Source organism: Salmo salar, unplaced genomic scaffold, assembly GCF_965601325.2.
Source record: "Salmo salar unplaced genomic scaffold, fSalSal1 ptg000568l, whole genome shotgun sequence".
Lineage (NCBI taxonomy): Eukaryota > Metazoa > Chordata > Actinopteri > Salmoniformes > Salmonidae > Salmo > Salmo salar.
In genome coordinates, this window is record NW_027675421.1 from 137395 (window position 1) to 209483 (window position 72089).

Genomic DNA, 72089 nt, shown 5'->3' on the forward strand with positions numbered 1-72089 from the left:
CCACACCGTACGGTAACACACTGAACTACAGCCCACACCGTACGGAAACACACACTGAACTACAGCCCACACCGTACTGAAACACACTGAACTACAGCCCACACCGTACGGCAACACACTGAACTACAGCCCACACCGTACGGTAACACACACTGAACTACAGCCCACACCATACAGCAACACACTGAACTACAGCCCACATCGAGGCCAACACACTGAACTACGGCCCACACCGTACGGTAACACACACTGAACTACAGCCCACACCGTACGGAAACACACACTGAACTACAGCCCACATCGAGGCCAACACACTGAACTACGGCCCACACCGTACGGTAACACACACTGAACTACAGCCCACACCGTACAGCAACACACTGAACTACAGCCCACACCGTACGGTAACACACTGAACTACAGCCCACACCGTACGGAAACACACTGAACTACAGCCCACACCGTACGGTAACACACTGAACTACAGCACACAGTACGGAAACACACACTGAACTACAGCCCACACCGTTCGGTAACACACTGAACTACAGCCCACACCGTACGGAAACACACACTGAACTACAGCACACAGTACGGTAACACACACTGAACTACAGCCCACACCGTACGGAAACACACACTGAACTACAGCCCACACCGTACGGTAACACACTGAACTACAGCCCACACCGTACGGAAACACACACTGAACTACAGCCCACACCGTACGGTAACACACTGAACTACAGCCCACACCGTACGGTAACACACTGAACTACAGCCCACACCGTTCGGTAACACACTGAACTACAGCCCACACCGTACGGTAACACACACTGAACTACAGCACACAGTACGGTAACACACACTGAACTACAGCCCACACCGTACGGTAACACACTGAACTACAGCCCACACCGTACGGTAACACACACTGAACTACAGCACACAGTACGGAAACACACACTGAACTACAGCCCACACCGTACGGTAACACACTGAACTACAGCCCACACCGTTCGGTAACACACTGAACTACAGCCCACACCGTACGGTAACACACTGAACTACAGCCCACACCGTACGGCAACACACTGAACTACAGCCCACACCGTACGGCAACACACTGAACTACAGCCCACACCGTACGGCAACACACTGAACTACAGCCCACACCGTACAGCAACACACACTGAACTACAGCCCACACCGTACAGCAACACACACTGAACTACAGCCCACACCGTACAGCAACACACTGAACTACAGCCCACACCGGACGGCAACACACTGAACTACGGCCCACACCGTACGGTAACACACTGAACTACGGCCCACACCTTACGGCAACACACCGCTCTATAACCCACTCCATACTGTAACCCACATCGTACTGTAACCCACACCGTACTGTAACCCACACCGTACTGTAACCCACACCGCTCTATAACCCACACCATACTGTAACCCACACCGTACTGTAACCCACACCGTACTGTAACCCACACCGTACTGTCACCCACACTGTACTGTAACCCACACCGCTCTATAACCCACACCGTACTGTAACCCACACCGTACTGTAACTCACACCGTACTGTAACCCACACCGCTCTATAACCCACACCGCTCTATAACCCACACCGCTCTATAACCCACACCGTACTGTAACCCACACCGTACTGTAACCCACACCTTACTGTAACCCACACCACTCGATAACCCACACCGCTCTATAACCCACACCGTACTGTAACCCACACCTTACTGTAACCCACTCCGTACTGTAACCCACTCCATACTGTAACCCACACTGTACTGTAACCCACACCGTACTGTAACCCACACCGCTCTATAACCCACACCGCTCTATAACCCACACCGTACTGTAACCCACACCATACTGTAACCCAAACCGCTCTATAACCCAGACCGTACTGTAACCCACACCGCTCTATATCCCACACCGTACTGTAACCCACACCTTACTGTAACCCACAGTGTACTGTAACCCACACTGTACTGTAACCCACTTCGTACTCTAACCCACTCCTTACTGTAACCCACACCGTTATGTAACCCACACCTCTCTATAACCCACACCGTGCTGTACCCCACACTGTACTGTAACCCACACCGTACTGTAACCCACACCGTACTGTAACACACACTGTACTGTAACCCACACCGTACTGTAACCCAGTCTGTACTATAACCCACACCGTACTGTAACCCACACCGCTCTATAACCCACACCGTACTGTAACCCACACTGCTCTATAACCCACACTGTACTGTAACCCACTCCGTACTGTAACCCACACCTTACTGTAACCCACTCCGTACTGTAACCCACTCCATACTGTAACCCACACCGCTCTATAACCCACACCGTACTGTAACCCACACCTTACTGTAACCCACTCCGTACTGTAACCCACTCCATACTGTAACCCACACCGCTCTATAACCCACACCTTACTGTAACCCACACCGCTCTATAACCCACACCGTACTGTAACCCACACCGCTCTATAACCCACACCGCTCTATAACCCACTCCGTACTGTAACCCACGCCTTACTGTAACACACACTGCTCTATAACCCACTCCGTACTGTAACCCACTCCATACTGTAACCCACACCGCTCTATAACCCACTCCGTACTGTAACCCACACCTTACTGTAACACACACTGCTCTATAACCCACTCTGTACTGTAACCCACTCCATACTGTAACCCACACCGCTCTATAACCCACACCGCTCTATAACCCACACTGTACTGTAACCCACACCTTACTGTAACCCACACCGTACTGTAACCCACACCGCTCTATAACCCACACCGCTCTATAACCCACACCGTACTGTAACCCACACCGCTCTATAACCCACACCGTACTGTAACCCACACCGCTCTATAACCCACACCGTACTGTAACCCACACCGTACTGTAACTCACACCGCTCTATAACCCACACTGCTCTATAACCCACTCCGCTCTATAACCCACACCTTACTGTCACCCACTCCGTACTGTAACCCACACCTTACTGTAACCCACACCGCTCTATAACCCACACCGTACTGTAACCCACTCCGTACTGTGACCCACACCTTACTGTCACCCACTCCGTACTGTAACCCACTCCATACTGTAACCCACACCGCTCTATAACCCACACCGTACTGTAACCCACACAGCTCTATAACCCACACCGTGCTGTAACCCACACCGTACTGTAACCCACACCGTACTGTAACCCACACAGCTCTATAACCCACACCGTACTGTAACCCACTCCGTACTGTAACCCACACCTTACTGTAACCCACTCCGTACTGTAACCCACTCCATACTGTAATCCACACTGTACTGTAACCCACACTGTACTGTAACCCACACCGTACTGTAACCCACTCCATACTGTAACCCACACCTTACTGTAACCCACTCCATACTGTAACCCACACCGCTCTATAACCCACACCGTACTGTAACCCACACAGCTCTATAACCCACACCGTGCTGTAACCCACACCGTACTGTAACCCACACCGTACTGTAACCCACACAGCTCTATAACCCACACCATACTGTAACCCACAACGTACTGTAACCCACACCTTACTGTAACCCACTCCGTACTGTAACCCACTCCATACTGTAATCCACACTGTACTGTAACCCACACTGTACTGTAACCCACACCGTACTGTAACCCACTCCATACTGTAACCCACACCTTACTGTAACCCACACTGTACTTTAACCCACTCTGTACTGTAACCCACACCGTACTCTAACCCACACCGCTCTATAACCCACACCGCTCTATAACCCACACCGTACTGTATCCCACACCGTACTGTAACCCACACTGTACTGTAAACCACACCGCTCTATAACTCACACTGTACTGTAACCCACACCATACTGTAACCCACACCGTACTTTAACCCACACCATACTGTAACCCACACCGCTCTATAACCCACTCCGTACTGTAACCCACTCCGTACTGTAACCCACTCCATACTGTAACCCACACCGCTCTATAACCCACACCTTACTGTAACCCACACCGCTCTATAACCCACACCGTACTGTAACCCACACCGCTCTATAACCCACACCGCTCTATAACCCACTCCGTACTGTAACCCACACCTTACTGTAACACACACTGCTCTATAACCCACTCCGTACTGTAACCCACTCCATACTGTAACCCACACCGCTCTATAACCCACTCCGTACTGTAACCCACACCTTACTGTAACACACACTGCTCTATAACCCACTCTGTACTGTAACCCACTCCATACTGTAACCCACACCGCTCTATAACCCACACTGCTCTATAACCCACTCCGCTCTATAACCCACACCTTACTGTCACCCACTCCGTACTGTAACCCACACCTTACTGTAACCCACACCGCTCTATAACCCACACCGTACTGTAACCCACTCCGTACTGTGACCCACACCTTACTGTCACCCACTCCGTACTGTAACCCACTCCATACTGTAACCCACACCGCTCTATAACCCACACCGTACTGTAACCCACACAGCTCTATAACCCACACCGTGCTGTAACCCACACTGTACTGTAACCCACACCGTACTGTAACCCACACAGCTCTATAACCCACACCGTACTGTAACCCACTCCGTACTGTAACCCACACCGTACTGTAACCCACACCTTACTGTAACCCACTCCGTACTGTAACCCACTCCATACTGTAATCCACACTGTACTGTAACCCACACTGTACTGTAACCCACACCGTACTGTAACCCACTCCATACTGTAACCCACACCTTACTGTAACCCACTCCGTACTGTAACCCATTCCATTCTGTAACCCACACTGTACTTTAACCCACTCTGTACTGTAACCCACACCGTACTCTAACCCACACCGCTCTATAACCCACACCGCTCTATAACCCACACCGTACTGTATCCCACACCGTACTGTAACCCACACTGTACTGTAACCCACACCGCTCTATAACTCACACTGTACTGTAACCCACACCGTACTGTAACCCACACCGTACTTTAACCCACACCATACTGTAACCCACACCGCTCTATAACCCACTCCGTACTGTAACCCACACCGTACTGTAGCCCACACTGTACTGTAACCCACACTGTAATGTAACCCACACCGCTCTATAACCCACACCGTACTGTAACCCACACCGTACTGTAACCCACACCGTACTGTAACCCACACTGTACTGTAACCCACTCCGTACTGTAACCCACACTGCTCTATAACCCACACCGCTCTATAACCCACACTGTACTGTAACCCACACCGTACTGTAACCCACACCATACTATAACCCACACCGTACTGTAACCCACACCGTACTGTAACCCACACCGCTCTATAACCCACACCGCTCTATAACCCACTCCGTACTGTAACCCACACCGTACTGTAACCCACACTGTACTGTAACCCACACCGCTCTATAACCCACTCCGTACTGTAACCCACACCGCACTGTAACCCACACTGTACTGTAACCCACACCGCTCTATTACCCACACCGTACTGTAACCCACACCGTACTGTAACCCACACCGTACTGTAACCCACACTGTACTGTAACCCACTCCGTACTGTAACCCACACCGTACTGTAACCCACTCCATACTGTAACCCACACCGCTCTATAACCCACACCTTACTGTAACCCACACCGCTCTATAACCCACACCGTACTGTAACCCACACCGCTCTATAACCCACACCGCTCTATAACCCACTCCGTACTGTAACCCACACCTTACTGTAACACACACTGCTCTATAACCCACTCCGTACTGTAACCCACTCCATACTGTAACCCACACCGCTCTATAACCCACTCCGTACTGTAACCCACACCTTACTGTAACACACACTGCTCTATAACCCACTCTGTACTGTAACCCACTCCATACTGTAACCCACACCGCTCTATAACCCACACTGCTCTATAACCCACTCCGCTCTATAACCCACACATTACTGTCACCCACTCCGTACTGTAACCCACACCTTACTGTAACCCACACCGCTCTATAACCCACACCGTACTGTAACCCACTCCGTACTGTGACCCACACCTTACTGTCACCCACTCCGTACTGTAACTTACTCCATACTGTAACCCACACCGCTCTATAACCCACACCGTACTGTAACCCACACAGCTCTATAACCCACACCGTGCTGTAACCCACACTGTACTGTAAGCCACACCGTACTGTAACCCACACAGCTCTATAACCCACACCGTACTGTAACCCACTCCGTACTGTAACCCACACCGTACTGTAACCCACACCTTACTGTAACCCACTCCGTACTGTAACCCACTCCATACTGTAATCCACACTGTACTGTAACCCACACTGTACTGTAACCCACACCGTACTGTAACCCACTCCATACTGTAACCCACACCTTACTGTAACCCACTCCGTACTGTAACCCATTCCATTCTGTAACCCACACTGTACTTTAACCCACTCTGTACTGTAACCCACACCGTACTCTAACCCACACCGCTCTATAACCCACACCGCTCTATAACCCACACCGTACTGTATCCCACACCGTACTGTAACCCACACTGTACTGTAACCCACACCGCTCTATAACTCACACTGTACTGTAACCCACACCGTACTGTAACCCACACCGTACTTTAACCCACACCATACTGTAACCCACACCGCTCTATAACCCACTCCGTACTGTAACCCACACCGTACTGTAGCCCACACTGTACTGTAACCCACACTGTAATGTAACCCACACCGCTCTATAACACACACCGTACTGTAACCCACACCGTACTGTAACCCACACCGTACTGTAACCCACACTGTACTGTAACCCACTCCGTACTGTAACCCACACTGCTCTATAACCCACACCGCTCTATAACCCACACTGTACTGTAACCCACACCGTACTGTAACCCACACCATACTATAACCCACACCGTACTGTAACCCACACCGTACTGTAACCCACACCGCTCTATAACCCACACCGCTCTATAACCCACTCCGTACTGTAACCCACACCGTACTGTAACCCACACTGTACTGTAACCCACACCGCTCTATAACCCACTCCGTACTGTAACCCACACCGCACTGTAACCCACACTGTACTGTAACCCACACCGCTCTATTACCCACACCGTACTGTAACCCACACCGTACTGTAACCCACACCGTACTGTAACCCACACTGTACTGTAACCCACTCCGTACTGTAACCCACACCGCTCTATAACCCACACCGCTCTATAACCCACACCGCTCTATAACCCACACTGTACTCTAACCCACACCGTACTGTAACCCACACCATACTGTAACCCACACCGCTCTATAACCCACACCGTACTGTAACCCACACCTTACTGTAACCCACACCGCTCTATAACCCACACCGCTCTATAACCCACACTGTACTGTAACCCACACCTTACTGTAACCCACACCGTACTGTAACCCACACCGTACTGTAACCCACACCGCTCTATAACCCACACCGTACTGTAACCCACACCGTACTGTAACCCACACCTTACTGTAACCCACACCGCTCTATAACCCACACCGCTCTATAACCCACACTGTACTGTAACCCACACCTTACTGTAACCCACACCGTACTGTAACCCACACCGCTCTATAACCCACACTGCTCTATAACCCACACCGTACTGTAACCCACACCGCTCTATAACCCACACCGTACTGTAACCCACACCGCTCTATAACCCACACCGTACTGTAACCCACACCGCTCTATAACCCACACCGTACTGTAACCCACACCGTACTGTAACTCACACCACTCTATAACCCACACCGCTCTGTAACCCACACCGCTCTATAACCCACACCGCTCTGTAACCCACACCGCTCTATAACCCACACCGCTCTATAACCCACACTGCACTGTAACCCACACCTTACTGTAACCCACACCGTACTGTAACCCACACCGCTCTATAACCCACACCGCTCTATAACCCACACTGTACTGTAACCCACACCGCTCTATAACCCACACCGTACTGTAACCCACACCGCTCTATAACCCACACCGTACTGTAACCCACACCGCTCTATAACCCACACCGTACTGTAACCCACACCGCTCTATAACCCACACCGCTCTATAACCCACACCGTACTGTAACCCACACCGCTCTATAACCCACACCGTACTGTAACCCACACCGCTCTATAACCCACACCGTACTGTAACCCACACCGCTCTATAACCCACACCGCTCTATAACCCACACCGCTCTATAACCCACACCGCTCTATAACCCACACCGCTCTATAACCCACACCGCTCTATAACCCACACCGTACTGTAACCCACACCGCTCTATAACCCACACCGCTCTATAACCCAGACCGTACTGTAACCCACACCGCTCTATATCCCACACCGTACTGTAACCCATACCGTACTGTAACCCACAGTGTACTGTAACCCACACTGTACTGTAACCCACTTCGTACTCTAACCCACTCCTTACTGTAACCCACACCGTTATGTAACCCACACCGCTCTATAACCCACACCGTGCTGTACCCCACACTGTACTGTAACCCACACCGTACTGTAACCCACACCGTACTGTAACACACACTGTACTGTAACCCACACCGTACTGTAACCCAGTCTGTACTATAACCCACACCGTACTGTAACCCACACCGCTCTATAACCCACACCGTACTGTAACCCACACTGCTCTATAACCCACACTGTACTGTAACCCACTCCGTACTGTAACCCACACCTTACTGTAACCCACTCCGTACTGTAACCCACTCCATACTGTAACCCACACCGCTCTATAACCCACACCGTACTGTAACCCACACCTTACTATAACCCACTCCATACTGTAACCCACACCGCTCTATAACCCACACCTTACTGTAACCCATACCGCTCTATAACCCACACCGTACTGTAACCCACACCGCTCTATAACCCACACCGCTCTATAACCCACTCCGTACTGTAACCCACACCTTACTGTAACACACACTGCTCTATAACCCACTCCGTACTGTAACCCACTCCATACTGTAACCCACACCGCTCTATAACCCACTCCGTACTGTAACCCACACCTTACTGTAACACACACTGCTCTATAACCCACTCTGTACTGTAACCCACTCCATACTGTAACCCACACCGCTCTATAACCCACACTGCTCTATAACCCACTCCGCTCTATAACCCACACCTTACTGTCACCCACTCCGTACTGTAACCCACACCTTACTGTAACCCACACCGCTCTATAACCCACACTGTACTATAACCCACTCCGCTCTATAACCCACACCGCTCTATAACCCACACCGCTCTATAACCCACACCGCTCTATAACCCACACCGCTCTATAACCCACTCCGCTCTATAACCCACACCACTCTATAACCCACACCGCTCTATAACCCACACCGCTCTATAACCCACACCGCTCTATAACCCACTCCATACTGTAACCCACACCGCTCAATAACCCACACCGCTCTATAACCCACACCGCTCTATAACCCACACCGCTCTATAACCCACACCGCTCTATAACCCACACCGCTCTATAACCCACACCGCTCTATAACCCACACCGTACTGTAACCCACACCGCTCTATAACCCACACCGCTCTATAACCCAGACCGTACTGTAACCCACACCGCTCTATATCCCACACCGTACTGTAACCCATACCGTACTGTAACCCACAGTGTACTGTAACCCACACTGTACTGTAACCCACTTCGTACTCTAACCCACTCCTTACTGTAACCCACACCGTTATGTAACCCACACCGCTCTATAACCCACACCGTGCTGTACCCCACACTGTACTGTAACCCACACCGTACTGTAACCCACACCGTACTGTAACACACACTGTACTGTAACCCACACCGTACTGTAACCCAGTCTGTACTATAACCCACACCGTACTGTAACCCACACCGCTCTATAACCCACACCGTACTGTAACCCACACTGCTCTATAACCCACACTGTACTGTAACCCACTCCGTACTGTAACCCACACCTTACTGTAACCCACTCCGTACTGTAACCCACTCCATACTGTAACCCACACCGCTCTATAACCCACACCGTACTGTAACCCACACCTTACTATAACCCACTCCATACTGTAACCCACACCGCTCTATAACCCACACCTTACTGTAACCCATACCGCTCTATAACCCACACCGTACTGTAACCCACACCGCTCTATAACCCACACCGCTCTATAACCCACTCCGTACTGTAACCCACACCTTACTGTAACACACACTGCTCTATAACCCACTCCGTACTGTAACCCACTCCATACTGTAACCCACACCGCTCTATAACCCACTCCGTACTGTAACCCACACCTTACTGTAACACACACTGCTCTATAACCCACTCTGTACTGTAACCCACTCCATACTGTAACCCACACCGCTCTATAACCCACACTGCTCTATAACCCACTCCGCTCTATAACCCACACCTTACTGTCACCCACTCCGTACTGTAACCCACACCTTACTGTAACCCACACCGCTCTATAACCCACACTGTACTATAACCCACTCCGCTCTATAACCCACACCGCTCTATAACCCACACCGCTCTATAACCCACACCGCTCTATAACCCACACCGCTCTATAACCCACTCCGCTCTATAACCCACACCACTCTATAACCCACACCGCTCTATAACCCACACCGCTCTATAACCCACACCGCTCTATAACCCACTCCATACTGTAACCCACACCGCTCAATAACCCACACCGCTCTATAACCCACACCGCTCTATAACCCACACCGCTCTATAACCCACACCGCTCTATAACCCACACCGCTCTGTAACCCACACCGCTCTATAACCCACACCGCTCTATAACCCACACCGCTCTATAACCCACACCGTACTGTAACCCACACCGCTCTATAACCCACACCGCTCTATAACCCACACCGCTCTATAACCCACTCCGTACTGTAACCCACACCGCTCTATAACCCACACCGCTCTATAACCCACACCGCTCTATAACCCACACCGCTCTATAACCCACACCGCTCTATAAGCCACTCCGCTCTATAACCCACTCCGCTCTATAACCCACACCGCTCTATAACCCACACCGCTCTATAACCCACACCGCTCTATAACCCACTCCGCTCTATAACCCACACCGCTCTATAACCCACACCGCTCTATAACCCACACCGCTCTATAACCCACACCGCTCTATAACCCACTCCGCTCTATAACCCACACCGCTCTATAACCCACACCGCTCTATAACCCACACCGCTCTATAACCCACACCGCTCTATAACCCACTCCGCTCTATAACCCACACCGCTCTATAACCCACACCGCTCTATAACCCACACCGCTCTATAACCCACTCCGCTCTATAACCCACACCGCTCTATAACCCACACCGCTCTATAACCCACACCGCTCTATAACCCACTCCGCTCTATAACCCACACCGCTCTATAACCCACACCGCTCTATAACCCACTCCGCTCTATAACCCACACCGCTCTATAACCCACACCGCTCTATAACCCACTCCGCTCTATAACCCACACCGCTCTATAACACACTCCGCTCTATAACCCACACCGCTCTATAACCCACACCGCTCTATAACCCACACCGCTCTATAACCCACACCGCTCTATAACCCACTGCGCTCTATAACCCACACCGCTCTATAACCCACACCGCTCTATAACCCACACCGCTCTTTAACCCACTCCGCTCTATAACCCACACCGCTCTATAACCCACACCGCTCTATAACCCACTCCGCTCTATAACCCACACCGCTCTATAACCCACACCGCTCTATAACCCACACCACTCTATAACCCACACCGCTCTATAACCCACACCGCTCTATAACCCACACCGCACTGTAACCCACACCGCTCTATAACCCACACCGTACTGTAACCGGAACCAGGGTCAGTAATTGAACCATACTCTAATTATCCTGAGGAGATAATATGAATTTATAGTCTGCATGTGAGAGAGACAGTCCATCATTCATCTCTGGACAGGGACACTCTCTCTCTCTATATATATATCATCTCTCTCCCTCTCTCCCTCTTTCAACCTCTCTCAATATATATATCATCTCTCTCTCTCCCTCTCTCTCTCTCTCTCTCTCTCTCTCCCTCTATCATCTTTGTCTCTCTCTCTCTCTCTCTCTCCCTCTCTCTATCATCTCTCTCTCTCACTCTCTCTCTCTCTCTCTCTCTCTCTCTCCCTCCCTCTCTCTCTCTGTCCCTCTCTCTCTCTCTCTCTCTCTCTCTCCCTCTATCATCTTTGTCTCTCTCTCTCTATTTATCATCTTTGTCTCTCTCCCTCTCTCTCTCTCTCTTTCTCTCTCTGCATTGTGTTGCTGAAATATGATGTCTCCATTTTTCTCCTGTCATAATGACAACTGATGGCCTTATTCTCCTCCAGGCCTCCGGGGGATGATGAACTAGTAAGCAAACATTATTTTCTACTGAGAAGAAGGGTGCTCCATCATGGGGACTGGGCCGTTGTGTTGGTGGCAGAGAGAGGGGACTGGTGCATTGTGTTGTGTGGTAGAGGACTACAGAGGAGAGGACTGGGTTGTGTTGTAGAGGACTACAGAGGACTACAGAGGAGAGGACTGGGTTGTGTGGTAGAGGACTAGAGAGGAGAGGACTGGGTTTGTTGTGTGGTAGAGGACTACAGAGGAGAGGACTGGGTTGTGTGGTAGAGGACTACAGAGGAGAGGACTGGGTTTGTTGTGTGGTAGAGGACTACAGAGGAGAGGACTGGGTTGTGTTGTAGAGGACTACAGAGGAGAGGACTGGGTTGTGTGGTCGAGGACTACAGAGGAGAGGACTGGGTTGTGTGGTAGAGGACTACTGAGGAGAGGACTGTGTTTGTTGTGTGGTAGAGGACTACAGAGGAGAGGACTGGGTTGTGTTGTAGAGGACTACAGAGGAGAGGACTGGGTTGTGTGGTCGAGGACTACAGAGGAGAGGACTGGGTTGTGTGGTCGAGGACTACAGAGGAGAGGACTGGGTTGTGTGGTAGAGGACTACTGAGGAGAGGACTGTGTTTGTTGTGTGGTAGAGGACTACAGAGGAGAGGACTGGGTTGTGTGGTAGAGGACTACTGAGGAGAGGACTGTGTTTGTTGTGTGGTAGAGGACTACAGAGGAGAGGACTGGGTTGTGTGGTAGAGGACTCCAGAGGAGAGGACTGGGTTGTGTTGTAGAGGACTACAGAGGAGAGGACTGGGTTGTGTGGTCGAGGACTACAGAGGAGAGGACTGGGTTGTGTGGTAGAGGACTACAGAGGAGAGGACTGGGTTGTGTGGTCGAGAACTACAGAGGAGAGGACTGGGTTGTGTGGTAGAGGACTACAGAGGAGAGGACTGGGTTGTGTGGTAGAGGACTACAGAGGAGAGGACTGGGTTGTGTGGTCGAGGACTACAGAGGAGAGGACTGGGTTGTGTGGTAGAGGACTACAGAGGAGAGGACTGGGTTGTGTGGTAGAGGACTACAGAGGAGAGGACTGTGTTGTGTGGTAGAGGACTACAGAGGAGAGGACTGGGTTGTGTGGTAGAGGACTACAGAGGAGAGGACTGTGTTGTGTGGTAGAGGACTACAGAGGAGAGGACTGGGTTGTGTGGTCGAGGACTACAGAGGAGAGGACTGGGTTGTGTGGTAGAGGACTACAGAGGACAGGACTGTGTTGTGTGGTAGAGGACTACATAGGAGAGGACTGTGTTGTGTGGTAGAGGACTACAGAGGAGAGGACTGGTATATGTTAATATCTGGTCTAATAACAGGGGAACCATTGATCCTCTACCAGTAAAGGTGAATGTTAATATCTGGTCTAATAACAGGGGAACCATTGATCCTCTACCAGTAAAGGTGAATGTTTAACCTGTTGGGTCTAGGGGGCAGCATTTGCACGTCTGGATAAAAAAAATGTACCCGATTTAATCTGGTTACTAATCCTACCCAGTAACTAGAATATGCATATACTTATTATATATGGATAGAAAACACTCTAAAGTTTCCAAAACTGTTTGAATGGTGTCTGTGAGTATAACAGAACTCATTTGGCAGGCAAAACCCTGAGACATTTTCTGACAGGAAGTGGATACCTGATGTGTTGTATTGACTTTAAACCTATCCCATTGAAAAACACAGGGGTTTAGGAATATTTTGGCACTTCCTATTGCTTCCACTAGATGTCACCAGCCTTTACAAAGTGTTTTGAGTCTTCTGGAGGGAGATCTGACCGAACAAGAGCCATGGAACGGTGATGTCCCATTAGACACCTGGCGCGCTACTTCATGTTGGGTACCCTCGTTCCAATACGTTATAAAAGGCTATGCATTCGTCCACCTTGAATATTATTCATGTTCTGGTTAAAAAAGGCCCTAATGATTTATGCTATACAACGTTTGACATGTTTGAACGAACGGAAATATATTTTTTCCCCTCGTTCATGACGAGAAGTCCGGCTGGCTTACATCATGTGCTAACGAGACGGAGATTTTTGGACATAAATGATGAGCTTTTTTGAACAAAACTACATTCGTTATGGACCTGTGATACCTGGAAGTGACATCTGATGAAGAGAATCAAAGGTAATGGATTATTTACATAGTATTTTCGATTTTAGATCTCCCCAACATGACGTCTAGTCTGTATCGCAACGCGTATTTTTCCGGGCGCAGTGCTCAGATTATTGCAAAGTGTGATTTCCCAGTAAGGTTATTTTTAAATCTGGCAAGTTGATTGCGTTCAAAAGATGTAAATCTATAATTCTTTAAATGACAATATAATATTTTACCAATGTTTTCTAATTTTAATTATTTAATTTGTGACGCTGACTTGACTGCCGGTTATTGGAGGGAAACGATTTCCTCAACATCAATGCCATAGTAAAACGCTGTTTTTGGATATAAATATCAACTTGATAGAACTAAAAATGCATGCATTGTCTAACATAATGTCCTAGGAGTGTCATCTGATGGAGATTGTAAAAGGTTAGTGCATCATTTTAGCTGGTTTTATGGTTTTGGTGACCCTGTCTTTGACTTGACAAAACATTACACACAACTCTTGTAAATGTACTGTCCTAACATACTCTAAATTTATGCTTTCGCCGTAAAACCTTTTTGAAATCGTAAAACGTGGTTAGATTAAGGAGATGTTTATCTTTCAAATGGTGTAACATAGTTGTATTTTTGAAAAATTTGAATTTTGACATTTATTTGGATTCAAATTTGCCGCTCTTGAAATGCACCTGCTGTTGATGGAGTGCACCACGGGTGGCACGCTAGCGTCCCACCTAGCCCCAAGAGGTTAAATGATCAGGTTTTTCTGTAGCCGTCCAAATGAGTGACGTGTCACTGCACCAGTACTAAACGGTGTCAGATTGGTCAATAGTCTGATTTATAGACGGCCGTGTAGTCAGGTGACAGCCCGGACCGTTACTTACAGTACGGCTTTCGGGAAGACTAGCGCAAGGTTGCTACATTTACAATAGGTCAGAATAAAATGTCCCTCTTCACTCCGATCTGCTGTCTGACAACCAGCGATTCATCTCATCTGACTAATGGGTTGTAGAGGTCCAGCAGGCTGAGGAAACAGGGCCTCAGGGGGGGAGGGGGGACACTGGAAGAGCTGGTTGTAGTGGTCCAGCAGGCTGAGGAAACAGGGCCTCAGGGGGGGGGGGACACTGGAAGAGCTGGTTGTAGTGGTCCAGCAGGCTGAGGAAACAGGGCCTCGGGGGGGGGGGGGGGACACTGGAAGAGCTGGTTGTTCTGGTCCAGCAGGCTGAGGAAACAGGGCCTCGGGGGGGGGGGGGGGGACACTGGAAGAGCTGGTTGTAGTGGTCCAGCAGGCTGAGGAAACAGGGCCTCGGGGGGGGGGGGGGGACACTGGAATAGCTGGTTGTAGTGGTCCAGCAGGCTGAGGAAACAGGGCCTCAGGGGGGGGGGACACTGGAAGAGCTGGTTGTAGTGGTCCAGCAGGCTGAGGAAACAGGGCCTCGGGGGGGGGGGGACACTGGAAGAGCTGGTTGTAGTGGTCCAGCAGGCTGAGGAAACAGGGCCTCAGGGGGGGGGGGGGACACTGGAAGAGCTGGTTGTAGTGGTCCAGCAGGCTGAGGAAACAGGGCCTCAGGGGGGGGGGGGGGACACTGGAAGAGCTGGTTGTAGTGATCCAGCAGGCTGAGGAAACAGGGCCTCATGGGGGGGGGGGGGACACTGGAAGAGCTGGTTGTAGTGGTCCAGCAGGCTGAGGAAACAGGGCCTCAGGGGGGGGGGGGACACTGGAAGAGCTGGTTGTAGTGGTCCAGCAGGCTGAGGAAACAGGGCCTCGGGGGGGGGGGGGGGGGACACTGGAAGAGCTGGTTGTAGTGGTCCAGCAGGCTGAGGAAACAGGGCCTCAGGGGGGGGGGGCACTGGAAGAGCTGGTTGTAGAGGTCCAGCAGGCTGAGGAAACAGGGCCTCAGGGGGGGGGGGACGGACACTGGAAGAGCTGGTTGTAGTGGTCCAGCAGGCTGAGGAAACAGGGCCTCAGGGGGGGGGGGGGGGGACACTGGAAGAGCTGGTTGTAGTGGTCCAGCAGGCTGAGGAAACAGGGCCTCAGGGGGGGGGGGGGGGGACACTGGAAGAGCTGGTTGTAGTGGTCCAGCAGGCTGAGGAAACAGATGTACCAACTGGATTTAGTCTGAGGAGGTGCCAGTCTCCTAGCCTCCTGATCTAGAGGAGGTGCCAGTCTCCTAGCCTCCTGTTCTAGAGGAGGTGCCAGTCTCCTAGCCTCCTGTTCTAGAGGAGGTGCCAGTCTCCTAGCCTCCTGTTCTAGAGGAGGTGCCAGTCTCCTAGCCTCCTGTTCTAGAGGAGGTGCCAGTCTCCTAGCCTCCAGATCTAGAGGAGGTGCCAGTCTCCTAGCCTCCTGATCTAGAGGAGGTGCCAGTCTCCTAGCCTCCTGTTCTAGAGGAGGTGCCAGTCTCCTAGCCTCCTGATCTAGAGGAGGTGCCAGTCTCCTAGCCTCCTGTTCGAGAGGAGGTGCCAGTCTCCTAGCCTCCAGATCTAGAGGAGGTGCCAGTCTCCTAGCCTCCTGTTCTAGAGGAGGTGCCAGTCTCCTAGCCTCCTGATCTAGAGGAGGTGCCAGTCTCCTAGCCTCCTGTTCTAGAGGAGGTGCCAGTCTCCTAGCCTCCTGTTCTAGAGGAGGTGCCAGTCTCCTAGCCTCCTGATCTAGAGGAGGTGCCAGTCTCCTAGCCTCCAGATCTAGAGGAGGTGCCAGTCTCCTAGCCTCCTGTTCGAGAGGAGGTGCCAGTCTCCTAGCCTCCAGATCTAGAGGAGGTGCCAGTCTCCTAGCCTCCTGTTCGAGAGGAGGTGCCAGTCTCCTAGCCTCCTGTTCGAGAGGAGGTGCCAGTCTCCAAGCCTCCTGTTCGAGAGGAGGTGCCAGTCTCCTAGCCTCCTGTTCGAGAGGAGGTGCCAGTCTCCTAGCCTCCCGATCGAGAGGAGGTGCCAGCCAGCTTTATCCCGCTCCCTAAAGAGGAATTACAGTCTAACGAGATTTACAGCCAATCACTTCAGCTCAATTTAATTAGGACCAATAATGGGGTGATGAATGCTCACCTACCCGTCGTTAGTATTCTAAACAATCATCTCCCAGTGCAGCGACCAGCCTGCTTTATGAAGACTCTGATTCATTTATGTCACAGTGAGTAAAGTTTCCTCATCCATCTGCTGATAACCGGAGTAACATGGTCCATTCAGAGGAAACCGTCTGGAAGAGAAACATCTGCGCTAATAAAACTATAGTCTTTTATGATTTAAAAAAATAAAATATCAAAAAATGTTTCCCTATTTTTCTTGGCACGTATATATGATTGTTTTTTTTTTTTTTAAAGCAAATTATTAGAAAACCGTGTCGCAGATTTTTTTTTATTAAAGCAAAACGCATCTAAGACATGTATTTTCCAAAACGATTAAATTATCCCAGCAGTTAATTTCACCTAGGGCAGAAGGCAAAGGCGGGTTTAGGATGCCCCCGGAACAAATCGTTTTGATTGACAGAGTCATATTTGTGAGAAGGTTATGAACCACAAAACAAGGGTTAAAAGGAAATTGACCTGGCAGTTGACGTGTGACTGATCCATCGAGCTGGAGGTAGTTAATCTTGCTGCTGAGGCTACATGAAGCATATATAACTAATGACAATGGCTGCGTGGTAATATATCACCGCATGGATTCGTTCCTGCAGTTCTGTCTACTTTTTCTCCTTCCCCGTGAGTCCCCTCTCTACCACTATACGTGTTACCTCTTCTGTGGGCAGACAATATCATCTAGATGGATGGAGTGTCAACAGTGAAAATATTGACAATGTCAAAAAGTATAGAGAAGTTTACTGAGGTCTAATATTACACTCGGGAAGGCACCTAGATTCCACTTTCCTAAACTTTGTTGTAAACTGCTATCGATTTACAATTAAAACAAACATTTATTTTGGGGGTCTTTAATTTAATCTCCTTGAAATTGTGGATTGTGAATCGTTACCTCACATTGAACTGAACAGTTTCAGTCACCGAATTTGCGTTTCACAAACAGAAGTACTCCTTCCTTGATGGACGTGACCTTTCTCTGTAACGCCGTAAAGAGTTCTCCCATCAGCCTCCTAACTCCTCGTCACACTATCCTGGTCCGTCGGCTCCTCTACCGACTGTCAATCTACCGAATTATTAGTCTGACCTGGTCTGGTCGGGCTTCTGAGTCTATTGACCTAGTGTAGACTGGTTCTTCAGGTGTGGTTCTCCTCTGACGTTCTCACACCCTCTCTCATCCATTTGACTTCATTCAAATACTTCTTGTCCCTTCTACGTCAACACGCTACCTCTATCAATCAATACTTTGATAAAGGACATTTCCTTTAGTTGGCACTTTATATCCGCCAATAACATCATAAACCTGCCATTGTCAAATTAGTATGTTATTAAATCACTTTCAGTCTGTTTACACACATCGGTGCCTCAATCTAAGAAACATGATATAAAAATCCCCATCAAAATCTGTCAGGTTAAGTTAGAGATATCAGCGTAAAGATATATTTTGAGTTAGAGATATCAGCGTAAAGATATATTTTGAGTTAGAGATATCAGTGTAAAGATATATTTTCAGTTAGAGATATCAGCGTAAAGATATATTTTGAGTTAGAGATATCAGCGTAAAGATATATTTTGAGTTAGAGATATCAGCGTAAAGATATATTTTCAGTTAGAGATATCAGTGTAAAGATATAGGTTGAGTTAGAGATATCAGCGTAAAGATATATTTTGAGTTAGATATATCAGCGTAAAGATATATTTTGAGTTAGAGATATCAGCGTAAAGATATATTTTCAGTTAGAGATATCAGTGTAAAGATATATTTTGAGTTAGAGATATCAGCGTAAAGATATATTTTCAGTTAGAGATATCAGCGTAAAGATATATTTTCAGTTAGAGATATCAGCGTAAAGATATATTTTCAGTTAGAGATATCAGTGTAAAGATATATTCTGAGTTAGAGATATCAGTGTAAAGATATATTCTGAGTTAGAGATATCAGTGTAAAGATATATTTTCAGTTAGAGATATCAGCGTAAAGATATATTTTCAGTTAGAGATATCAGTGTAAAGATATATTCTGAGTTAGAGATATCAGCGTAAAGATATATTTTACTTGGGCTGTGTCTTCTGCATCTGCGGTGGAAGGTGGCTGACCTACAGTGGTGTTCGTCAGACCGTGAGACAAACCAAAAATCGGTCTTCTCATGAAAACGGCTGTAACGTCCGAATTCGACGGTGATCTCTGTTTTGCTCTTGCGACCCCCACAAGCCCCACAGGACTTGTCTGAAGTCGGTTCAGTCGATGTACCAACTTTCTGATTGAAGCAGCTGAACCGTTTTGGCTGCGAATTCATGTGACCCCACAGTGAAAAGGTGAGATTCGCACGAACACGATGGTTTGGACTTTTGACTCGTCTGAAGGTATCCGGTAACGGTAGAAAACATGTATTTATTGATATATTTTTTAATTTTACCTTTATTTATGCAGGTTTTTCTCATTGAGATAACATCTCTTGTCCAAGAGAGAACTGGTCCAACAGCATGGAAGTACGGAAGCTTTTTGTTCGTCCGGAACATTTCTGGGATCTTTTATTTCAGTTGATAATACATAAAACACTTTACATGTTGCATTTATGTTTTGTTCAGTATATATATATATATATATATATATATATTTCCTGAGCTTTCTTATATCTCCTAGATATAGGACAGACACTTCCAAACCATATTCCTTATGATTTATTTTTTTGCCAGTCTGTTTTGTCATTTATTAATATGTTATTCAATTAATTCCTATGGGCTATAGCAGTAAAGGACAAAATCTATATTCAATCAAATCATTTTGTTCTATATATATTTTTTCTCTAAAGGGGGTCTTAAAATTGTAAATCAAATAGCTAAATGATCCTTGGAATGACGATGTGAAAACAATTCCACATCTTCGACTCCAGAGAATGAACGGACTGCCTTTTCCACTGTGCATCCTGTGGATCTGTGGTGAGAGGTGAGATACGAGGCCCAGTTGGTCTGGACCCTGCTGCACCTGGAGGACGATCAACTGGAGGACTGGTAGATACACGGAGCAGTAGGACAACAGGACCCTAACCCTGTTAACTAACCCTGATAACTAACCCTAACCCTGTTAACTAACCCTGATAACTAGCCCTGTTAACTAACCCAAACCCTGTTAACTAACCCTGTTAACTAACCCTGTTAACTAACCCTGATAACTAACCCTAACCCTGTTAACTAACCCTGATAACTAGCCCTGTTAACTAACCCAAACCCTGTTAACTAACCCTGTTAACTAACCCTGTTAACTAACCCTGTTAACTAACCCTAACCCTGTTAACTAACCCTGATAACTAACCCTAACCCTGTTAACTAACCCAAACCCTGTTAACTAACCCTAACCCTGTTAACTAACCCTGTTAACTAACCCTAACCCTGTTAACTAACCCTGTTAACTAACCCTGATAACTAACCCTAACCCTGTTAACTAACCCTGTTAACTAACCCAAACCCCGTTAACTAACCCAAACCCTGTTAACTAACCCTAACCCTGTTAACTAACCCTGTTAACTAACCCTAACAACTAACCCTAACCCTGTCAACTAACCCTAACAACTAACCCTAACCCTGTTAACTAACCCTGTTAACTAACCCTAACCCTGTCAACTAACCCTGTTAACTAACCCTAACCCTGTCAACTAACCCTGTTAACTAACCCTAACCCTGTCAACTAACCCAAACCATGTCAACTAACCCTGTCAATTAACCCTAACCCTGTTAACTAACCCTAACCCTGTTAACTAACAACTAACCCTGTCAGAAATAAGCTTTTTGTACATCTGGAATATTCCTGGGATGTTTTATTTCAGCTCATGAAACATGGGACTAACACTTTACATGTTGCGTTTATATTTTGTTCAATGTATTGATCAGTCTTCTGGCTTGGGGGTAGAAGCTGTTCAGGGTCCTGTTGGTCCCAGACTTGGCGTTCCGGTACCGCTGGCTGTGCAGTAGCAGAAAGAACAGTCTATGACTTGGGTGGCTGAAGTCTTTCACAATCTGTAGGGCCTTCCTCTGACACCGCCTGGTATCGAGGACTTGGATGGCAGGGAACTCGGCCCCGGTGAAGTACTGGGCCATGCGCACTACCCTCTGTAGCGCCTTGTATGTGGATGCCAAGCAGTTGCCATACCAGGCGGTGATGCAGCCAGTCAAGATGCTCTCGATGGTGCAGCTGTAGAACTTTTTGTGGATCTGAGGGCCCATGTCAATTCTTTTCAGCCTCCTGAGGGCTGAAGAGGAGTTGTTGTGCCCCCGCTTCACAATTTGTTTTGGGTGTGTCAGATGATGTGGACACAGAGTAACCGGCCCACTAGAGCCTCATCAATGTGAATGTAGCCCAGGTGGTGCCAGGTTGTTGTCCTGTAGCCCACGGTCTGCTCCTTTGTGTTGCCCACGTTGAGGGAGAGGTTGTTGTCCTGGCACCACCCTGCCAGGTCTCTGACCTCCTCCCTGCCAGGTCTCTGACCTCCACACTGCCAGGTCTCTGATCTCCTCCCTGCCAGGTCTCTGACCTCCTCCCTGCCAGGTCTCTGACCTCCACACTGCCAGGTCTCTGACCTCCTCACTGCCAGGTCTCTGACCTCCTCCCTGCCAGGTCTCTGACCTCCTCCCTGCCAGGTCTCTGACCTCCTCACTGCCAGGTCTCTGACCTCCACACTGCCAGGTGTCTGACCTCCTCCGACCTCCTCCCTGCCAGGTCTCTGACCTCCTCCCTGCCAGGTCTCTGACCTCCACACTGCCAGGTCTCTGACCTCCTCACTGCCAGGTCTCTGACCTCCTCCCTGCCAGGTCTCTGACCTCCTCACTACCAGGTCTCTGACCTCCTCCCTGCCTGTACAGGGAGTCACACTGTGAATCATTTAGCAGCACCTTCCCATGTCAAACAAAGGGTTTGATATGAGACTGGCTAATGACCAATTGAACTAGGAAGGGTCATCCAAAACAAAGCTGTTTACCTGTGTTTCTCTGACGTGTGTCTGTAAAGCTTTCAGAAAGAAAAAGTGTTGTTTGTGCATACTGAAGGAGGAATGGCTATTGGCTGTTGACAGAAGTGAAGTTTGGTGCCACTCAGTAACTCAGGAAGTGGTTCGCTATGAGAGTGAAGAGGTGGTGGTTCACCATGAGACTGAAGAGGTGGTGGTTCGCTATGAGACTGAAGAGGTGGTGGTTCACCATGAGACTGAAGAGGTGGTGGTTCACCATGAGACTGAAGAGGTGGTGGTTCACTATGAGACTGAAGAGGTGGTGGTTCACTATGAGACTGAAGAGGTGGTGGTTCACTATGAGACTGAAGAGGTGCTGGTTCACTATGAGACTGAAGAGGTGGTGGTTCACCATGAGACTGAAGAGGTGGTGGTTCACTATGAGACTGAAGAGGTGGTGGTTCACTATGAGACTGAAGAGGTGGTGGTTCACCATGAGACTGAAGAGGTGGTGGTTCACCATGAGACTGAAGAGGTGGTGGTTCACTATGAGACTGAAGAGGTGGTGGTTCACTATGAGACTGAAGAGGTGGTGGTTCACCATGAGACTGAAGAGGTGGTGGTTCACTATGAGACTGAAGAGGTGGTGGTTCACCATGAGACTGAAGAGGTGGTGGTTCACTATGAGCCTGAAGAGGTGGTGGTTCACCATGAGACTGAAGAGGTGGTGGTTCACCATGAGACTGAAGAGGTGGTGGTTCACTATGAGACTGAAGAGGTGGTGGTTCACTATGAGACTGAAGAGGTGGTGATTCGCCATGTGACTGAAGAGGTGGTGGTTCACTATGAGCCTGAAGAGGTGGTGGTTCGCTATGAGAGTGAAGAGGTGGTGGTTCACCATGAGACTGAAGAGGTGCTGGTTCACTATGAGACTGAAGAGGTGGTGGTTCGCTATGAGACTGAAGAGGTGGTGGTTCACTATGAGACTGAAGAGGTGGTGGTTCGCCATGTGACTGAAGTCTACAGAGGTTTTTAATGTAATCAGATAATCAGGAATCATCACAGCTTAATTTCACGTGTCACTTAAATTAGACGGAAGAGCCTCATTGAGTTTCCCCTAACCTGAAGACTTCTGTAATCAATGTAAGCCAGAGAGGTAAGCCACTGAATCCATAAGAGATTGTTTTCAGGAGTGGATCATTATAGAGTATTGAAAAAAGAAGTGGTTGTTGTTGTCCTGGATACTGCTGGTAGGAGATGTGCTGTACCTGTGCTGTATACATGAAGACATCAACGTTCATCTAACCGGTAGCTGAATAAATGTTTTACTACAGGGCTGTCTGGCAGTCTTCCTGTCCTCAGGTCGTCCAGAGGTAACCGTTTCTCATGCTGATAACACACCTCGTTCTCAGAGCCCAAAACAATACTCCTTCCACGTCCTTCCAATCGGAGTTATGTACCCATTTAGAAGCTCACGTTACCGATCAATTATACATTGAATTAACAACTAGAATGATATACAATCGAAACACATTCTCTATTTATTTATATAATTTATTTAACCATATTTAAGACGTACATTTTAACAAGGTTAAGTATGTAACATCGGTCCAAATATATTCCGTTTTCATCTGTCTACAATTGTTGATGTTGGAGGGTATACAGCCTGTATCTCTTGAAACTGAATCTCCCCACCGCCCATGCTCAGGGACTACCATCATCTCTCTCTCTCTCTCTCTCTCTCTCTCTCTCTCTCTCTCTCTCTCTCTATCCCCCCCCCCCCCTCGTCTCTCAACAGCTTCAGAAAACACACTAAGTAGAAAAAGGCAGCGTTCTCTAACAGTATCTGTCTGTAGCAGTACATACAGAGGCAGTGTGGGTAGAGCCCAGGTCAGAGCCTGCGTCTATCTGTCACTCACCCTCCTCTCGCTGATAACAACATTCCAACGGCCAGATAACTCTGGACAACCATCTTAAATTCTAAAAGGGGAAGAACTTTTCATCAGTTGGCTGCATATTAGCTTTCAGTAGTGGAGGAGGGTGGAAATACACATCGTCACTGTGAAACAGCAGTCCTGAACCCAAGTACAGCGGATATATACACATTTAAAAAAAAAAAAAAAAAAACACATAGTACTTTTTTGGGAAAAATTGTTCTGCTCCACATTGCTTTAATTTATTATGTTTTGGATTGTTATGCGTTTGAGTGTTGTACCAGTACGCAATGTCAAAAAGCCGAGGGTCAAATTGAAGGTAGAACACCTCAGAAGGGAATTTGGGAGTTTCCTGAAGTCTGTGTAAAACATTGTTATCAGCTGAATGTGACGTAATACAGTATAATTGTTGTTTATCGACAGACAGACAGACAGACAGACAGACAGACAGACAGACAGACAGACAGACAGACAGACAGACAGACAGACAGACAGACAGACAGACAGACAGACAGACAGACAGACAGACAGACAGACAGACAGACAGACAGACAGACAGACAGACAGACAGACAGACAGACAGACGTGTGAGAAGAGTAGAGACCTGTCCTTCTATTAACTAGGCAGCAGTGGGAGTTACCTACTGTAGGTGTGGTGCAACTCACCTCTAAAGCCCAGTTCCTGTAGAAACTAGCCCAGTGTGGCTCAACAACCCATTATGGGAAGTAGATCCAAAGTTACATCTGGGATGGGTTTGCATGGCTTTGGTTGGGTTCAAACTACAATAGAAGGTTCTGGCAGCTAACCAGGTGCTAATTAGAAGGTCCAACTGGCTGCTAACCAGGTGCTAATCAGACGGTCCAACTGGCTGCTAATCAAAAGGTTCAACTGGCTGCTAACCAGGTGCTAATCAAAAGGTTCAACTGGCTGCTAACCAGAAGGTCCAACTGGCTGCTAACCAGGTGCTAATCAAAAGGTTCAACTGGCTGCTAACCAGGTGCTAATCAGAAGGTTCAACTGGCTGCTAATCAGAAGGTTAAACTGGCTGCTAACCAGGTGCTAATCAAAAGGTTCAACTGGCTGCTAACCAGAAGGTCCAACTGGCTGCTAACCAGGTGCTAATCAGAAGGTTCAACTGGCTGCTAACCAGGTGCTAATTAGACGGTCCAACTGGCTGCAAATCAGAAGGTTAAACTGGCTGCTAAGCAGGTGCTAATCAAAAGGTTCAACTGGCTGCTAACCAGAAGGTCCAACTGGCTGCTAACCAGGTGCTAATCAGAAGGTTCAACTGGCTGCTAACCAGGTGCTAATCAGAAGGTTCAACTGGCTGCTAATCAGAAGCTTCAACTGGCTGCTAATCAGAAGGTTCAACTGGCTGCTAACCAGGTGCTAATCAGAAGGTTCAACTGGCTGCTAACCAGGTGCTAATCAGAAGGTTCAACTGGCTGCTAACCAGGTGCTAATCAGAAGGTTCAACTGGCTGCTAACCAGGTGCTAATCAGAAGGTTCAACTGGCTGCTAACCAGGTGCTAATCAGAAGGTTCAACTGGCTGCTAACCAGGTGCTAATCAGAAGGTTCAACTGGCTGCTAACCAGGTGCTAATCAGAAGGTTCAACTGGCTGCTAACCAGGTGCTAATCAGAAGGTTCAACTGGCTGCTAACCAGGTGCTAATCAGACGGTTCAACTGGCTGCTAATCAGAAGCTTCAACTGGCTTCTAATCAGAAGGTTCAACTGGCTGCTAATCAGAAGCTTCAACTGGCTTCTAATCAGAAGGTTCAACTGGCTGCTAACCAGGTGCTAATCAGAAGGTTCTGGCTGCTAACCAGGTGCTAATCAGAAGGTTCAACTGGCTGCTAATCAGAAGGTTCTGGCTGCTAACCAGGTGCTAATCAGACGGTTCAACTGGCTGCTAACCAGAAGGTCCAACTGGCTGCTAACCAGGTGCTAATCAGACGGTTCAACTGGCTGCTAACCAGAAGGGCCAACTGGCTGCTAACCAGGTGCTAATCAGAAGGTTCAACTGGCTGCTAACCAGGTGCTAATCAGAAGGTTCAACTGGCTGCTAACCAGGTGCTAATCAGAAGGTTCAACTGGCTGCTAACCAGGTGCTAATCAGAAGGTTCAACTGGCTGCTAACCAGGTGCTAATCAGAAGGTTCAACTGGCTGCTAACCAGGTGCTAATCAGAAGGTTCAACTGGCTGCTAACCAGGTGCTAATCAGAAGGTTCAACTGGCTGCTAACCAGGTGCTAATCAGACGGTTCAACTGGCTGCTAATCAGAAGCTTCAACTGGCTTCTAATCAGAAGGTTCAACTGGCTGCTAATCAGAAGCTTCAACTGGCTTCTAATCAGAAGGTTCAACTGGCTGCTAACCAGGTGCTAATCAGAAGGTTCTGGCTGCTAACCAGGTGCTAATCAGAAGGTTCAACTGGCTGCTAATCAGAAGGTTCTGGCTGCTAACCAGGTGCTAATCAGACGGTTCAACTGGCTGCTAACCAGAAGGTCCAACTGGCTGCTAACCAGGTGCTAATCAGAAGGTTCAACTGGCTGCTAACCAGGTGCTAATCAGAAGGTTCAACTGGCTGCTAATCAGAAGGTTCAACTGGCTGCTAACCAGGTGCTAATCAAAAGGTATAACTGGCTGCTAACCAGGTGCTAATCAGACGGTCCAACTGGCTGCTAATCAGGTGCTAATCAGAAGGTTCAACTGGCTGCTAACCAGGTGCTAATCAGAAGGTTCAACTGGCTGCTAACCAGGTGCTAATCAGAAGGTTCAACTGGCTGCTAACCAGGTGCTAATCAGAAGGTTCAACTGGCTGTTAACCAGGTGCTAATCAGAAGGTTCAACTGGCTGCTAACCAGGTGCTAATCAGAAGGTTCAACTGGCTGCTAACCAGGTGCTAATCAGACGGTCCAACTGGCTGCTAACCAGGTGCTAATCAGAAGGTTCAACTGGCTGCTAACCAGGTGCTAATCAGACGGTTCAACTGGCTGCTAACCAGGTGCTAATCAGAAGGTTCAACTGGCTGCTAATCAGAAGGTTCAACTGGCTGCTAATCAGAAGGTTCAACTGGCTGCTAACCAGGTGCTAATCAGAAGGTTCAACTGGCTGCTAATCAGAAGGTTCAACTGGCTGCTAACCAGGTGCTAATCAGAAGGTTCAACTGGCTGCTAATCAGAACGTCCAACTGGCTGCTAACCAGGTGCTAATCAGAAGGTTCAACTGGCTGCTAAGCAGGTGCTAATCAGAAGGTCCAACTGGCTGCTAACCAGGTGCTAATCAGAAGGTTCAACTGGCTGCTAACCAGGTGCTAATCAGACGGTTCAACTGGCTGCTAACCAGGTGCTAATCAGATGGTTCAACTGGCTGCTAACCAGTTGCTAATCAGAATGTTCAACTGGCTGCTAACCAGGTGCTAATCAGAAGGTTCAACTGGCTGCTAACCAGGTGCTAATCAGAAGGTTCAACTGGCTGCTAACCAGGTGCTAATCAGACGGTTCAACTGGCTGCTAACCAGGTGCTAATCAGAATGTTCAACTGGCTGCTAACCAGGTGCTAATCAGAAGGTCCAACTGGCTGCTAACCAGGTGCTAATCAGAAGGTTAAAATGGCTGCTAATCAGAAGGTCCAACTGGCTGCTAACCAGGTGCTAATCAGAAGGTTAAAATGGCTGCTAATCAGAATGTTCAACTGGCTGCTAACCAGGTGCTAATCAGAAGGTTCAACTGGCTGCAAATCAGAAGGTTCAACTGGCTGCTAACCAGGTGCTAATCAGAATGTTCAACTCACTGCTAACCAGGTGCTAATCAGAAGGTTCAACTGGCTGCTAACCAGGTGCTAATCAGAAGGTTCAACTGGCTGCTAATCAGAAGTTTCAACTGGCTGCTAACCAGGTGCTAATCAGAAGGTTCAACTGGCTGCTAATCAGAAGGTTCAACTGGCTGCTAACCAGGTGCTAATCAGAATGTTCAACTGGCTGCTAACCAGGTGCTAATCAGAAGGTTCAACTGGCTGCTAACCAGGTGCTAATCAGAAGGTTCAACTGGCTGCTAATCAGAAGGTTCAACTGGCTGCTAACCAGGTGCTAATCAGAAGGTTCTGGCTGCTAACCAGGTGCTAATCAGAAGGTTCAACTGGCTGCTAACCAGAAGGTTCAACTGGCTGCTAACCAGGTGCTAATCAGAAGGTCCAACTGGCTGCTAACCAGGTGCTAATCAGACAGTCCAGCTGCCTGCTAACCAGGTGCTAATCAGAAGGTTCAACTGGCTGCTAACCAGGTGCTAATCAGAAGGTTCAACTGGCTGCTAATCAGAAGGTTCAACTGGCTGCTAACCAGGTGCTAATCAGAAGGTTCAACTGGCTGCTAACCAGGTGCTAATCAGAAGGTTCAACTGGCTGCTAACCAGGTGCTAATCAGACGGTCCAACTGGCTGCTAATCAGGTGCTAATCAGAAGGTTCAACTGGCTGCTAACCAGGTGCTAATCAGACGGTTCAACTGGCTGCTAACCAGGTGCTAATCAGAAGTTTCAACTGGCTGCTAACCAGGTGCTAATCAGAAGGTTCAACTGGCTGCTAACCAGGTGCTAATCAGACGGTTCAACTGGCTGCTAACCAGGTGCTAATCAGAAGGTTCAACTGGCTTCTAACCAGGTGCTAATCAGAAGGTTCAACTGGCTGCTAACCAGGTGCTAATCAGAAGGTTCAACTGGCTGCTAACCAGGTGCTAATCAGAAGGTTCAACTGGCTGCTAATCAGAAGGTCCAACTGGCTGCTAACCAGGTGCTAATCGGCAGCAAATCTCTTTCTCAGCCAGACAGAACCTCAAGAAACCTCAAGCCATGAATCAAAAATGAAATATTCACAGCTGAATGACATTCTACAACTTACATTTGTTTAAATGAAAACATGTAGCGCACTTCTTTGATCACATTCCACAAGATATTGTCACGGCTGGCGAAAGGAAGCGGACCAAAGTGCAGCGTGCGTGTAGTTCCACATTTTATTTACTCCGTGAAACTTTGCAATACATAAATAACTGAATTAACAAAACAACAAACAGTGACGCAGAGAGAAACAAACACTACTCAAAATATAATAACCCACAAAACCCAGGAAGAAAAACCCCTACTTAAATATGATCTCCAATTAGAGACAACGAGGACCAGCTGCCTCCAATTGGAGATCAACCCCCCAAAAAAAACCATAGAAATAGAAAAACTAGAACTTAAACATAGAAATACAAAACATAGAAAAACACAAAACACCCCCTGTCACGCCCTGACCTACTCTACCATAGAAAATAACCTCTTACTCTGGTCAGGACGTGACAGATATGTTTTGATATGACAGTAGAACCACACCAACAAACAGAGACACAAGGCTAACTGACACATTATATAAGATCAGGTCCTAATTCATCCTCAGGGTGACAAATACGGACACATCCCTCCTCATCCTCACCTTCTGTGATGGTAAACTCTTATTGACCTTCTAGCAAAATGTGATCAAATGTATAGGGCCCTGTAGTTAATTAGTGTTAGTCCTTACTCTGGGTTAACTGGGTTAACTGGGTTAGCTGGGTTAGTACTAGTCCTTATTCTGGGTTAACTGGGTTAGTGTTAGTCCTTATTCTGGGTTAACTGGGTTAGTGTTAATCCTTACTCTGGGTTAACTGGGTTAGTGTTAATCCTTACTCTGGGTAAACTGGGTTAGCTGGGTTAGTGTTAGTCCTTACTCTGGGTTAGCTGGGTTAGTGTTAGTCCTTACTCTGGGTTAACTGGGTTAGTGTTAGTCCTTACTCTGGGTTAACTGGGTTAGCTGGGTTAGTGTTATTCCTTACTCTGGGTTAACTGGGTTAGTGTTATTCCTTACTCTGGGTTAACTGGGTTAACTGGGTTAGTGTTAGTCCTTACTCTGGGTTAGCTGGGTTAGCTGGGTTAGTGTTAGTCCTTACTCTGGGTTAACTGGGTTAGCTGGGTTAGTGTTATTCCTTACTCTGGGTTAACTGGGTTAGTGTTATTCCTTACTCTGGGTTAACTGGGTTAACTGGGTTAGTGTTAGTCCTTACTCTGGGTTAGCTGGGTTAGCTGGGTTAGTGTTAGTCCTTACTCTGGGTTAGCTGTGTTTATAGTGCTGGGCTGGCTGTTTTTAATAAGTGGTTGGATGGATCAATAAGAGATGGCACCATTAAGATCCTCTCCCCCTCCTCCTGGGAACAGACCAGACCCCCTTCTGACTGATTACAGGGGATCTATAACAAGAGCTGGTTCAAGTACACAGCCAGCCGACCGGCTCACAGACCTTTAATACCGTCCTGTCCCTGCACCTGGCTGGAACACAGATGGTTTTTACAGTAATTCTCCAGTAGAACACAGATGGTTTTTACAGTAATTCTCCAGTAGAACACAGATAGTTTTTACAGTAATTCTACAGTAGAACACAGATGGTTTTTACAGTAATTCTCCAGTAGAACACAGATGGTTTTTACAGTAATTCTCCAGTAGAACACAGATCGTTTTTACAGTAATTCTCCAGTAGAACATAGATAGTTTTTACAGTAATTCTCCAGTAGAACACAGATAGTTTTTACAGTAATTCTACAGTAGAACACAGATAGTTTTTACAGTAATTCTCCAGTAGAACACAGATGGTTTTCACAGTAATTCTCCAGTAGAACACAGATAGTTTTTACAGTAATTCTACAGTAGAACACAGATAGTTTTTACAGTAATTCTCCAGTAGAACACAGATAGTTTTTACAGTAATTCTCCAGTAGAACACAGATAGTTTTTACAGTAATTCTCCAGTAGAACATAGATAGTTTTTACAGTAATTCTCCAGTAGAACTGCCTGACACTAGCTGGACTTTAACAACAACAGAGTCTGCCTGCAACAAAAGTAGCCTTACGGCCGCGGCAACAATTTGAAAAGAGGAAGTGATTTCTAACAACATTATTAAAATACATTTTATATTCCTACCTCAAGATTGAGCATTTGCAAGATTAATTAAAAACTCAATTTTAAACTATATATTTTTACATTACGCTCACAAAAATGTATAAAAGAAATATTTGAAAGGCTTGTTTGTCTGCGTAGCTATTTTCAGGACATTGAACCTATAATGTCCCTGGATGTGATTATAAAGCCAATCATTTGGCGTGACCCCACATATGGATGGTTAAACACAAAGGTAACAGAACGAACAACCTCTGCGGCTGATAGATGCCTGCATAGCTTCAATTGGTGTGGCCATAAGGGCAATACATTTTCATCGGGGTCAACACCGGGTACGGAGGGATCCTAATATATTTTATTTATCTTTTCAGTGACGTTGAGAAACAGCTGTTTGGCAGCTGTCGCAGATATTCAAGTGGGGGTTTTGTCTGTCGAGGCTCCAGACGGACAATGGTGACCATCGATTGGAGGGCCTCAACATCACTGCTGCTTGTCAGGTGAATATAAAGTCCATTATCTATGCAGCCCAGTCTGCTGAACCAGAACAACAACAGCTAGAATTAGCACCGTTTCTTCCTGTCCAATCCAGCCTCTCTCAGCTTCTACTGTAGTTCTCTCCCCATCTCTACATTACCATCCAGAAACAATGGAGCAGGCTCATAGTGATGCTGGGAGGAGATGGAGCAGGCTGATAGTGGTGCTGGGGAGATGGAGCAGGCTCATAGTGGTGCTGGGGAGATGGAGCAGGCTCATAGTGATGCTGGAAGGATGGAGCAGGCTGATAGTGATGCTGTGGGAGATGGAGCAGGCTCATAGTGATGCTGGGGAGATGGAGCAGGCTCATAGTGGTGCTGGGAGGAGATGGAGCAGGCTGATAGTGGTGCTGGGGAGAGATGGAGCCGGCTCATAGTGGTGCTGGGAGGAGATGGAGCAGGCTCATAGTGATGCTGGGGAGATGGAGCAGGCTCATAGTGGTGCTGGGAGGAGATGGAGCAGGCTCATAGTGATGCTGGAGAGATGGAGCAGGCTCATAGTGATGCTGGGGAGATGGAGCAGGCTCATAGTGGTGCTGGGGTGATGGAGCAGGCTCATGGTGATGCTGGGGAGATGGAGCAGGCTGATAGTGGTGCTGGGGAGATGGAGCAGGCTCATAGGGGTGCTGGGAGGTGATGGAGCAGGCTCATAGGGGTGCTGGGAGGTGATGGAGCAGGTTCATAGGGGTGCTGGGGGGATGGAGCAGGCTGATAGTGGTGCTGGGGAGATGGAGCAGGCTGATAGTGATGCTGGGGAGATGGAGCAGGCTCATAGTGGTGCTGGGAGGAGATGGAGCAGGCTCATAGTGATGCTGGGGAGATGGAGCAGGCTCATAGTGGTGCTGGGAGGAGATGGAGCAGGCTGATAGTGGTGCTGGGGTTATGGAGCAGGCTCATAGTGGTGCTGGGGAGATGGAGCAGGCTCTTAGTGGTGCTGTGGGAGATGGAGCAGGCTCATAGTGGTGCTGGGGAGATGGAGCAGGCTCATAGTGAGGCTGGGAGGAGATGGAGCAGGCTCATAGTGGTGCTGGGGAGATGGAGCAGGCTCATAGTGGTGCTGGGGAGATGGAGCAGGCTCACAGTGGTGCTGGGGAGATGGAGCAGGCTGATAGTGGTGCTGGGGAGATGGAGCAGGCTCATAGGGGTGCTGGGAGGTGATGGAGCAGGCTCATAGGGGTGCTGGGAGGTGATGGAGCAGGCTCATAGGGGTGCTGGGGGGATGGAGCAGGCTCATAGTGGTGCTGGGGAGATGGAGCAGGCTCATAGTGATGCTGGAGTGATGGAGCAGGCTGATAGTGATGCTGTGGGAGATGGAGCAGGCTCATAGTGGTGCTGGGAGGAGATGGAGCAGGCTGATAGTGGTGCTGGGGAGATGGAGCAGGCTCATAGTGGTGCTGGGGAGATGGAGCAGGCTCATAGTGATGCTGGGAGGGGATGGAGAAGGCTCATAGTGGTGCTGGGGAGATGGAGCAGGCTCATAGTGGTACTGGGGAGATGGAGCAGGCTCATAGTGGTGCTGGGAGGAGATGGAGCAGGCTCATAGTGATGCTGGGGAGAGATGGAGCCGGCTCATAGTGGTGCTGGGAGGAGATGGAGCAGGCTCATAGTGGTGCTGGGGGGATGGAGCAGGCTCATAGTGGTGCTGGGGGGATGGAGCAGGCTCATAGTGGTGCTGGGGAGATGGAGCAGGCTCATAGTGGTGCTGGGGAGATGGAGCAGGCTCATAGTGGTGCTGGGAGGAGATGGAGCAGGCTCAACTTGGTGCTGGGGAGATGGAGCAGGCTGATAGTGGTGCTGGGGAGATGGAGCAGGCTCATAGTGGTGCTGTGGGAGATGGAGCAGGCTCATTGTGGTGCTGGGCAGAGATGGAGCAGGCTCATAGTGGTGCTGGGGAGATGGAGCAGGCTCATAGTGATGCTGGGGAGAAATGGAGCCGGCTCATAGTGATGCTGGGGAGATGGAGCAGGCTCATAGTGGTGCTGGGAGGATATGGAGCAGGCTGATAGTGGTGCTGGGGAGATGGAGCAGGCTCATAGTGGTGCTGGGGAGATGGAGCAGGCTCTTAGTGGTGCTGTGGGATATGGAGCAGGCTCATAGTGGTGCTGGGGAGATGGAGCAGGCTCATAGTGAGGCTGGGAGGAGATGGAGCAGGCTCATAGTGGTGCTGGGGAGATGGAGCAGGCTCATAGTGGTGCTGTGGAGATGGAGCAGGCTCATAGTGGTGCTGGGGAGATGGAGCAGGCTCATAGTGATGCTGGGGGGATGGAGCAGGCTCATAGTGGTGCTGGGGGGATGGAGCAGGCTCATAGTGGTGCTGGGGGGATGGAGCAGGCTCATAGTGGTGCTGGGGAGATGGAGCAGGCTCATAGTGGTGCTGGGGAGATGGAGCAGGCTCATAGTGGTGCTGGGGAGATGGAGCAGGCTCATAGTGGTGCTGGGAGGAGATGGAGCAGGCTCAACGTGGTGCTGGGGAGATGGAGCAGGCTGATAGTGGTGCTGGGGAGATGGAGCAGGCTCATAGTGGTGCTGTGGGAGATGGAGCAGGCTCATAGTGGTGCTGGGCAGAGATGGAGCAGGCTCATAGTGTTGAGTCCTGGTCAGGGATCAGCTGTGTTATACAGAGGGAGGTAAAGCATGGAGGGCTGGTCAGGGATCAGCTGTGTTATACAGAGGGAGGTAAAGGATCAGCTGTGTTATACAGAGGGAGGTAAAGGATCAGCTGTGTTATACAGAGGGAGGTAAAGGATCAGCTGTGTTATACAGAGGGAGGTAAATGATGGAAGGGCTGATCAGGGTCAGCTGTGTTATACAGAGGGAGGTAAAGGATGGAAGTCTGATCAGGGGTCAGCTGTGTTATACAGAGGGAGGTAAAGGATGGAAGGGCTGGTCAGGGATCAGCTGTGTTATACAGAGGGAGGTAAAGGATGGAAGGGCTGATCAGGGATCAGCTGTGTTATACAGAGGGAGGTAAAGGATGGAAGGGCTGATCAGGGATCAGCTGTGTTATACAGAGGGAGGTAAAGGATGGAAGGGCTGATCAGGGATCAGCTGTGTTATACAGAGGGAGCTAAATGATGGAGGCCTGGTCAGGGATCAGCTGTGTTATACAGAGGGAGGTAAATGATGGAAGGGCTGATCAGGGATCAGCTGTGTTATACAGAGGGAGGTAAAGGATGGAAGGCTGATCAGGGATCAGCTGTGTTATACAGAGGGAGGTAAAGGATCAGCTGTGTTATACAGAGGGAGGTAAAGGATGGAGGGCTGATCAGGGGTCAGCTGTGTTATACAGAGGGAGGTAAAGGATGGAAGGCTGATCAGGGATCAGCTGTGTTATACAGAGGGAGGTAAAGGATGGAAGCCTGATCAGGGATCAGCTGTGTTATACAGAGGGAGGTAAATGATCAGCTGTGTTATACAGAGGGAGGTAAAGGATGGAAGGGCTGATCAGGGATCAGCTGTGTTATACAGAGGGAGGTAAAGAATCAGCTGTGTTATACAGAGGGAGGTAAAGGATCAGCTGTGTTATACAGAGGGAGGTAAATGATGGAAGGGCTGATCAGGGATCAGCTGTGTTATACAGAGGGAGGTAAAGGATCAGCTGTGTTATACAGAGGGAGGTAAATGATGGAAGGGCTGATCAGGGATCAGCTGTGTTATACAGAGGGAGGTAAAGAATCAGCTGTGTTATACAGAGGGAGGTAAAGGATCAGCTGTGTTATACAGAGGGAGGTAAATGATGGAAGGGCTGGTCAGGGATCAGCTGTGTTATACAGAGGGAGGTAAAGGATGGAAGGGCTGATCAGGGATCAGCTGTGTTATTCAGAGGGAGGTAAAGGAACAGCTGTGTTATACAGAGGGAGGTAAAGGATGGAAGGGCTGATCAGGGATCAGCTGTGTTATTCAGAGGGGGGTAAAGGAACAGCTGTATTATACAGAGGGAGGTAAAGGATGGAAGGGCTGATCAGGGATCAGCTGTGTTATACGGAGGGAGGTAAATGATGGAAGGGCTGATCAGGGATCAGCTGTGTTATACAGAGGGATGTAAAGGATCAGCTGTGTTATTCAGAGGGAGGTAAAGGATGGAAGGGCTGGTCAGGGATCAGCTGTGTTATACAGAGGGAGGTAAAGGATCAGCTGTGTTATTCAGAGGGAGGTAAAGGATCAGCTGTGTTATTCAGAGGGAGGTAAAGGATGGAGGGCTGATCAGGGATCAGCTGTGTTATACAGAGGGAGGTAAAGGATGGAGGGCTGATCAGGGATCAGCTGTGTTATACAGAGGGAGGTAAATGATGGAAGGGCTGATCAGGGATCAGCTTTGTTATACAGAGGGAGGTAAATGATGGAAGGGCTGATCAGGGATCAGCTGTGTTATACAGAGGGAGGTAAAGGATGGAAGGCTGATCAGGGGTCAGCTGTGTTATTCAGAGGGAGGTAAAGGATCAGCTGTGTTATTCAGAGGGAGGTAAAGGATGGAAGGGCTGGTCAGGGATCAGCTGTGTTTTCAGAGGGAGGTAAAGGATCAGCTGTGTTATACAGAGGGAGGTAAATGATGGAAGGACTGATCAGGGGTCAGCTGTGTTATACAGAGGGAGGTAAAGGATCAGCTGTGTTATACAGAGGGAGGTAAATGATGGAAGGGCTGATCAGGGATCAGCTGTGTTATACAGAGGGAGGTAAAGGATGGAAGGGCTGATCAGGGATCAGCTGTGTTATACAGAGGGAGGTAAAGGATGGAAGGGCTGATCAGGGATCAGCTGTGTTATACAGAGGGAGCTAAATGATGGAGGCCTGGTCAGGGATCAGCTGTGTTATACAGAGGGAGGTAAATGATGGAAGGGCTGATCAGGGATCAGCTGTGTTATACAGAGGGAGGTAAAGGATGGAAGGGCTGATCAGGGATCAGCTGTGTTATACAGAGGGAGCTAAATGATGGAGGCCTGGTCAGGGATCAGCTGTGTTATACAGAGGGAGGTAAATGATGGAAGGGCTGATCAGGGATCAGCTGTGTTATACAGAGGGAGGTAAAGGATGGAAGGCTGATCAGGGATCAGCTGTGTTATACAGAGGGAGGTAAAGGATCAGCTGTGTTATACAGAGGGAGGTAAAGGATGGAGGGCTGATCAGGGGTCAGCTGTGTTATACAGAGGGAGGTAAAGGATGGAAGGCTGATCAGGGATCAGCTGTGTTATACAGAGGGAGGTAAAGGATGGAAGCCTGATCAGGGATCAGCTGTGTTATACAGAGGGAGGTAAATGATCAGCTGTGTTATACAGAGGGAGGTAAAGGATGGAAGGGCTGATCAGGGATCAGCTGTGTTATACAGAGGGAGGTAAAGAATCAGCTGTGTTATACAGAGGGAGGTAAAGGATCAGCTGTGTTATACAGAGGGAGGTAAATGATGGAAGGGCTGATCAGGGATCAGCTGTGTTATACAGAGGGAGGTAAAGGATCAGCTGTGTTATACAGAGGGAGGTAAATGATGGAAGGGCTGATCAGGGATCAGCTGTGTTATACAGAGGGAGGTAAAGGATCAGCTGTGTTATACAGAGGGAGGTAAAGGATCAGCTGTGTTATACAGAGGGAGGTAAATGATGGAAGGGCTGGTCAGGGATCAGCTGTGTTATACAGAGGGAGGTAAAGGATGGAAGGGCTGATCAGGGATCAGCTGTGTTATTCAGAGGGAGGTAAAGGAACAGCTGTGTTATACAGAGGGAGGTAAAGGATGGAAGGGCTGATCAGGGATCAGCTGTATTATACAGAGGGAGGTAAAGGATCAGCTGTATTATACAGAGGGAGGTAAAGGATGGAAGGGCTGATCAGGGATCAGCTGTGTTATTCAGAGGGGGGTAAAGGAACAGCTGTATTATACAGAGGGAGGTAAAGGATGGAAGGGCTGATCAGGGATCAGCTGTGTTATACGGAGGGAGGTAAATGATGGAAGGGCTGATCAGGGATCAGCTGTGTTATACAGAGGGATGTAAAGGATCAGCTGTGTTATTCAGAGGGAGGTAAAGGATGGAAGGGCTGGTCAGGGATCAGCTGTGTTATACAGAGGGAGGTAAAGGATCAGCTGTGTTATTCAGAGGGAGGTAAAGGATCAGCTGTGTTATTCAGAGGGAGGTAAAGGATGGAGGGCTGATCAGGGATCAGCTGTGTTATACAGAGGGAGGTAAAGGATGGAGGGCTGATCAGGGATCAGCTGTGTTATACAGAGGGAGGTAAATGATGGAAGGGCTGATCAGGGATCAGCTTTGTTATACAGAGGGAGGTAAATGATGGAAGGGCTGATCAGGGATCAGCTGTGTTATACAGAGGGAGGTAAAGGATGGAAGGCTGATCAGGGGTCAGCTGTGTTATTCAGAGGGAGGTAAAGGATCAGCTGTGTTATTCAGAGGGAGGTAAAGGATGGAAGGGCTGGTCAGGGATCAGCTGTGTTTTCAGAGGGAGGTAAAGGATCAGCTGTGTTATACAGAGGGAGGTAAATGATGGAAGGACTGATCAGGGGTCAGCTGTGTTATACAGAGGGAGGTAAAGGATCAGCTGTGTTATACAGAGGGAGGTAAATGATGGAAGGGCTGATCAGGGATCAGCTGTGTTATACAGAGGGAGGTAAAGGATGGAAGGGCTGATCAGGGATCAGCTGTGTTATACTGAGGGAGGTAAAGGATGGAAGGGCTGATCAGGGATCAGCTGTGTTATACAGAGGGAGCTAAATGATGGAGGCCTGGTCAGGGATCAGCTGTGTTATACAGAGGGAGGTAAATGATGGAAGGGCTGATCAGGGATCAGCTGTGTTATACAGAGGGAGGTAAAGGATGGAAGGCTGATCAGGGATCAGCTGTGTTATACAGAGGGAGGTAAAGGATCAGCTGTGTTATACAGAGGGAGGTAAAGGATGGAAGGCTGATCAGGGATCAGCTGTGTTATACAGAGGGAGGTAAAGGATGGAGGGCTGATCAGGGGTCAGCTGTGTTATACAGAGGGAGGTAAAGGATGGAAGGCTGATCAGGGATCAGCTGTGTTATACAGAGGGAGGTAAAGGATGGAAGCCTGATCAGGGATCAGCTGTGTTATACAGAGGGAGGTAAATGATCAGCTGTGTTATACAGAGGGAGGTAAAGGATGGAAGGGCTGATCAGGGATCAGCTGTGTTATACAGAGGGAGGTAAAGAATCAGCTGTGTTATACAGAGGGAGGTAAAGGATCAGCTGTGTTATACAGAGGGAGGTAAATGATGGAAGGGCTGATCAGGGATCAGCTGTGTTATACAGAGGGAGGTAAAGGATCAGCTGTGTTATACAGAGGGAGGTAAATGATGGAAGGGCTGATCAGGGATCAGCTGTGTTATACAGAGGGAGGTAAAGGATCAGCTGTGTTATACAGAGGGAGGTAAAGGATCAGCTGTGTTATACAGAGGGAGGTAAATGATGGAAGGCTGATCAGGGATCAGCTGTGTTATACAGAGGGAGGTAAAGGATGGAAGCCTGATCAGGGATCAGCTGTGTTATACAGAGGGAGGTAAATGATCAGCTGTGTTATACAGAGGGAGGTAAAGGATGGAAGGGCTGATCAGGGATCAGCTGTGTTATACAGAGGGAGGTAAAGAATCAGCTGTGTTATACAGAGGGAGGTAAAGGATCAGCTGTGTTATACAGAGGGAGGTAAATGATGGAAGGGCTGATCAGGGATCAGCTGTGTTATACAGAGGGAGGTAAAGGATCAGCTGTGTTATACAGAGGGAGGTAAATGATGGAAGGGCTGATCAGGGATCAGCTGTGTTATACAGAGGGAGGTAAAGGATCAGCTGTGTTATACAGAGGGAGGTAAAGGATCAGCTGTGTTATACAGAGGGAGGTAAATGATGGAAGGGCTGGTCAGGGATCAGCTGTGTTATACAGAGGGAGGTAAAGGATGGAGGGCTGATCAGGGGTCAGCTGTGTTATACAGAGGGAGGTAAATGATGGAAGGCTGATCAGGGATCAGCTGTGTTATACAGAGGGAGGTAAAGGATGGAAGCCTGATCAGGGATCAGCTGTGTTATACAGAGGGAGGTAAATGATCAGCTGTGTTATACAGAGGGAGGTAAAGGATGGAAGGGCTGATCAGGGATCAGCTGTGTTATACAGAGGGAGGTAAAGAATCAGCTGTGTTATACAGAGGGAGGTAAAGGATCAGCTGTGTTATACAGAGGGAGGTAAATGATGGAAGGGCTGATCAGGGATCAGCTGTGTTATACAGAGGGAGGTAAAGGATCAGCTGTGTTATACAGAGGGAGGTAAATGATGGAAGGGCTGATCAGGGATCAGCTGTGTTATACAGAGGGAGGTAAAGGATCAGCTGTGTTATACAGAGGGAGGTAAAGGATCAGCTGTGTTATACAGAGGGAGGTAAATGATGGAAGGGCTGGTCAGGGATCAGCTGTGTTATACAGAGGGAGGTAAAGGATGGAAGGGCTGATCAGGGATCAGCTGTGTTATTCAGAGGGAGGTAAAGGAACAGCTGTGTTATACAGAGGGAGGTAAAGGATGGAAGGGCTGATCAGGGATCAGCTGTGTTATACAGAGGGAGGTAAAGGATCAGCTGTGTTATTCAGAGGGAGGTAAAGGATCAGCTGTGTTATTCAGAGGGAGGTAAAGGATGGAGGGCTGATCAGGGATCAGCTGTGTTATACAGAGGGAGGTAAAGGATGGAGGGCTGATCAGGGATCAGCTGTGTTATACAGAGGGAGGTAAATGATGGAAGGGCTGATCAGGGATCAGCTTTGTTATACAGAGGGAGGTAAATGATGGAAGGGCTGATCAGGGATCAGCTGTGTTATACAGAGGGAGGTAAAGGATGGAAGGCTGATCAGGGGTCAGCTGTGTTATTCAGAGGGAGGTAAAGGATCAGCTGTGTTATTCAGAGGGAGGTAAAGGATGGAAGGGCTGGTCAGGGATCAGCTGTGTTTTCAGAGGGAGGTAAAGGATCAGCTGTGTTATACAGAGGGAGGTAAATGATGGAAGGACTGATCAGGGGTCAGCTGTGTTATACAGAGGGAGGTAAAGGATCAGCTGTGTTATACAGAGGGAGGTAAATGATGGAAGGGCTGATCAGGGATCAGCTGTGTTATACAGAGGGAGGTAAAGGATGGAAGGGCTGATCAGGGATCAGCTGTGTTATACAGAGGGAGGTAAAGGATGGAAGGGCTGATCAGGGATCAGCTGTGTTATACAGAGGGAGCTAAATGATGGAGGCCTGGTCAGGGATCAGCTGTGTTATACAGAGGGAGGTAAATGATGGAAGGGCTGATCAGGGATCAGCTGTGTTATACAGAGGGAGGTAAAGGATGGAAGGCTGATCAGGGATCAGCTGTGTTATACAGAGGGAGGTAAAGGATCAGCTGTGTTATACAGAGGGAGGTAAAGGATGGAAGGCTGATCAGGGATCAGCTGTGTTATACAGAGGGAGGTAAAGGATGGAGGGCTGATCAGGGGTCAGCTGTGTTATACAGAGGGAGGTAAAGGATGGAAGGCTGATCAGGGATCAGCTGTGTTATACAGAGGGAGGTAAAGGATGGAAGCCTGATCAGGGATCAGCTGTGTTATACAGAGGGAGGTAAATGATCAGCTGTGTTATACAGAGGGAGGTAAAGGATGGAAGGGCTGATCAGGGATCAGCTGTGTTATACAGAGGGAGGTAAAGAATCAGCTGTGTTATACAGAGGGAGGTAAAGGATCAGCTGTGTTATACAGAGGGAGGTAAATGATGGAAGGGCTGATCAGGGATCAGCTGTGTTATACAGAGGGAGGTAAAGGATCAGCTGTGTTATACAGAGGGAGGTAAATGATGGAAGGGCTGATCAGGGATCAGCTGTGTTATACAGAGGGAGGTAAAGGATCAGCTGTGTTATACAGAGGGAGGTAAAGGATCAGCTGTGTTATACAGAGGGAGGTAAATGATGGAAGGCTGATCAGGGATCAGCTGTGTTATACAGAGGGAGGTAAAGGATGGAAGCCTGATCAGGGATCAGCTGTGTTATACAGAGGGAGGTAAATGATCAGCTGTGTTATACAGAGGGAGGTAAAGGATGGAAGGGCTGATCAGGGATCAGCTGTGTTATACAGAGGGAGGTAAAGAATCAGCTGTGTTATACAGAGGGAGGTAAAGGATCAGCTGTGTTATACAGAGGGAGGTAAATGATGGAAGGGCTGATCAGGGATCAGCTGTGTTATACAGAGGGAGGTAAAGGATCAGCTGTGTTATACAGAGGGAGGTAAATGATGGAAGGGCTGATCAGGGATCAGCTGTGTTATACAGAGGGAGGTAAAGGATCAGCTGTGTTATACAGAGGGAGGTAAAGGATCAGCTGTGTTATACAGAGGGAGGTAAATGATGGAAGGGCTGGTCAGGGATCAGCTGTGTTATACAGAGGGAGGTAAAGGATGGAGGGCTGATCAGGGGTCAGCTGTGTTATACAGAGGGAGGTAAATGATGGAAGGCTGATCAGGGATCAGCTGTGTTATACAGAGGGAGGTAAAGGATGGAAGCCTGATCAGGGATCAGCTGTGTTATACAGAGGGAGGTAAATGATCAGCTGTGTTATACAGAGGGAGGTAAAGGATGGAAGGGCTGATCAGGGATCAGCTGTGTTATACAGAGGGAGGTAAAGAATCAGCTGTGTTATACAGAGGGAGGTAAAGGATCAGCTGTGTTATACAGAGGGAGGTAAATGATGGAAGGGCTGATCAGGGATCAGCTGTGTTATACAGAGGGAGGTAAAGGATCAGCTGTGTTATACAGAGGGAGGTAAATGATGGAAGGGCTGATCAGGGATCAGCTGTGTTATACAGAGGGAGGTAAAGGATCAGCTGTGTTATACAGAGGGAGGTAAAGGATCAGCTGTGTTATACAGAGGGAGGTAAATGATGGAAGGGCTGGTCAGGGATCAGCTGTGTTATACAGAGGGAGGTAAAGGATGGAAGGGCTGATCAGGGATCAGCTGTGTTATTCAGAGGGAGGTAAAGGAACAGCTGTGTTATACAGAGGGAGGTAAAGGATGGAAGGGCTGATCAGGGATCAGCTGTGTTATACAGAGGGAGGTAAAGGATCAGCTGTGTTATTCAGAGGGAGGTAAAGGATCAGCTGTGTTATTCAGAGGGAGGTAAAGGATGGAGGGCTGATCAGGGATCAGCTGTGTTATACAGAGGGAGGTAAAGGATGGAGGGCTGATCAGGGATCAGCTGTGTTATACAGAGGGAGGTAAATGATGGAAGGGCTGATCAGGGATCAGCTTTGTTATACAGAGGGAGGTAAATGATGGAAGGGCTGATCAGGGATCAGCTGTGTTATACAGAGGGAGGTAAAGGATGGAAGGCTGATCAGGGGTCAGCTGTGTTATTCAGAGGGAGGTAAAGGATCAGCTGTGTTATTCAGAGGGAGGTAAAGGATGGAAGGGCTGGTCAGGGATCAGCTGTGTTTTCAGAGGGAGGTAAAGGATCAGCTGTGTTATACAGAGGGAGGTAAATGATGGAAGGACTGATCAGGGGTCAGCTGTGTTATACAGAGGGAGGTAAAGGATCAGCTGTGTTATACAGAGGGAGGTAAATGATGGAAGGGCTGATCAGGGATCAGCTGTGTTATACAGAGGGAGGTAAAGGATGGAAGGGCTGATCAGGGATCAGCTGTGTTATACAGAGGGAGGTAAAGGATGGAAGGGCTGATCAGGGATCAGCTGTGTTATACAGAGGGAGGTAAATGATGGAAGGCTGATCAGGGATCAGCTGTGTTATACAGAGGGAGGTAAAGGATCAGCTGTGTTATACAGAGGGAGGTAAATGATGGAAGGGCTGGTCAGGGATCAGCTGTGTTATACAGAGGGAGGTAAAGGATCAGCTGTGTTATTCAGAGGGAGGTAAATGATGGAAGGGCTGGTCAGGGATCAGCTGTGTTATACAGAGAGAGGTAAAGGATGGAAGGGCTGGTCAGGGATCAGCTGTGTTATACAGAGGGAGGTAAAGGATTTGCTGTGTTATACAGAGGGAGGTAAAGGATCAGCTGTGTTATTCAGAGGGAGGTAAATGATGGAAGGGCTGGTCAGGGATCAGCTGTGTTATACAGAGGGAGGTAAATGATGGAAGGGCTGATCAGGGATCAGCTGTGTTATACAGAGGGAGGTAAAGGATGGAAGGGCTGGTCAGGGATCAGCTGTGTTATACAGAGGGAGGTAAATGATGGAAGGGCTGGTCAGGGATCAGCTGTGTTATACAGAGAGAGGTAAATGATGTAAGGGCTGGTCAGGGATCAGCTGTGTTATACAGAGGGAGGTAAAGGATCAGCTGTGTTATTCAGAGGGAGGTAAATGATGGAAGGGCTGGTCAGGGATCAGCTGTGTTATTCAGAGGGAGGTAAATGATGGAAGGGCTGATCAGGGATCAGCTGTGTTATTCAGAGGGAGGTAAATGATGGAAGGGCTGATCAGGGATCAGCTGTGTTATACAGAGGGAGGTAAATGATGGAAGGGCTGATCAGGGATCAGCTGTGTTATCTTGCAGTTGTTGTTTTTGCCCGTTTAGAGAAAAGAGGCTGTATTTCATTACACAGTTGTAAAGATCTTCAGCTCATTGGAGATGAGGACTCTGTAAGATCAGATATAACACCAGTCTCTGTTTAAAACAGACTCTGTGTGACCTACAAATACAGTATCTTCCTTTCAACAAGACTGTTTTCAATTCATGAAACAACAGCGCTTCTAACAATAACAGGTTAGGAATAATATTATGCCTACATTACTGCATAATGTACATGGTAGTCTTTCCCTGCGGCTCAGTTGGTAGAGCGTGGTGTTTGCAACGCCAGCATGGTGTGTGCAATGCCAGCATGGTGTGTGCAACGCCAAGGGTTGTGGGTTCGATTCCCACGGGGGGGCCAGTACAATTTTTTTTAATGTTTTTTTTCTTTTTAAATGCATGAAATGTATGAATTCACTACTGTAAGTCGCTCTGGATAAGAGCGCCTGCTAAAATGACTAAAATGTAAAACATAAGTACGTTAAAAAGGTATGAGTACAACCCAATGGGGAGATGGAAACCATTGGAGTAATTAAATGAGCGATCATCTCTACTATTCTGTTTGGGTTTTAGAGGATTATCAGGTTTAACCATCACAACAGCAGCGATGTGGATCGTGACTCTTAACTTGATACTGCTTCCTGGTTGATTAATACGTCCCGATTTTCTGAGAAATAGTTTTCTTACATAGAAGAGATCCATTTTACCGCAAGATCGAAAGTTAGCAGCCGCGGAGTAATTGATGACCTCCCTGAACAAACGCTCTCATGTTTATCACTGGCTGACCTTTCTTCCCGGACTCATCCATCATAAATGAAAGTGGTACAGGAGAAGCTCGGCACCTCAGCCCTCTCCGAGTGACCTCCCCCGACCAGAGGTCTCCTCCACCTCTTCGCTGGGAGCTGTTGGAAGGATCAGAGTAAATCTGCTGTTAGGGCCAGATGGTCAACAGCCAACACATCTGTCAAACTCAGACCCTCACTAGCAACCAATAGACTCCTGACTTTTACTTCCCTTCCTCAAAGTCTGTGACTGTAGACAATTTGACTGACATCAGCAGAATGGACAACAACATCCACCTATACTATCCTACACCGTCCTACACCGTCCTACACCACCCTACACCATCCTACACCACCCTACACCACCCTACACCACCCTACACCAACTTACACCACCCTACACCACCCTACACCACCCTACACCATCCTACACCACCCTACACCATCCTACACCATCCTACAGCACCCTACACCACCCTACATCACGCTACACTACCCTACACCACCCCACACCACCCTACACCACCCTACACCACCTTACACCACCCTACACCACCCTACACCACCCCACACAACCCTACACCACCCTAAAACCCTACACCATCCTACACCACCCTACACCACCCTACACCATCCTACACCACCCTACACCACATCACCCTACACCAGCCTACACCACCCTACACCACCCTACATCACCCTACATTAACCTACAACATCCTACACCACCCTACACCACCCTACACCACCCTAAATCACCCTACACCACCCTACATCACCCTACACCACCCCACACCACCCTACACCACCCTACACCACCCTACATCACCCTACACCACCCTACACCACCCTACACCACCCTACACCACCCCACACCACCCTACACCACCCAAAACCATCCTACACCACCCTACACCATCCTACACCATCCTACACTACCCTACACCACCCTACACCATCCTACACCACCCTACAACACCCCACACCACCCTACACCACCCTACACAATCCTACACCACCCTACACCACCACACACCACCCTACACCACCCTACACCATCCTACACCACCATACACCACCCTACACCACCCCACACCACCCTACACCACCCTACACCACCCCACACCACCCTACACAACCCTACACCACCCCACACCACCCCACACCATCCTACACCACCCTACACCACCCTACACCACCCCACACCACCCCACACCACCCTACACCACCCCACACCGCCCCACACCACCCTACACCATCCTACACCACCTCACATCACCCTACATCCACCTATATCAACATAAACCACCTTCCACTACGCTACACCACCCTACACCACCCTGCATCAACCAAAATACACTAACCTATAGTAGTTCAGTCTGTTATAACATCCCTGGATATAGTAGTTCAGTCTGTTATAACATCCCTGGATATAGTAGTTCAGTCTGTTATAACATCCCTGGATATAGTAGTTCTGTCTGTTATAACATCCCTGGATATAGTAGTTCAGTCTGTTATAACATCCCTGGGTATAGTAGTTCAGTCTGTTATAACATCCCTGGGTATAGTAGTTCAGTCTGTTATAACATCCCTGGATATAGTTTTTCAGTCTGTTATAACATCCCTGGATATAGTAGTTCAGTCTGTTATAACATCCCTGGATATAGTAGTTCAGTCTGTTATAACATCCCTGGATATAGTAGTTCAGTCTGTTATAACATCCCTGGATATAGTAGTTCAGTCTGTTATAACATCCCTGGATATAGTAGTTCAGTCAGTTATAACATCCCTGGATATAGTAGTTCAGTCTGTTATAACATCCCTGGATATAGTAGTTCAGTCAGTTATAACATCCCTGGATATAGTAGTTCAGTCTGTTATAACATCCCTGGATATAGTAGTTCAGTCTGTTATAACATCCCTGGATATAGTAGTTCAGTCTGTTATAACATCCCTGGATATAGTAGTTCACTGGGTCTGTTATAACATCCCTGGATATAGTAGTTCAGTCTGTTATAACATCCCTGGATATAGTAGTTCAGTCTGTTATAACATCCCTGGATATAGTAGTTCAGTCAGTTATAACATCCCTGGATATAGTAGTTCAGTCTGTTATAACATCCCTGGATATAGTAGTTCAGTCAGTTATAACATCCCTGGATATAGTAGTTCAGTCTGTTATAACATCCCTGGATATAGTAGTTCAGTCTGTTATAACATCCCTGGATATAGTAGTTCAGTCTGTTATAACATCCCTGGATATAGTAGTTCAGTCAGTTATAACATCCCTGGATATAGTAGTTCAGTCTGTTATAACATCCCTGGATATAGTAGTTCAGTCTGTTATAACATCCCTGGATATAGTAGTTCAGTCTGTTATAACATCCCTGGATATAGTAGTTCAGTCTGTTATAACATCCCTGGATATAGTAGTTCAGTCTGTTATAACATCCCTGGATATAGTAGTTCAGTCAGTTATAACATCCCTGGATATAGTAGTTCAGTCTGTTATAACATCCCTGGATATAGTAGTTCAGTCTGTTATAACATCCCTGGATATAGTAGTTCAGTCTGTTATAACATCCCTGGATATAGTAGTTCACTGGGTCTGTTATAACATCCCTGGATATAGTAGTTCAGTCTGTTATAACATCCCTGGATATAGTAGTTCAGTCTGTTATAACATCCCTGGATAAAGTAGTTCAGTCTGTTATAACATCCCTGGATATAGTAGTTCAGTCTGTTATAACATCCCTGGATATAGTAGTTCAGTCTGTTATAACATCCCTGGATATAGTAGTTCAGACTGTTATAACATCCCTGGATATAGTAGTTCAGTCTGTTATAACATCCCTGGGTATAGTTTTTCAGTCTGTTATAATATCCCTGGATATAGTAGTTCAGTCTGTTATAACATCCCTGAATATAGTACTTCAGTCTGTTATAACATCCCTGGGTATAGTAGTTCAGTCTGTTATAACATCCCTGGATATAGTAGTTCAGTCTGTTATAACATCCCTGGGTATAGTAGTTCACTGGGTCTGTTATAACATCCCTGGGTATAGTAGTTCAGTCTGTTATAACATCCCTGGATATAGTAGTTCACTGGGTCTGTTATAACATCCCTGGATATAGTAGTTCAGTCTGTTATAACATCCCTGGATATAGTAGTTCAGTCTGTTATAACATCCCTGGATATAGTAGTTCAGTCTGTTATAACATCCCTGGATATAGTAGTTCAGTCTGTTATAACATCCCTGGATATAGTAGTTCACTGGGTCTGTTATAACATCCCTGGATATAGTAGTTCAGTCTGTTATAACATCCCTGGATATAGTAGTTCAGTCTGTTATAACATCCCTGGATATAGTAGTTCAGTCTGTTATAACATCCCTGGATATAGTAATTCAGTCTGTAATAACATCCCTGGATATAGTAGTTCACTGGGTCTGTTATAACATCCCTGGATATAGTAGTTCAGTCTGTTATAACATCCCTGGATATAGTAGTTCAGTCTGTTATAACATCCCTGGGTATAGTAGTTCAGTCTGTTATAACATCCCTGGGTATAGTAGTTCAGTCTGTTATAACATCCCTGGATATAGTTTTTCAGTCTGTTATAACATCCCTGGATATAGTAGTTCAGTCTGTTATAACATCCCTGGATATAGTAGTTCAGTCTGTTATAACATCCCTGGATATAGTAGTTCAGTCTGTTATAACATCCCTGGATATAGTAGTTCAGTCTGTTATAACATCCCTGGATATAGTAGTTCAGTCAGTTATAACATCCCTGGATATAGTAGTTCAGTCTGTTATAACATCCCTGGATATAGTAGTTCAGTCTGTTATAACATCCCTAGGTATAGTAGTTCAGTCTGTTATAACATCCCTGGGTATAGTAGTTCAGTCTGTTATAACATCCCTGGATATAGTAGTTCAGTCTGTTATAACATCCCTGGGTATAGTAGTTCAGTCTGTTATAACATCCCTGGATATAGTAGTTCAGTCTGTTATAACATCCCTGGATATAGTAGTTCACTGGGTCTGTTATAACATCCCTGGATATAGTAGTTCAGTCTGTTATAACATCCCTGGATATAGTAGTTCAGTCTGTTATAACATCCCTGGATATAGTAGTTCAGTCTGTTATAACATCCCTGGATATAGTAGTTCAGTCTGTTATAACATCCCTGGATATAGTAGTTCAGTCTGTTATAACATCCCTGGATATAGTAGTTCAGTCTGTTATAACATCCCTGGATATAGTAGTTCAGTCTGTTATAACATCCCTGGATATAGTAGTTCAGTCTGTTATAACATCCCTGGATATAGTAGTTCAGTCTGTTATAACATCCCTGGATATAGTAGTTCAGAGGTGAGAGAAGACATCGTGCTGTAGACCAGTCTGAGAGAAGACATCGTGCTGTAGACCAGTCTGAGAGAAGACATCGTGCTGTAGACCAGTCTGAGAGAAGACATCGTGCTGTAGACCAGTCTGAGAGAAGACATCGTGTTGTAGACCAGTCTGAGAGAAGACATCGTGCTGTAGACCAGTCTGAGGTGAGAGAAGACATCGTGCTGTAGACCAGTCTGAGAGAAGACATCGTGTTGTAGACCAGTCTGAGAGAAGACATCGTGCTGTAGACCAGTCTGAGAGAAGACATCGTGCTGTAGACCAGTCTGAGGTGAGAGAAGACATCATGTTGTAGACCAGTCTGAGGTGAGAGAAGACAGCGTGCTGTAGACCAGTCTGAGAGAAGACATCGTGCTGTAGACCAGTCTGAGGTGAGAGAAGACATCGTGCTGTAGACCAGTCTGAGAGAAGACATCGTGCTGTAGACCAGTCTGAGAGAAGACATCGTGCTCTAGACCAGTCTGAGAGAAGACATCGTGCTGTAGACCAGTCTGAGAGAAGACATCGTGCTGTAGACCAGTCTGAGAGAAGACATCGTGCTGTAGACCAGTCTGAGAGAAGACATCATGCTGTAGACCAGTCTGAGAGAAGACATCGTGCTGTATACCAGTCTGAGGTGAGAGAAGACATCGTGCTGTAGACCAGTCTGAGAGAAGACATCGTGCTGTATACCAGTCTGAGGTGAGAGAAGACATCGTGCTGTAGACCAGTCTGAGAGAAGACATCGTGCTGTAGACCAGTCTGAGAGAAGACATTGTGCTGTAGACCAGTCTGAGAGAAGACATCGTGCTGTAGACCAGTCTGAGAGAAGACATCGTGCTGTAGACCAGTCTGAGAGAAGACATCGTGCTGTAGACCAGTCTGAGGTGAGAGAAGACATCGTGCTGTAGACCAGTCTGAGAGAAGACATCGTGCTGTAGACCAGTCTGAGAGAAGACATCGTGCTGTAGACCAGTCTGAGAGAAGACATCGTGCTGTAGACCAGTCTGAGAGAAGACATCGTGCTGTAGACCAGTCTGAGAGAAGACATCGTGCTGTAGATCAGTCTGAGAGAAGACATCGTGCTGTAGACCAGTCTGAGAGAAGACATCGTGCTGTAGACCAGTCTGAGAGAAGACATCGTGTTGTAAACCAGTCTGAGAGAAGACATCGTGTTGTAGACCAGTCTGAGAGAAGACATCGTGCTGTAGACCAGTCTGAGGTGAGACATCAGTAGACATTCAGGGAGCAGTCATCCATCTTCCTCTTACTAAAGTCAGCATTAATATTAATGAGACGTAAAGCTGTAATGTAGAAACGGTGCTTTGGGGGCTAAGCCCTGTGACTCCTTCATAGTGATTAACACAAAGAGCTGGAATCATTCATCACTGGTTGCATATTAACTCACAGCATTGTTCTGTCCCCTGTGAGGAGAGGTCACTAATTACAGGCTAATATCACTGACAATTATGGATTAAAATATCTGTCTTAACGGTGTGGAAAATCGCCAACAGATTGATATTGAAACATGCATTTTAAAACATCTGGTTGGAGCACCTCAGGTCAAATCAAATCGTGAGTCTTGTTCTCCTGTAGTCTGGAGGAGATTGACTCATGGGTCCTTGTAAAAAAGTATTTTTATTGTTTTAGAAACATGTTTATTTTGATCCAGTCTTCAGTCATCTTTTTCTACACTCTTCTGCAGAGGCTACTAAAACACAAAACCCGGGAAACATATAAAAACTTTTATTTTTTAACGAGAACAAATAACAATCATTAACTTTAAATATTATTGCTAGTTTTCCGTTAATATTGTGTTATTTAGGTGTTCTTAATTCTAATTGTTTGATAAAGGCAATGGTGTAAACAAGCAGCCCTGTTGCATTAATTCATTTGTTTCTGTACTTTCATTCAGTGCATGACTACCTTCCCCTTCGCTAGCAGCATTGTAACAGCGAGTCATGAATAGCTGAGGTCAGGGAGAGAGGTCATGTGGAATGACCCTGCTACCATCTCACTCTCTCCAAACAGCTTTAAGGACATCTCTCTTTAATCATTTACTGGGCGTCCAGGGAGAGAACGAGAGAAGTGGAGAGAGAGAACGTGGTGAAGAGAGAGAGAGAGAGAGAGAGAGAGAGAGAGAGAGAGAGAGAGAGGGAGAGAGAGGTAGAAAGAGAGAGAGAGAGGGGGAGAGAGAGGGAGAAAGAGAGAGAGAGAGACAGAGAGAGAGAGAGGGGGGGAGAGAGAGGGAGAAAGAGAGAGAGAAAGAGAGAGAGAGAGGGGGAGAGAGGTAGAAAGAGAGAGAGGGAGAAAGAGATAGAGAGAGAGAGAGGGGGGGAGAGAGCAGGAGAGAGAGAGAGGGTGGGGGAGAGAGTGGGAGAGAGAGGGAGAAAGAGAGGGAGAAAGAGAGAGAGAAAGAGAGAGAGAGAGAGAGGGGGAGAGAGAGGTAGAAAGAGAGAGAGAGAGAGAGAGAGAGAGAGAGGGGGAGAGAGAGGGAGAAAGAGAGAGAGAGAGAGAGGGGGAGAGAGCGGGAGAGAGAGAGAGGGTGGGGGAGAGAGTGGGAGAGAGAGGGAGAAAGAGAGGGAGAAAGAGAGAGAGAAAGAGAGAGAGAGAGGGGGAGAGAGAGGTAGAAAGAGAGAGAGAGAGAGAGAGAGAGAGGGAGAGAGAGGGAGAAAGAGAGAGAGAGAGAGAGAGAGAGGGGGAGAGAGCGGGAGAGAGAGAGAGAGGGTGGGGGAGAGAGTGGGAGAGAGAGGGAGAAAGAGAGAGAGAGAGAGAGAGAGAGGGGGAGAGAGCGGGAGAGAGAGAGAGAGGGTGGGGGAGAGAGTGGGAGAGAGAGGGAGAAAGAGAGAGAGAGAGAGAGAGAGAGAGAGAGATATGAATAGGACCATAGCATGAGTGTCTCCTCTGGAGAATCTAAAGGCTGGCTGTTCCACTGCTTCCAATCCTGGCTTCTGTTCCCAGTGTTGAATCCACCCAGCCTCCCAATGAGCTCCACTACATTGATTCCCTGGATAAACTTGTCCCGGGCTTATTGTCTTAGCGAACCCCTAAATCTGTAATAATGGCCTCCCAGAATGAAGTGTTAATGTCTTTATGGATCACTCCTGTTGTTGCTGTGATTACCAACCACTTTACTGGCCACAGTCCCCTGGTCCCAGTCCTGTTGTTGCTGTGGTTACCAACCACTTTACTGGCCACAGTCCCCTGGTCCCTGTCCTGTTGTTGCTGTGGTTACCAACCACTTTACTGGCCAAAGTCCCCTGGTCCCAGTCCTGTTGTTGCTGTGGTTACCAACCACTTTACTGGCCACAGTCCCCCTCCTCCCTGTCCTGTTGTTGCTGTGGTTACCAACCACTTTACTGACCACAGTCCCCCTCCTCCCTGTCCTGTTGTTGCTGTGGTTACCAACCACTTTACTGGCCACAGTCCCCTGGTCCATGTCCTGTTGTTGCTGTGGTTACCAACCACTTTACTGGCCACAGTCCCCTGGTCCCTGTCCTGTTGTTGCTGTGGTTACCAACCACTTTACTGGCCACAGTCCCCTGGTCCCTGTCCTGTTGTTGCTGTGGTTACCAACCACTTTACTGGCCACAGTCCCCTGGTCCCTGTCCTGTTGTTGCTGTGGTTACCAACCACTTTACTGGCCACAGTCCCCCTCCTCCCTGTCCTGTTGTTGCTGTGGTTACCAACCACTTTACTGGCCACAGTCCCCCTGGTCCCTGTCCTGTTGTTGCTGTGGTTACCAACCACTTTACTGGCCACAGTCCCCCTGGTCCCTGTCCTGTTGTTGCTGTGGTTACCAACCACTTTACTGGCCACAGTCCCCTGGTCCCTGTCCTGTTGTTGCTGTGGTTACCAACCACTTTACTGGCCACAGTCCCCCTCCTCCCTGTCCTGTTGTTGCTTTGGTTACCAACCACTTTACTGGCCACAGTCCCCCTGGTCCCTGTCCTGTTGTTGCTGTGGTTACCAACCACTTTACTGGCCACAGTCCCCCTGGTCCCTGTCCTGTTGTTGCTGTGGTTACCAACCACTTTACTGACCACAGTCCCCTGGTCCCTGTCCTGTTGTTGCTGTGGTTACCAACCACTTTACTGGCCACAGTCCCCTGGTCCCTGTCCTGTTGTTGCTGTGGTTACCAACCACTTTACTGACCACAGTCCCCTGGTCCCTGTCCTGTTGTTGCTGTGGTTACCAACCACTTTACTGGCCACAGTCCCCTGGTCCCTGTCCTGTTGTTGCTGTGGTTACCAACCACTTTACTGGCCACAGTCCCCTGGTCCCTGTCCTGTTGTTGCTGTGGTTACCAACCACTTTACTGGCCACAGTCCCCCTGGTCCCTGTCCTGTTGTTGCTGTGGTTACCAACCACTTTACTGGCCACAGTCCCCCTCCTCCCTGTCCTGTTGTTGCTGTGGTTACCAACCACTTTACTGGCCACAGTCCCCCTCCTCCCTGTCCTGTTGTTGCTGTGGTTACCAACCACTTTACTGGCCACAGTCCCCCTGGTCCCTGTCCTGTTGTTGCTGTGGTTACCAACCACTTTACTGGCCACAGTCCCCCTCCTCCCTGTCCTGTTGTTGCTGTGGTTACCAACCACTTTACTGGCCACAGTCCCCTGGTCCCAGTCCTGTTGTTGCTGTGGTTACCAACCACTTTACTGGCCACAGTCCCCCTCCTCCCTGTCCTGTTGTTGCTGTGGTTACCAACCACTTTACTGGCCACAGTCCCCTGGTCCCTGTCCTGTTGTTGCTGTGGTTACCAACCACTTTACTGGCCACAGTCCCCCTCCTCCCTGTCCTGTTGTTGCTGTGGTTACCAACCACTTTACTGGCCACAGTCCCCTGGTCCCAGTCCTGTTGTTGCTGTGGTTACCAACCACTTTACTGGCCACAGTCCCCTGGTCCCAGTCCTGTTGTTGCTGTGGTTACCAACCACTTTACTGGCCACAGTCCCCTGGTCCCTGTCCTGTTGTTGCTGTGGTTACCAACCACTTTACTGGCCACAGTCCCCCTCCTCCCTGTCCTGTTGTTGCTGTGGTTACCAACCACTTTACTGGCCACAGTCCCCTGGTCCCAGTCCTGTTGTTGCTGTGGTTACCAACCACTTTACTGGCCACAGTCCCCTGGTCCCTGTCCTGTTGTTGCTGTGGTTACCAACCACTTTACTGGCCACAGTCCCCTGGTCCCTGTCCTGTTGTTGCTGTGGTTACCAACCACTTTACTGGCCACAGTCCCCTGGTCCCTGTCCTGTTGTTGCTGTGGTTACCAACCACTTTACTGGCCACAGTCCCCTGGTCCCTGTCCTGTTGTTGCTGTGGTTACCAACCACTTTACTGGCCACAGTCCCCCTCCTCCCTGTCCTGTTGTTGCTGTGGTTACCAACCACTTTACTGGCCACAGTCCCCTGGTCCCTGTCCTGTTGTTGCTGTGGTTACCAACCACTTTACTGGCCACAGTCCCCCTCCTCCCTGTCCTGTTGTTGCTGTGGTTACCAACCACTTTACTGGCCACAGTCCCCCTGGTCCCTGTCCTGTTGTTGCTGTGGTTACCAACCACTTTACTGGCCACAGTCCCCCTGGTCCCTGTCCTGTTGTTGCTGTGGTTACCAACCACTTTACTGGCCACAGTCCCCTGGTCCCTGTCCTGTTGTTGCTGTGGTTACCAACCACTTTACTGGCCACAGTCCCCCTCCTCCCTGTCCTGTTGTTGCTGTGGTTACCAACCACTTTACTGGCCACAGTCCCCCTGGTCCTGTTTCCTCCTGGTCCCGTTTCCTCCTGGTCCTGTTTCCTCCTGGTCCTGTTTCCTCCTGGTCCCGTTTCCTCCTGGTCCTGTTTCCTCCTGGTCCTGTTTCCTCCTGGTCCTGTTTCCTACTGGTCCTGATTCCTCCTGGTCCTGTTTCCTCCTGGTCCTGTTTCCTCCTGGTCCTGTTTCCTCCCTGTCCTGTTTCCTCCTGGTCCCGTTTCCTCCTGGTCCTGTTTCCTCCTGGTCCTGTTTCCTCCTGGTCCTGTTTCCTCCTGGTCCCGTTTCCTCCTGGTCGGTTTCCTCCTGGTCCCGTTTCCTCCTGGTCCCGTTTCCTCCTGGTCCTGTTTCCTCCTGGTCCTGTTTCCTCCTGGTCCTGTTTCCTCTCCTGTCCTGTCCTGTTTCCTCCTGGTCCTGTTTCCTCCTGGTCCCGTTTCCTCCCTGGTCCCGTTTCCTCCTGGTCCTGTTTCCTCCTGGTCCTGTTTCCTCCTGGTCCCGTTTCCTCCTGGTCCTGTTTCCTCCTGGTCCTGTTTCCTCCTGGTCCCGTTTCCTCCTGGTCCCGTTTCCTCCTGGTCCTGTTTCCTCCTGGTCCTGTTTCCTCCTGGTCCTGTTTCCTCCTGGTCCTGTTTCCTCCTGGTCCTGTTTCCTCCTGGTCCCGTTTCCTCCTGGTCCCGTTTCCTCCTGGTCCTGTTTCCTCCTGGTCCCGTTTCCTCCTGGTCCTGATTCCTCCTGGTCCTGTTTCCTCCTGGTCCTGTTTCCTCCTGGTCCCGTTTCCTCCTGGTCCTGATTCCTCCTGGTCCTGTTTCCTCCTGGTCCCTGTTTCCTCCTGGCCCCCGTTTCCTCCTGGTCCCGATTCCTCCTGGTCCTGTTTCCTTCCTGGTCCTGTTTCCTCCTGGTCCTGTTTCCTCCTGGTCCTGTTTCCTCCTGGTCCTGTTTCCTCCTGGTCCAGTTTCCTCCTGGTCCTGTTTCCTCCTGGCCCCGTTTCCTCCTGGTCCTGTTTCCTCCTGGTCCTGTTTCCTCCTGGTCCTGTTTCCTCCTGGTCCTGTGTTTCCTCCTGGTCCCGTTTCCTCCTGGTCCTGTTTCCTCCTGGTCCTGTTTCCTCCTGGTCCTGATTCCTCCTGGTCCCGTTTCCTCCTGGTCCCGTTTCCTCCTGGTCCCGTTTCCTCCTGGTCCCGTTTCCTCCTGGTCCTGATTCCTCCTGGTCCCGTTTCCTCCTGGTCCCGTTTCCTCCTGGTCCTGTTTCCTCCTGGTCCTGATTCCTCCTGGTCCTGTTTCCTCCTGGTCCTGTTTTCCTCCTGGTCCCGTTTCCTCCTCGGTCCTTTCCCCTGTCAGTTTCCTCCTGGTCCTGTTTCCTCCTGGTCCTGTTTCCTCCTGGTCCTGTTCCCTCCTGGTCCTGTTTCCTCCTGGTCCTGTTTCCCTCCTGGTCCTGTTTCCTCCTGGTCCCGTTTCCTCCTGGTCCTGTTAACTACTGGTCTTCTCAAAAGATCACCGTGGTGTTATAGTGATTACCAACCAACCTCCTCTCTCTCTCTTTATTCAACCTGTCCCCCTTCCTCTCTCTCTCTTTATTCAACCTGTCCCCTTCCTCTCTCTCTCTTTATTCAACCTGTCCCCTATCCTCTCTCTCTCTTTATTCAACCTGTCCCCCTTCCCTCTCTCTCTCTTTATTCAACCTGTCCCCCTTCCTCTCTCTCTCTTTATTCAACCTGTCCCCCTTCCTCTCTCTCTCTTTATTCAACCTGTCCCCCTTCCTCTCTCTCTCTTTATTCAACCTGTCCCCCTTCCTCTCTCTCTCTTTATTCAACCTGTCCCCTTCCTCTCTCTCTCTTTATTCAACCTGTCCCCCTTCCTCTCTCTCTCTTTATTCAACCTGTCCCCCTTCCTCTCTCTCTCTTTATTCAACCTGTCCCCCTTCCTCTCTCTCTCTTTATTCAACCTGTCCCCCTTCCTCTCTCTCTCTTTATTCAACCTGTCCCCCTTCCTCTCTCTCTCTTTATTCAACCTGTCCCCCTTCCTCTCTCTCTCTTTATTCAACCTGTCCCCCTTCCTCTCTCTCTCTTTATTCAACCTGTCCCCCTTCCTCTCTCTCTCTTTATTCAACCTGTCCCCCTTCCTCTCTCTCTCTTTATTCAACCTGTCCCCCTTCCTCTCTCTCTTCTTTATTCAACCTGTCCCCCTTCCTCTCTCTCTCTTTATTCAACCTGTCCCCCTTCCTCTCTCTCTCTTTATTCAACCTGTCCCCTTCCTCTCTCTCTCTTTATTCAACCTGTCTCTAACCTGTCCCCCTCTCTCTCTCTCTTATTCAACCTGTCCCCCTTCCTCTCTCTCTTCTTTATTCAACCTGTCCCCCTTCCTCTCTCTCTCTTTATTCAACCTGTCCCTCTTCCTCTCTCTCTCTTTATTCAACCTGTCCCCCTTCCTCTCTCTCTCTTTATTCAACCTGTCCCCCTTCCTCTCTCTCTCTTTATTCAACCTGTCCCCCTTCCTCTCTCTCTCTTTATTCAACCTGTCCCCCTTCCTCTCTCTCTCTTTATTCAACCTGTCCCCCTTCCTCTCTCTCTCTCTTTATTCAACCTGTCCCCCTTCCTCTCTCTCTCTTTATTCAACCTGTCCCCCTTCCTCTCTCTCTCTTTATTCAACCTGTCCCCCTTCCTCTCTCTCTCTTTATTCAACCTGTCCCCCTTCCTCTCTCTCTCTTTATTCAACCTGTCCCCTTCCTCTCTCTCTCTTTATTCAACCTGTCCCCCTTCCTCTCTCTCTCTCTTTATTCAACCTGTCCCCTTCCTCTCTCTCTCTTTATTCAACCTGTCCCCCTTCCTCTCTCTCTCTTTATTCAACCTGTCCCCCTTCCCTCTCTCTCTCTTTATTCAACCTGTCCCCCTTCCTCTCTCTCTCTTTATTCAACCTGTCCCCCTTCCTCTCTCTCTCTTTATTCAACCTGTCCCTCCTTCCTCTCTCTCTCTTTATTCAACCTGTCCCTTCCTCTCTCTCTCTTTATTCAACCTGCCCCCCTTCCTCTCTCTCTCTTTATTCAACCTGTCCCCCTTCCTCTCTCTCTCTTTATTCAACCTGTCCCCCTTCCTCTCTCTCTCTTTATTCAACCTGTCCCCCTTCCTCTCTCTCTCTTTATTCAACCTGTCCCCGTTCCTCTCTCTCTCTTTATTCAACCTGTCCCCCCGTTCCTCTCTCTCTCTTTATTCAACCTGTCCCCGTTCCTCTCTCTCTCTTTATTCAACCTGTCCCTCTTCCTCTCTCTCTCTTTATTCAACCTGTCCCCTTCATCTCTCTCTCTTTATTCAACCTGTCCCTCCCTTCCTCTCTCTCTCTTTATTCAACCTGTCCCCCTTCCTCTCTCTCTCTTTATTCAACCTGTCCCCCTTCCTCTCTCTCTCTTTATTCAAACCTGTCCCCCGTTCCTCTCTCTCTCTTTATTCAACCTGTCCCCCTTCCTCTCTCTCTCTTTATTCAACCTGTCCCCCTTCTCTCTCTCTCTCTCTCTTTATTCAACCTGTCCCCCCTTCCTCTCTCTCCTCTTTATTCAACCTGTCCCCCTTCCTCTCTCTCTCTTTATTCAACCTGTCCCCCTTCCTCTCTCTCTCTTTATTCAACCTGTCCATCACTTCTTGACGGTAAATTCTTCACCGGTTTTTTGAAATTGTAGTTGATCCAAAAGCTAGCCTTTGCACATATGAAAAAAAGCCTTCACAATTTCTTTCCGTTTGTCTCTAAGAAACATCCTAAGAGGAAAAGATGAATCACAGAGAGTCATTTGTAGCGTCGGTGACATTACCATAACGACCTTTAGTGACGGGGAGTCTAACCTCTGACCTGAGAATGACATATTTAGGCTTCCTCCTCCAACCCTCAACCCCCCCCCTCTCCTCCAACACTGTGATTTATACTGACAGTGTTATGGCTCCTGGGTCACAGAGCTGAACTCGCTGGACACTGAATGGACGAATCATTAACTGAAGCTGTTCGGGTGTTAACTATAGAGCACTTCCTGTCACGTGTTCTCTCTCTTCCTACAACTACAGATATCTCTGAGAATCCGGCTGTTTTACACACAACACTGTATAAGGGCCAGGAGAGCTCAGAGAGAGAGAGAGAGAGAGAGAGAGAGAGAGAGAGAGAGAACAACACTGTATAAGGGTTAGGTTTAGGACCCAGGAGGTTTTTCCTGTTCAGATAAAAATGCTGACCAATAGATGAAGGACAGATAATGCTAAGGAAACAAATTGCCATTTTAGCTACCCTTCTGTGAGTCTCTATGCTTTTTTAGAAATCTAATTAATCACAGCAAATACAAATAGCAGCTCAGAGAGAATGCCTTCCATAAACAAATCAACCAGTCTCTCTCTGTCTCTCTCTGTCTCTCTCTCTCTCCCTCTCTCTCTCTCTGTCTCTCTCTGCTCTCTCTCTCTCTCTCTCTCTCTCTCTCTCTCTCTCTCTCTCTCTCATTCTCTCTCATTCTCTCTCTCTCTCTCTCTCTCTCTCTCTCTCTCATTCTCTCTCATTCTCTCTCTCTCTCTCTCTCTCCCTCTCTCCCTCTCTCTCTCTCTCTCTCTCTCTCGCTCTGTCTCTGTCTCTGTCTCTCTCTCTCTCTCTCTCTCTCTCTCTCTCTCTCTCTCTCTCTCTCTCTCTCTCTCTGTCTCTCTCTCTCTCTCTCTCTCTCTCTCTCTCTCTGAGATCTCCTGGCCCTTTGTAAGGCTGTCAATTCAACTCAAGGGGTTTTAGTGGCATGGGGAAACATGTTAACATTGCCGAAGCAAGTGAAGAGGATAATAAACAAAAGTGAAATAAACAATAAAAATGAACAGTAAACATTACACTCACAGAAGTTCCAAAAGAATAAAGACATTACAAATGTCATATTGTGTCTATATACAGTGTTGTAACGATGTGCAAATAGTTAAAGTACAAAAGGGAAAATAAATAAATATAAATATAGGTTGTATTTACAATGGTGTTTGTTCTTCACTGGTTGACCTTTTCTTGTGGCAACAGGTCACACATCTTGCTGCTGTGATGGAGCACTGTGGTATTTCACCCAGTAGATATGGGAGTTAATCAAAATCGGGTTTGTTTTCTAATTCTTTGTGTATCTGTGTAATCTGAGGGAAATATGTGTCTCTAATATGGTCATACATTTGACAGGAGGTTAGGAAGTGCAGCTCAGACTCCACCTCATTTTGTTGGGCAGTGTTGCACATAGCCTGTCTTCTCTTGAGAGCCAGGTCTGCCTACGGCGGCCTTTCTCAATAGCAAGGCTATGCTCACTGAGTCTGTACATAGTCAAAGCTTTCCTTAAGTTTGGGTCAGTCCCAGTGGTCAGGTATTCTGCCACTGTGTCTCTCTCTGTTTAGGGACAAATAGCATTCTAGTTTGCTCTGTTTTTTTGTTAATTCTTTCCAATGTGTCAAGTAATTATCTTTTTGTTTTCTCATGATTTGGTTGGTGTCTAATTGTGTTGCTGTCCTGGGGCTCTGTGGGGTCTGTTTGTGTTGCTGTCCTGGGGCTCTGTGGGGTCTAATTGTGTTGCTGTCCTGGGGCTCTGTGGGGTCTGTTTGTGTTGCTGTCCTGGGGCTCTGTGGGGGTCTGTTTGTGTTGCTGTCCTGGGGCTCTGTGGGGTCTGTTTGTGTTGCTGTCCTGGGGCTCTGTGGGGTCTGTTTGTGTTGCTGTCCTGGGGCTCTGTGGGGTCTGTTTGTGTTGCTGTCCTGGGGCTCTGTGGGGTCTGTTTGTGTTGCTGTCCTGGGGCTCTGTGGGGTCTGTTTGTGGTTTGTGAACAGAGCCCCAGGACCAGCTTGCTTAGGGGACTCTACTCCAGGTTCATCTCTCTGTAGGTGATGGCTTTGTTATGGAAGGTTTGGGAATCGCTTCATTTTAGTTGGTTGTCAAATTTTCTGGATTTTTATAATTAGCGGGTATCGTCCTAATTCTGCTCTGCATTATTTCGTTTTTTATTTTTGCAGAATTCGGCATTCAGAGTCTGAATTTGGTGTTCAACCCATTTTGTGAATTCTTGGTTGGTGAGCGGACCCCAGACCTCACAACCATAAAGGGCAATGGGTTCTGATTGAAGTATTTTTAGCCAGATCCTAATTGGTATCCTTTTGATGGCGTAGAATGCCCTTCTTGGCATGTCTCTCAGATCGTTCACAGCTTTGTGGACGTTGCCTGTGGTGCTGATGGTTTTGTGTGTGCTGTAGGGCAACGGTGTCTAAATGGAATTTGTATTTGTGGTCCTGGTGACTGGACCTTTTTTGGAACACCATTATTTTGGTTTTACTGAGATTAACTGTCAGGGCCCAGGTCTGTCAGGGCCCAGGTCTGTCAGGGCCCAGGTCTGTCAGGGTCCAGGTCTGTCAGGGCCCAGGTCTGTCAGGGCCCAGGTCTGTCAGGGCCCAGGTCTGTCAGGGCCCAGGTCTGTCAGGGCCCAGGTCTGTCAGGGCCCAGGTCTGTCAGGGCCCAGGTCTGTCAGGGCCCAGGTCTGTCAGGGCCCAGGTCTGTCAGGGTCCAGGTCTGTCAGGGCCCAGGTCTGTCAGGGCCCAGGTCTGTCAGGGCCCAGGTCTGTCAGGGCCCAGGTCTGTCAGGGCCCAGGTCTGTCAGGGCCCAGGTCTGTCAGGGCCCAGGTCTGTCAGGGCCCAGGTCTGTCAGGGCCCAGGTCTGGCATAACCTGTACGGAACATCTAGGTGCTGCTGTAGGCCCTCCTTGGTTGGGGACAGAAGCACCAGATCATCAGTAGACCTCTCTCTCTCTCTCTCTCTCTCTCTCTCGCTCTCTCTCTCTCTCTGTCTCTCTCTCTCTCTCTCTCGCTCTCTCTCTCTGTCTCTCTCTCTCTCTCTCTCTCTCTCTCTCTCTCTCTCTCTCTCTCTGTCTCTCTCTCTCTCTCTCTCTCTCTCTCTCTCTCTCTCTCTCTCTCTCTCTCTCTCTCTCTCTGCTCTGGTACAAGAGGGTCAGCTGTGTTTCCCCTACTTCCGTCTGTCACTCTGCTTCTCCCATTCAGTCAACAGCCTGAACCTGGTTCTCTCTGTTCAGCCCTGGCTCTATCTGTTCAGCCCTGGTTCTATCTGTTCAGCCCTGGTTCTATCTGTTCAGCCCTGGTTCTATCTGGTTCTATCTGTTCAGCCCTGGCTCTATCTGGTTCTATCTGTTCAGCCCTGGCTCTATCTGTTCAGCCCTGGTTCTATCTGTTCAGCCCTGGCTCTATCTGTTCAGCCCTGGTTCTATCTGTTCAGCCCTGGCTCTATCTGTTCAGCCCTGGTTCTATCTGTTCAGCCCTGGCTCTATCTGTTCAGCCCTGGTTCTATCTGTTCAGCCCTGGCTCTATCTGTTCAGCCCTGGCTCTATCTGTTCAGCCCTGGCTCTATCTGGTTCTATCTGTTCAGCCCTGGCTCTATCTGTTCAGCCCTGGCTCTATCTGGTTCTATCTGTTCAGCCCTGGCTCTATCTGTTCAGCCCTGGTTCTATCTGTTCAGCCCTGGCTCTATCTGGTTCTATCTGTTCAGCCCTGGTTCTATCTGTTCAGCCCTGGCTCTATCTGTTCAGCCCTGGCTCTATCTGTTCAGCCCTGGTTCTATCTGTTCAGCCCTGGTTCTATCTGTTCAGCCCTGGCTCTATCTGTTCAGCCCTGGCTCTATCTGTTCAGCCCTGGTTCTATCTGTTCAGCCCTGGCTCTATCTGTTCAGCCCTGGTTCTATCTGTTCAGCCCTGGCTCTATCTGTTCAGCCTTGGCTCTATCTGTTCAGCCCTGGCTCTATCTGGTTCTATCTGTTCAGCCCTGGCTCTATCTGATCAGCCCTGGTTCTATCTGTTCAGCCATGGCTCTATCTGTTCAGCCCTGGCTCTATCTGGTTCTATCTGTTCAGCCCTGGCTCTATCTGTTCAGCCCTGGCTCTATCTGTTCAGCCCTGGTTCTATCTGTTCAGCCCTGGTTCTATCTGTTCAGCCCTGGTTCTATCTGATCAGCCCTGGCTCTATCTGTTCAGCCCTGGCTCTATCTGTTCAGCCCTGGTTCTATCTGTTCAGCCCTGGCTCTATCTGGTTCTATCTGTTCAGCCATGGCTCTATCTGGTTCTATCTGTTCAGCCCTGGCTCTATCTGTTCAGCCCTGGCTCTATCTGTTAATCTAGCAGGCGTTCTGTCAGGACAAGTAAGACAAATGATCTGTCCTGATTGACTATTTCCTTAGACAGTGAATCAATGGCCTTATTATCACAGCAATTACAGTAGTAATAGAAACAGATGGTCAGAGTAGACATCTGCTGGGAAAGATGAGACAGCTGGATCTGGAGTCAACAGAGTGAAGATAGAGACAGCTGGATCTGGGGTCAACAGAGTGAAGAAAGAGACAGCTGGATCTGGGGTCAACAGAGTGAAGAAAGAGACAGCTGGATCTGGGGTCAACAGAGTGAAGAAAGGGACAGCTGGATCTGGAGTCAACAGAGTGAAGAAAGAGACAGCTGGATCTGGGGTCAACAGAGTGAAGAAAGGGACAGCTGGATCTGGGGTCAACAGAGTGAAGAAAGGGACAGCTGGATCTGGGGTCAACAGAGTGAAGAAAGAGACAGCTGGATCTGGAGTCAACAGAGTGAAGAAAGAGACAGCTGGATCTGGGGTCAACAGAGTGAAGAAAGAGACAGCTGGATCTGGGGTCAACAGAGTGAAGAAAGGGACAGCTGGATCTGGGGTCAACAGAGTGAAGAAAGGGACAGCTGGATCTGGGGTCAACAGAGTGAAGAAAGAGACAGCTGGATCTGGGGTCAACAGAGTGAAGAAAGGGACAGCTGGATCTGGGGTCAACAGAGTGAAGAAAGGGACAGCTGGATCTGGGGTCAACAGAGTGAAGAAAGGGACAGCTGGATCTGGGGTCAACAGAGTGAAGAAAGAGACAGCTGGATCTGGGGTCAACAGAGTGAAGAAAGGGACAGCTGGATCTGGGGTCAACAGAGTGAAGAAAGAGACAGCTGGATCTGTAGTCAACAGAGTGAAGAAAGAGACAGCTGGATCTGGGGTCAACAGAGTGAAGAAAGGGACAGCTGGATCTGGGGTCAACAGAGTGAAGAAAGAGAGAGCGAGAGAGCGAGAGAGAGAGACAGATAGAGACACAGACAGACAGACAGACAGACAGACAGACAGACAGACAGACAGACAGACAGACAGACAGACAGACAGACAGACAGACAGACAGACAGACAGACAGACAGACAAGCTCTGTCTGATCAACTACCAGGACAATAAAGCTCTGATCCACTACCAGGACAATAAAGCTCTGATCAACTACCAGGACAATAAAGCTCTGATCAACTACCAGGACAATAAAGCTCTGATCAACTACCAGGACAATAAAGCTCTGATCAACTACCAGGACAATAAAGCTCTGTCTGATCAACTACCAGGACAATAAAGCTCTGATCCACTACCAGGACAATAAAGCTCTGATCAACTACCAGGACAATAAAGCTCTGTCTGATCAACTACCAGGACAATAAAGCTCTGATCCACTACCAGGACAATAAAGCTCTGTCTGATCCACTACCAGGACAATAAAGCTCTGATCAACTACCAGGACAATAAAGCTCTGACCAACTACCAGGACAATAAAGCTCTGTCTGATCCACTACCAGGACAATAAATCTCTGATCAACTACCAGGACAATAAAGCTCTGATCAACTACCAGGACAATAAAGCTCTGTCTGATCAACTACCAGGACAATAAAGCTCTGTCTGATCAACAACCAGGACAATAAAGCTCTGATCAACTACCAGGACAATAAAGCTCTGACCAACTACCAGGACAATAAAGCTCTGATCAACTACCAGGACAATAAAGCTCTGATCAACTACCAGGACAATAAAGCTCTGATCAACTACCAGGACAATAAATCTCTGTCTGATCAACTACCAGGACAATAAAGCTCTGTCTGATCAACTACCAGGACAATAAAGCTCTGATCAACTACCAGGACAATAAAGCTCTGTCTGATCAACTACCAGGACAATAAAGCTCTGATCAACTACCAGCACAATAAAGCTCTGATCAACTACCAGGACAATAAAGCTCTGTCTGATCAACTACCAGGACAATAAAGCTCTGATCAACTACCAGGACAATAAAGCTCTGATCAACTACCAGGACAATAAAGCTCTGATCAACTACCAGGACAATAAAGCTCTGATCAACTACCAGGACAATAAAGCTCTGATCAACTACCAGGACAATAAAGCTCTGTCTGATCAACTACCAGGACAATAAAGCTCTGATCAACTACCAGGACAATAAAGCTCTGATCAACTACCAGGACAATAAAGCTCTGATCAACTACCAGCACAATAAAACTCTGATCCACTACCAGGACAATAAAGCTCTGATCAACTACCAGGACAATAAAGCTCTGTCTGATCAACTACCAGGATAATAAAGCTCTGATCCACTACCAGAACAATAAAGCTCTGATCAACTACCAGGACAATAAAGCTCTGATCAACTACCAGGACAATAAAGCTCTGATCAACTACCAGGACAATAAAGCTCTGATCAACTACCAGGACAATAAAGCTCTGATCAACTACCAGGACAATAAAGCTCTGATCAACTACCAGGACAATAAAGCTCTGTCTGATCCACTACCAGGACAATAAATCTCTGATCAACTACCAGGACAATAAAGCTCTGATCAACTACCAGGACAATAAAGCTCTGTCTGATCAACTACCAGGACAATAAAGCTCTGATCAACTACCAGGACAATAAAGCTCTGATCAACTACCAGGACAATAAAGCTCTGTCTGATCAACTACCAGGACAATAAAACTCTGATCCACTACCAGGACAATAAAGCTCTGATCAACTACCAGGACAATAAAGCTCTGATCAACTACCAGGACAATAAAGCTCTGATCAACTACCAGGACAATAAAGCTCTGTCTGATCAACTACCAGGACAATAAAGCTCTGATCAACTACCAGGACAATAAAGCTCTGATCAACTACCAGGACAATAAAGCTCTGATCAACTACCAGGACAATAAAGCTCTGTCTGATCAACTACCAGGACAATAAAGCTCTGATCAACTACCAGGACAATAAAGCTCTGATCAACTACCAGGACAATAAAGCTCTGATCAACTACCAGGACAATAAAGCTCTGATCAACTACCAGGACAATAAAGCTCTGTCTGATCAACTACCAGGACAATAAAGCTCTGATCAACTACCAGGACAATAAAGCTCTGATCAACTACCAGGACAATAAAGCTCTGATCAACTACCAGCACAATAAAGCTCTGATCAACTACCAGGACAATAAAGCTCTGTCTGATCAACTACCAGGACAATAAAACTCTGATCCACTACCAGGACAATAAAGCTCTGATCAACTACCAGGACAATAAAGCTCTGTCTGATCAACTACCAGGACAATAAAGCTCTGATCCACTACCAGAACAATAAAGCTCTGATCAACTACCAGGACAATAAAGCTCTGATCAACTACCAGGACAATAAAGCACTGATCAACTACCAGGACAATAAAGCTCTGATCAACTACCAGGACAATAAAGCTCTGATCAACTACCAGGACAATAAAGCTCTGTCTGATCAACTACCAGGACAATAAAGCTCTGATCAACTACCAGGACAATAAAGCTCTGTCTGATCCACTACCAGGACAATAAATCTCTGATCAACTACCAGGACAATAAAGCTCTGATCAACTACCAGGACAATAAAGCTCTGTCTGATCAACTACCAGGACAATAAAGCTCTGATCAACTACCAGGACAATAAAGCTCTGATCAACTACCAGGACAATAAAGCTCTGTCTGATCAACTACCAGGACAATAAAACTCTGATCCACTACCAGGACAATAAAGCTCTGATCAACTACCAGGACAATAAAGCTCTGATCAACTACCAGGACAATAAAGCTCTGATCAACTACCAGGACAATAAAGCTCTGATCAACTACCAGGACAATAAAGCTCTGATCCACTACCAGGACAATAAAGCTCTGATCAACTACCAGGACAATAAAGCTCTGATCAACTACCAGGACAGTAAAGCTCTGATCAACTACCAGGACAATAAAGCTCTGATCAACTACCAGGACAATAAAGCTCTGATCAACTACCAGGACAATAAAGCTCTGATCAACTACCAGGACAATAAAGCTCTGATCCACTACCAGGACAATAAAGCTCTGTCTGATCAACTACCAGGACAATAAAGCTCTGATCAACTACCAGGACAATAAAGCTCTGATCAACTACCAGGACAATAAAGCTCTGTCTGATCAACTACCAGGACAATAAAGCTCTGATCAACTACCAGGACAATAAAGCTCTGATCAACTACCAGGACAATAAAGCTCTGTCTGATCAACTACCAGGACTATAAAGCTCTGTCTGATCAACTACCAGGACAATAAAGCTCTGATCAACTACCAGGACAATAAAGCTCTGATCAACTACCAGGACAATAAAGCTCTGATCAACTACCAGGACAATAAAGCTCTGTCTGATCCACTACCAGGACAATAAAGCTCCGTCTAATCAACTACCAGGACAATAAAGCTCTGATCAACTACCAGGACAATAAAGCTCTGATCAACTACCAGGACAATAAAGCTCTGATCAACTACCAGGACAATAAAGCTCTGTCTGATCAACTACCAGGACAATAAAGCTCTGACCAACTACCAGGACAATAAAGCTCTGATCAACTACCAGGACAATAAAGCTCTGATCAACTACCAGGACAATAAAGCTCTGTCTGATCCACTACCAGGACAATAAAGCTCTGATCAACTACCAGGACAATAAAGCTCTGATCAACTACCAGGACAATAAAGCTCTATCTGATCAACTACCAGGACAATAAAGCTCTGATCAACTACCAGGACAGTAAAGCTCTGTCTGATCCACTGGGTTGAAATAGCAGCTGTCTTGCTCACGTAGATATCAGACTGAATATATGTGGTTTTCTGCCTGATGTGGGATCTGCTTCAGTAAACCCTCTCTACAGCTCTCCTGCTCCAAAGACTTGAAATAATTACCTGTGAGCTGTAACAGAGATGGTGTCAGTCCGCCAGTCAGAGGTTAAAGATGGTGCCAGTCAGTCAGTCAGAGGTTAGAGATGGTGTCAGTCAGTCAGTTACAGGTTAGAGATGGTGCCAGTCAGTCAGTCAGAGGTTAAAGATGGTGTCAGTTAGAGGTTAGAGATGGTGACAGGCAGAGGTTAGAGATGGTGTCAGTCAGTCAGTCAGAGGTTAGAGATGGTGCCAGTCAGTCAGAGGTTAGAGATGGTGCCAGTCAGTCAGTCAGAGTTTGGAGATGGTGCCAGTCAGTCAGAGGTTAGAGATGGTGCCAGTCAGTCAGAGGTTAGAGATGGTGCCAGTCAGTCAGTCAGAGGTTAGAGATGGTGCCTGTCAGTCAGTCAGAGTTTAGAGATGGTGCCAGTCAGTCAGTCAGAGTTTAGAGATGGTGCCAGTCAGAGGTTAGAGATGGTGTCAGTCAGAGGTTAGAGATGGTGTCAGACAGTCAGTCAGAGGTTAGAGATGGTGCCAGTCAGTCAGTCAGAGTTTAGAGATGGTGCCAGTCAGTCAGTCAGAGATTAGAGATGGTGCCAGTCAGAGGTTAGAGATGGTGTCAGACAGTCAGTCAGAGGTTAGAGATGGTGCCAGTCAGTCAGTCAGTCAGAGGTTAAAAATGGTGCCAGTCAGTCAGTCAGTCAGAGGTTAGAGATGGTGCCAGTCAGTCAGAGGTTAAAGATGGTGCCAGTCAGTCAGTCAGAGGTTAGAGATGGTGTCAGTCAGTCAGAGGTTAAAGATGGTGCCAGTCAGTCAGTCAGAGGTTAGAGATGGTGTCAGTCAGTCAGAGGTTAAAGATGGTGCCAGTCAGTCAGTCAGAGGTTAGAGATGGTGTCAGTCAGCCAGTCAGAGGTTAGAGATGGTGTCAGTCAGAGGTTAAAGATGGTGCCAGTCAGCCAGTCAGAGGTTAGAGATGGTGTCAGTCAGAGGTTAGAGATGGTGCCAGTCAGTCAGTCAGAGTTTGGAGATGGTGCCAGTCAGTCAGAGGTTAGAGACTGTGCCAGTCAGACTGAGATTAGATATGGTGCCAGTCAGTCAGTCAGTCAGTCAGAGGTTAGAGATGGTGCCAGTCAGAGGTTAGATATGGTGCCAGTCAGAGGTTAGATATGGTGCCAGTCAGAGGTTAGAGATGGTGCCAGTCAGAGGTTAGAGATGGTGCCAGTCAGAGGTTAGAGATGGTGCCAGTCAGAGGTTAGAGATGGTGCCAGTCAGAGGTTAGATATGGTGCCAGATAGAGGTTAGAGATGGTGCCAGTTATAGGTTAGAGATGGTGCCAGTTATAGGTTAGATATGGTGCCAGATAAAGGTTAGAGATGGTGCCAGTTATAGGTTAGAGATGGTGCCAGTTATAGGTTAGATATGGTGCCAGATAGAGGTTAGAGATGGTGCCAGTTATAGGTTAGAGATGGTGCCAGTTATAGGTTAGAGATGGTGCCAGATAGAGGTTAGAGATGGTGTTTATCACTGTGGGTCAGTTTATTACAGTTCCTCTCTCTGTTCTCTCTGTTCCCTCTGTTCTCTCTCTGTTTCTCTCTCTGTTCTCTCTGTTCTCTCTGTTCTCTCTGTTCCCTCTGTTCCCTCTGTTCTCTCTGTTCTCTCTGTTCTCTCTGTTCTCTCTGTTCTCTCTGTTTCTCTCTGTTCTCTCTGTTCTCTCTGTTCTCTCTCTGTTCTCTCTGTTCTCTCTGTTCTCTCTGTTCCCTCTGTTCTCTCTGTTCTCTCTGTTCTCTCTGTTCTCTCTGTTCTCTCTGTTCTCTCTGTTCTCTCTGTTCTCTCTGTTCCCTCTGTTTGTCTCTGTTTCTTCCTGCCTCCCTGTCTTATTATGATGTGATTCAGTCCAAACACCTCACAGCACCTGAAAGAGATACAATCCCCTTTTTTTTTAACCCTTTCCTCCCCCTATTATCTCTGCTAACAATAGTCCATCCTCCTCCCAGGGATGTGGTAGTGACCAGAGTCTATGGGTCTCTGGAGCGCGACCCGTATCATTGGTTCTGAGAACATGCTAACAGTTAGAGGCCTTTCAGTCAGACTCTGACGGACGTGGTGCCGCTCGAGGAGGACGCGGCTGGCTTGGCCGTCCCTGACGGAGTCCCTGACAACGGATTGTGTTTGTCAGGTGGAGCGGTGAGGAGCGTCTTGGGTCGGAGTGGGCCCATTGTCCTGTTCTGCTCTGTTCTCCTCCCTGCTACCGGCCTGGGGCCCGTTATGCCTGATCACCTGCCCTCAGGAAGGTAGCCGAGCAGAGAGACCGGCCTCTTTCTCTCCCTGTTTCTCACATTTAATGATGTAATCTCCTCTTCTCTTCTCTTCTTTTTTTCTCCTTGCGGTCAGGGAGAGAATTGGGGCGGGTGTGACCCTCAGGCCTTGTTGCTATGGAGAGCGGCTGATTGTCTCCTCTATAGTCATAGCGAGGTAAAGAAAAAGCACAGCTTGTTGTTTCGCATCACACATTACAGCCACCGTTACAGAACACAGTGTCCCTGGTCAGTGGACCTGCAGCTAGAGTCAATGACAAGAACATTCTGCTGTGTCAATCGAAGGGAAATCTTTATTTGAGATCTGTTGCCCAGATCCCGTCCAGGTTTCTTTCATGGAAGGCTGCTGGCTTAACGCCACTGGGCGGATAATGGTAACAGTTTCAATGTTTTAATCAAGTCCAACAAATACTATTGTAAACAGTAACGGACAAGTGTTTATCAGGTGATAGATACCCGGGACTCATTTGGGAGTAGAAAATAAATAATAATTCCCGTTTATAACAAGCCAAGTTACCTTTCTAAAAAATGAATTTGAATAATATTGTAACACGCCGTATATTTAATTGTTACTAGACATCTGAGACCAAATTAAACTGAACAAAAATATAAATCCAGACATATAACAATTTCTAAGATTTTACTGAGTTAAAGTTCATATTCAGGAAATCAGTCAATTGAAATCAGTCATTAAACCCTAATTTATGGATTTCACATGACTGGGAATACAGATATTCATCTGTTGGTCGCAGAAACCTTATTAAAAAAAAAAGGTAGGGGGTGCGGATCAGAAAACCAGTCAGTATCTGGTGTGACCACCATTCGCCTCATAGAGCGAGACACATCTCCTTCACATAGAGTTGATCAGGCTGTTGATTGTGGCCTGTGGAATGTTGTCCCCAATCCTTCTTCAATGGCTGTGTGAAGTTTCTGGATATTGGTGGGAACTGGTTCACACTGTCGTACACATTGATCCAGAGCATCCCAAACATGCTCAATAGGTCACATGTCTGGTGAGTACGCAGGCCATGGAAGAACTGGGACATTTTCAGCTTTCCAGGAATTGTGTTCAGATCCTTTGCGACATGCTGAAAAC